General features: G+C 39.8%; 3 protein-coding genes across 4 annotated transcripts; 1 reads left to right on the top strand and 2 right to left on the bottom strand.

Annotated features, from left to right (window-relative positions):
• Nucleotides 1-9,160: 9,160 nt before the first annotated feature.
• Nucleotides 9,161-17,069, bottom strand: UBE2N (ubiquitin conjugating enzyme E2 N). Its single transcript, XM_053462351.1, has 4 exons — nt 16,935-17,069; nt 11,081-11,327; nt 10,373-10,513; nt 9,161-9,867 (listed from the first exon to the last, which is right to left on the bottom strand). The coding sequence occupies exons 1-4, from the start codon at nt 16,962-16,964 to the stop codon at nt 9,827-9,829; spliced, it is 459 nt and encodes a 152-aa protein (XP_053318326.1). The 5' UTR covers nt 16,965-17,069; the 3' UTR covers nt 9,161-9,826.
• A 2,298-nt stretch (nt 17,070-19,367) lies between these two features.
• On the bottom strand, nt 19,368-24,102 carry MRPL42 (mitochondrial ribosomal protein L42). The gene is made up of 5 exons (XM_053462382.1): nt 23,961-24,102; nt 23,635-23,698; nt 21,180-21,264; nt 20,214-20,371; nt 19,368-19,531 (listed from the first exon to the last, which is right to left on the bottom strand). The coding sequence occupies exons 1-5, from the start codon at nt 24,067-24,069 to the stop codon at nt 19,486-19,488; spliced, it is 462 nt and encodes a 153-aa protein (XP_053318357.1). The 5' UTR covers nt 24,070-24,102; the 3' UTR covers nt 19,368-19,485.
• A 10,351-nt stretch (nt 24,103-34,453) lies between these two features.
• On the top strand, nt 34,454-49,457 carry SOCS2 (suppressor of cytokine signaling 2). 2 transcript variants are annotated; one of them, XM_053464212.1, is made up of 3 exons: nt 34,454-35,108; nt 36,716-37,044; nt 48,994-49,457. In XM_053464212.1, exons 2-3 carry the CDS (start codon nt 36,897-36,899, stop codon nt 49,449-49,451), a joined length of 606 nt encoding a protein of 201 aa, XP_053320187.1. In that variant the 5' UTR covers nt 34,454-35,108; nt 36,716-36,896; the 3' UTR covers nt 49,452-49,457. The 2 variants fall into 2 exon arrangements, with proteins under 2 accessions (XP_053320187.1, XP_053320188.1); XM_053464213.1 differs by having other exon boundaries at nt 36,716-37,039.
• The last annotated feature ends 22,632 nt before the right edge of the window (nt 49,458-72,089 follow it).

Consider the following 72,089-nt stretch of genomic DNA (forward strand, 5'->3'; position numbering starts at 1 on the left):
GTTTCACACTGCACCAGAATTTCTTGTTAATATATAACCCACTATGTGCCGCTTTCTTTTTTAGTGGGATATATGATTATAGTCCTATTACGGAGAGGAAAAGGAACAATCTACCTCTCTCAAAATGCCCTTTTTTTTCCTCTGGGATTTCCACTTCACCTCTACCTGCAGTGTGTTTCAGTGATGTAGATGTTAGTTGAGATTGTGTCTTTGGGCTGAATTCCTTGGCTGTGGTGCTTTTTGTGTAAAAATGGAAGTGGCGCTCTTTCTCGGTACTTGTGGATCTTGCCCACTTCAGGGCATCAAGCGAGAAGAGCTTTCTGGAGCTTTGTGATTTTCATCTGGATTAAATCATACACTGTGTATGGTGAATATCCTTGCAATGTATTTTAAGGAAACTCCAGTTCATTCCATAATGAGGCATGTTTTTTCCGACAGAAAACATTCAATGGAAAGAGTTATTTTGTTTTTGTAAAATGCATTCGCCTTCACACCTCTTTTAGATTAAAGGTTACTTTACAATACTGCAGCAAAATACCTAAATGTAAGGTGGAACAGACTCTGGATGGTGAAATTTAAAGAATAAAATGTGAAATGCCTGTTGTATCCATCTGTCATTTGCATTGTGTTGTAGGGGAAAAAAAGTATACCACATGGGAATATGTATATATTTCAATAACCCATGTGCAATGTGTTTATTCACCATACGGACATGGACTGTACATATATATATATATTTTTTTTTTTTTAGTGAAACAATCAAATGTTAATTGGCTATTGAGTTTATGAACAAGAATTTAAATCATCAAGCTCATTAAAATTGTAAAGTATTCTCCTGTCTCTTTCTTCTTAGAGTTTTGTATATTTGATACTAGTGTGATTTGTATATATTTTTAAAGTTTGAATTAAACCTGATAAACTTGAAATTTTAAGCCGTTCCCTTGTAAAATCACATCAATTCTTTCTGTGGGGCCTCACCGTTCTGCTTTACGCTGGTAATAGTTTATCGGTTCATTGGTTTGCCTGTTTTTACTGAATCCCTTCAACAGCTTTGCTTGGCTGGAAAGGCCCATTACCACTGCATGCACCGCAACAGGAAAAGAGACAGGGAGGTGAAAAGCCATTCACAACATGGCCTCTCGCTCCCATGCTTTCATATTTTGTTTTTGAAAAACACCATATAGAACTGTTCACTGCACATGTCTCTAACGCAGAAGATACATTTCTTGTGCCACAAAAAAATTAAAGAACAAGGGTGTTAACTACTAGGTGGTACTAGTCACTTGGAAAAGGTTTATTAAAATTGGTACGCTGCTGCCATAGTACTGGATAATGAAAACGCTGAGACATGGTAAGTTTTCTTTTTCAATAACTATTAGAAGTCATCATCAGCTAAATAATTGATATCTCTATCTCGTGGAACAATGTTACTCCATCATCATAAGACTGGTCTATTTCATGAGGGAGTTAGACTATGTAAACTCAGCTTTCTGCTGTTCAGTACTAGTTAATAAACCTGCAGGAGTTTTGCAGAATAAGTCTTCCCGATTCCCCCAGGTTCGTTTGGGACATGTAAGTCTCAAGGCAGAATGGAGGCAGTGACAACCGAACAGGTGGACATAGGAGTAATTTATTTCAGATTTAAAAGTAAGCAGACAATGCAATTAAGTGTTGGAAAAAGCAAGCAGGGTGTTGGGTTGTGTAGCTAGAGACAGGAAGTGGCTGTGTACAGTTCTGAAGACACCATCTCAAGAAGGATATTGACGTTCTGAAAAGGGGTATGGAAATTGTTAAATGAGTTGCAGGATAACAATATCAGGAAAAGGGATCTCAACATGTATTGCTTGCAGGAAATAAGTGAGAGGGGGATATGTGGTAGAAACAGTTAAATGTTTAGAGGGACCTAACCGAGTACAGGAGGGAAGTTTGTTTCCAAGGAAGGGAGATGTTGGCACAAGAGGTCATAATATAAAACTAGAAGGTCAACGGTTTAGATGTAAAGAAAATTTTACTTTATGAAGAAGGAAGTAGGTAAATTTAAATGGCCTCCCATCAAAATTGGCAGAGGCTTATACAGTGAGGGAATTTAAACATCCATTCAATAGACATAAAGCTATCCTGATTCTAAGAAATGGCCTGATAGAGGTCTGAGTCTATAGATGAGCTATATGTGCTATGGTATCAGAAGTAGTTTTCTCAAACTGAAAACCGCTTTGATTCATGCCAAAAAATAGTCCTGAAGGGCCACACACAGGACAGTTTAATACATGTTTAATTGTGGTTGCTGTGCTCAAACGGGGACATCCCAAAACTGTAGCCTGTTTGCAGATCGAAGTTATGCACTTCTGTCATAGAAAATGAATTACACAAAACTGTCATTGATTCTGTACCATCTCTCTGAAGCAGTGGCGACTCTAGAAACAATATATAGGGGGGGGGGGCACAAAAGATACCACAGTCAAACTGGGGGGGGGGGCATTCATAATTTCCAAAAGTAATGTGCTATGGAATTAAACTTTTGTTATTGGGCTAAAATAATACTTGATCATTCAACATGGGAAGCCTGAAGCCACAATTGAGTGCGACTAATCCTTGAAATAAATATTATAACACAATAAATAACTTTTCCACTAAATGATTTCAGGGCCTTGAACGTTTTGTCCCCTGAAGTCACTACAACTTCAGGAGGGCATTTTATCTCTGGATAAATATAAATTAATTCCTACTGTAAGTTAAGTGCCAGGAAACAGATGACCAAACACACACACCAACACAGGCTCTGTCACACCAACACACACACACACACACACACACACACACACATCCAAACACACACCAGGACAGGCTCTGCCACACAGACACCCACACACATCAGGACAGGCGCTGCCACACCAACACCCAAACACACACCAGGACAGGCTCTGCCACACCAACACCTATACACACACACCCGAGGACAGGCTCTGCTACACTGATAACCAAAAACACACAAACAGCAGGACACAATCTACGTCACAGACGTCTACATCAGGATGGATTTTTCACACTGCATTGTCGTTTATACCCCCCCCTTAGTGTTTTTGCCCCTTGTGTATTGATGCCCCTGCTGCCCATATATATATTAATATTAGCCCCATTTCCGATAGCAGGTATAGATTAACACACAAACCAAGCTTTACATGTATAGATCAACTGATATTCACTTGTGATCTCAGCACTGAAGGTATATATCAAATAAACAGAATCAGACATACAAATCCTGTATTTGCAGGTATACAATAGTATATGAAACGTAGCATTGCAGGTATAGATCAAATAAATACATGGAAACAGCATTGCAGGTATTAATCAACTGAATAAGACATACAAACACTGTATTTGCAGGTATACATAAATAATGTATGGAAATATATAGATATGGCTCTACAGAATAACGCAAAAACCCAGCTTTGCAGGTATAGATCAACTGGAATTCACATAAAAACACGTCATTAAAAGGTATATTTAAAACCCCCTAAATTACAGGCATAGATCACAGGTTGCGTCCACACTGCCCACACAGCAATCACACTCCTATCATACCAAGGCAACCAGTAAATGCTGGTACCTAGGCAAGATGGGACTGTGCTTGCTGTTAGCAATCACACTCCTATCATGGCAGGTCAGCCAGTACATGATGGTACAGGGTGGCTGTAAGTGATGTGTAGACCCCATACTGCTGGCAGCATCAATACACAAGGGGGCAGCTAGCTAGGTTTCAGCATGTACTGGCTGACTTGGCATGATAGGAGTGTGATTGCTAACAGCAATCAAAGTCCCATTATGCCTAGGTTCCAGCACTAACACATCCAACCAGTAAATGCTGGAACCTAGGCATGATGGGACTGTGATTGCTGTTAGCAATCACACTCCTATCATGCCAAGTCAGCCACTACAGGCTGGTACAGGGTGGCTGTATGTGATTGCAGACCCCATACTGCTGGCAGCATCAATGCACAAGGGGGGCAGCTAGCTAGGTTTCAGCATGTACTGGCTGACTTGGCATGATAGGAGTGTGATTGCTAATAGCAATCAAAGTCCCATCATGCCTAGGTTCCAGCACTTACACATCCAACCAGTAAATGCTGGAACCTAGGCATGATGGGACTGTGATTGCTGTTAGCAATCACACTCCTATCATGCCAAGTCAGCCAGTAAATGCTGGTACAGGGTGGCTGTAAGTGATGTGCAGACCCCATACTGCTGGCAGCATCAATACACAAGGGGGGCAGCTAGCTAGGTTTCAGCATATACTGGCTGACTTGGCATGATAGGAGTGTGATTGCTAACAGCAATCACAGTTCCATCATGCCAAGGTTCCAGCACTTACACATCCATGCTATCACACACACACATTCATTCATATACTCATTCATTCACAGATTCATTCCCTCAATCACCCATACTCATTCAAACACCCTCCCCACCCCCTTACCTGCACTGCAGCTCCTCGATGCCGCTCACAGACTTCAGCAGGGGGCGCGGCCTCCCTCTGCGTTCTCTGCTAGCTTCCGCTTCCTCTATGCAGTACAGAAGACCCTCCCACAGGTAAGTAGCAGGGCTCGAGGTGCGGCCCAAGTAAGATCGGTTGCCCTGGCTGCCGATCTTACGCGGGCCGCACCCTCTCTCTCCTCCACATTAAAAAAAAAAAAAAAAAGACGGGATTTAAAGTCGCATTGCGACTTTATTCCAATTTCGGCAGGGGGGCAACAGGGGGGGCAAGGATTAACCTAGGGGGGCAATTGCCCCCCCTTGCCCCCCTGTAGCGACGCCACTGCTCTGAAGAGATTGCGGTGAGTATTCAAGACTGGTTGTAGTTCCAAGAAGGATATTTTAGACCAATTCTATGCTTGACTTTCAGAAAGCACTATGCAAGACATGCATTTCCAAATGGAGTCAGCTTTCCCTGCAGTGGTTATTCATCTAAAAGGTGCTTTTCCATGAATCTTGCTGAAAAGCAATGGGTTTTTTTCATCTACTGTGGCTGGTGAACCATTTCTCAGTTCTGACCCTCAGTGAGGGTAATTGCAATGGTTGTTGCCATAGTAGTCGGTTTATGACAGCAACGCATCCTGGTTCTCTAGGTAAGTGGCGCATTTGAACCTGCCCATCCACGTGATGTAAAAAAAACAGGACCAGGCCACCTTCTTCTATTGCTCCATGGTCCAGTTCTTATGCTCATGTGCCCATTGGGACATTTGCTTTTGGCAATGGGCAGGGGTTAGCATGGCCACCCTGACTGGTCTGTGGCCACGCAGACCCATACATAACAAACTGCCATGCACTGTGTGTGTTCTGACAGTGTTAACTTAAAATAAAATCACACAGCGTATATGAGTGAATTTCCACATTATTTGAAAGATTAGAAAAAAAAATATCCCAGATTAAGGAAGGAGATAGAACAGAAGCACTAAAACCTCACTCAAAATATTGGGTGCTGGGTAACCTAATGTGGGAAGATGTCCCTCTAAGTTTTAAAATTATTTTTAAGAGCAAACTTGGGTCACAGGGGTGACCTACGTGGCATGCATTGACGTGTTGTTAGCTCGTTTACCAGCCTTCTGAGCAGAGGTTCAACCTCCACATGATCAGTGTTGCCCAGAAAAAAAGTCATTTTGTTTCAAGAAGTCATGCAGTTTTCTAGGTAAGCAGGGGGATGACCTGGCCCAAAGTGGCAGTGCTCTGGCATACGTTCTTTGTGACATCCTTGAATGGCTTTAGGACTGCCGCCGCCTGCCCCATTAATGCAGATTTCCCTCAGCCCAATGGGCTCGACCCCCCCCCCCCAATGCTCTGCTCAGCAGACATGGAGTGAAGAGCCCACTGCTGCACTAGAATCCGCTCCGTTATGTCCAGGGTGGAATTCCAGCTGGTAACTATATCCTGATGTAGGCGGTGGTCTACATTGCCCATCAGTTGAAATAGCTGTCCTTACCACCAGATGTAGTAAATGTGCTGTGTAACGCAAGCCCATTAACCCCCATCTCTAACTGCTTTCACCATGTTTGCTGCCCCATCAGTCACCACCAGTCCCATTTCTGGTGCCTGCCTGTGATCCAATCAACTACACCAGCATCTTCCTAACAGCTGCCAATCTGTGAACTGATGTGTGCTGCTCATCCAGAACCTCATAAACCCCAAAGTGTTCTAGGGTAGGTTGGTGTACTGGATGTCCCAACGGATGTCCCAATGTTTAGAAACAGTTTTAATTTTATAAGGGAATAAAATGCTCTACACTGTACACTATGCACACCAGTGAACAGGCAGAAGGGAGGCTCATCAGATATACCAGTGCAGGTCTATCCCAAACCTCTGCGGACTCTTTTACATTTCCAGCACTGACACTGTTATTTACATGTAACTGAAACACATGCCATGAGCAGTTACAGAAGCTCAGCCATCATAGAATCAGTGATTCTGGATCCTGGTGATAATGTGATCTCTTGCACTGGCCACGGTCAGTGCAAAACCCATAGGATGTATTATTATGTCCTTGTAGTCACATGGCGAACAATCATGAGGACATAATGTCCTATGGTCTTTAAAAGATTAATCAATTGTACCTGCTTTGTGTGCTTGGCTATTTACTCCACTCAAGACACATTGTGTCTGTGAGGATTGGGTCTGCTGGAGAGCTGGTGCTGCTTTTTTCCCACTTCTAAAATTACATTTATTTGAAATATTTTATATTCACACATCAGCTGAAAATGAATTAACAGTCTTTACAAACCATCAGGTATCACGTTAAGGTAAAGGCTACAATGTTTAAGCTATACAAACTAAAATCTTCACGTCTTTTTCAGTTTTCAACAAAAAAAAAAGCTTTAGGAAATACAATTTCTTAGTTATGGAAACAAATTTTAAAATAAGACCACGTTGTAGTAAGGAGATTAAGCGCAAATCATGCAGAAGTTCTTCACTAATCCAAGCATTAACTGGGTTAATTTAGATGAATCAAGCATTACACAAGCCTCCCTTAACCCTTCCCACAGCAGAAACTTCCAGGGGTTGGCCCAAGTATTTTGTTGTATCTGTAGGTTGTAAGGCTACATAAATGTACAATAAACACCAACAGTCTCTCTGGCTAAACACACCTCCTGCAAACCTAGAAGTTGGGGGCGAGAGCAGCGAAAGAAACAAATGCAAAAAAGGAATTCTGATGAATACCCCCCCCCCCCGGCATTTAAAAGAGGGAGAAAGAAGTCATTTAAGGGAACATACTTATATGCACCAAAGAGCATATTACAGCTTGAGTGCCCCTTTACGGGTTCCCAAAATTGCTCCACAACATTGGCTGTTATTTTGGTAGTGCCTGTAAGAATAGATGTTTATCTATTTATTGAATAATAAAGAACTCACACTATGGAAAGCGTATACGAGAAAAGTTTCAAACTTAGTAAATGTGGTAAACAAACATGTTAGCAGTGCTTTACTAAGGATTTCAGGCTCTGGCACACAAGATTTTTATGGCACATTTGTCAAACCAATAAATATATATGAATTTGTATTATAAGCTTTAGTGTTGAATTGACTCTTATTCCGTCGCCTCTTAATGCGCTAGAACGCACGATACTCAACTACAGCTTGGCTGTCCTCGTTTTAGATCAAATAACTCTACCGCTGAACTTTTGAGTCATTCGTGCTTTTGTTAACATCTTGGGTACATGATTGTTAAATTTTGTTTCTTTACATATTTAAACATGCTGCTGAAACCTGACGATGTTTAACCACACGTTTGTGTTAATTCATTCGAAAGTGTAAGCAGCTAGTTCAGTCACATCTCCGATTAAACCCCAAAACACTGTTATGAATGTATCAGAATACCAAAGTTGGAACGAGATTTAGGTTTTTCTTCCTTTAACAATCTAATAGTTTTCTTTTTAAATCACAAAGCAGGCACTAAAGTTAAATTACACACTATTCTATCCCTAATGCACACATTTAATAATTCAGCAGACACAGCAACCTTAAATTAGAGCTACGTAGATGTAATAAAATGTCCTGCTACGCTTGTACAGAAGCAGCACTAAACAAAAGCAGGAAACTAATAATATAAGAAAAAAATGGTTATCTTTGTGTACGTAAATTGTATTAGAAAAACCGAGAAAGAATCGATGAAAATAGTCCCAATCGCTTGACTGTCACATAAGAATGTCTAGCAGCTCATTCCATGAGAGACCACATGCTGGCTCTGCCATAGCCCAGGTCAGCAGAGACACTGACTGTCTGCAGAAAAGGCACATTGTCACCCACAAATTAGCTTATTCTAATTGCATGTAGAGATCACATGTCTGCTGGCTTCATTTTTGTGTGGTTTGTAGTGCATGTTTATTAAAACAAGAATGATGTGTCTTCCAGCTATTAACCCCCCCACCCAAATCTAAACAAAGCATCAGGTACACTATATGGCTGCTGCAGTGAACAATAGTATAAAACTAACTGGATCATCGTGGGCATTATTTCAGACTACACAAGCACTGTAGGTATGAACAGGAAATGTGTGTCTGCAAAGGACTCCAGCTGCCTGAAGCAGGTACAAGGGTATAAATAATGGATGAGAAATTGCCAACGGAGTAGCCTAAATATATGCGCTTAGCAAACAAGGCGAGTTATGTGTGTCATAAAATTTTTTAATTATTTTTAAAATAGACACAGATACCAATAGGAGATATATATATATATATATATATATATATATATATATATATATATATATATATATATAAAAGCCAATTAGCATTTTTTTCTGCCCATCTACTAATTTACTGGAGTTTTTATTTCAATTTAAATAAACTTGTTTAATAGAATAATAGAACAAATTTGTTGTCTCCATGTCTTATTTGTACACAAGAGTGCAGTAATGTGTAGTCACAGAACGCATGGGCTAGTCAATCAAATAACTTGGCACTGCTCTAGAGAGCACCCATTTTCATTCACTTTTATACTACTGTCCTTTGTCCGTGCATATGATATACCCCCTTATGCTTCCCTCTTTTAGTCATAGAATGCAGCAAAATTACTATTCCTTAAATAAAGCAAGGCAAATCAAACACTAAATATCTATAAAACACAACATATAAGCAAAAAAATAACAGTAAATAAAAAGTACAAAAGGCAAGCATAGAATAACAAAAAAATATTTTACTAAAACATAAGATTTACAGATTTTTCAAGACAAGCCATTCACAATGGTCATAAGCTTTAGATGTTCTAACACTTGGAGTACAGAAGAGTGGAGATATTAGTGAAAAGGTTTGATGGGTTTTAGTTGGGTTCCAAATTTATTCCACATTTTTCTTCAGTCAAGCATATCCATCTACTTTTCCTAAGTTGTCTATGGGGTACGTTCACTAAAGTACATGTTAGCCGCATCCTAGCAATATGATGAGTACAATAAAAGGGAAGCAAGCCCATGAATTAAAAATAAAATGGAAACAAAACACACTGATACGGCAAGCAACCTAGACTAATTCCATTCACTGTGCCTATACTCAACTCATGACGGGAATATGGGAGAGGTCTTGTCACCCCTTTTGAACATCGCGGATCATGCCAGTGATATATTCTACAGCCTCTGCTCATGCTCTACAAAGTGAATTAGGACAAGACATGAGATTTGCTAATGTGCATTTTTAATCACCAAAAACTGACCATGTATGGGCTTTTTAATTATGTATTTTTTATTTTAATTTTATTTTTTTTAAGACTGTGTCCATTAAATGCAAACAAAAATAAGGTTAAGGTCTTGGCAGAACAGAAGTGATGCACACTTGAAAATCGGGGTGATTTAAATGTTGTTCGTGGCATATAGCCTGGTCCACGCTCTGGCTGCAAGGAGAGAAGAAAGCAGGATGAGAAACTGCTCAATGTTCAACTCTTTGTAGTATAACATTTGGTTGAATTGACTCTATAATGGCAGTGTTATGCCAGGAACAGTTACTCTCCCATTAAACCACATACAACAAAAGATCAACCCCAGTGAGTTTGTAGTTCATTGCTAAACTGGTGTTCCAAAATCCAAGAACTCTCAGCATATTCATCATGTATTATGTAAGGCCTACAAACGTTATCTGTTATGACCAGTTTACCCAATATAAAGCTCTGTGGAGTACAAGCGCACTATATAAATAGTCCTTCAGGTGCTGTTTTTCAGCTGCAGTTAAGCTGATGTGAGCCAAGTGAACTTGAGTTGGAAGTAGTAAATGTGTGTTTGACAATAACACAATTAGCCTTGACTGACAAAATATCACTTACTTGATCTTTAGTGTACCTACCTACAGTTATAAATCATGACAATGAGTGCAGATCACAAAAGAAGATACATACTACATACCTGTTTCTATGGCTTGGGCTTCATTTGTCTTCCACTGCTCGGCTACATCATTTGCTAAAGGATCATCTGGGTTGGGAGCGCTTAACAAAGCTTGAATTGATAGCAGCACTGTACGGATCTGAAGAGCAGGTGACCATTTATCTAGAGAGACAGTTGAAAAGTGCAGTCAATAGACCACTAGTGTGTCTCACAGGAACAATCGACTGCCATCATATGTTCAGAGATTTTTTTTAATAGGAAAGAAGAAATATGGTATTTGCAGAATTGATACATTGCATATTTACAGAAATACTAGAGGAACACAAAGAATGGGACTGCACGCAAATCATTAAAGAACTGTGCGTGAGATCAAACACCATGCATGTAGATTGTACATAGTAGCACAAAGTATCATCGTGGACTGGTTTCCTAAAGCTCCAAAAGGCATAGCAGGAGGAAAATATTGGCAAGATTAGGTGCAAACAAAAAGGATTTTATGTTTAAATTTGTATACCATTGAGCTTTAAAAGTGGAGAAAAAAAAAGTATTTTCTCCTCCAGTACACAGCATAGCATTCACTCCCCTCTGTCCCTTGGCATCACTACGCTACGGCTTGGATTCTATTTATTAGAAGACCAATATATCCTGTTAGATTCCCTACAAAAACAGATGAGGCTATCTATTAATTGCCCTACTGTGATTTCTGCCCCATAAAATAAAGACACTTACCTTTCAAGATATCTAAACATATCCTTCCCAACTTGTCTACATTAGGGTGATAGATTTTAGTCATGAATCGCACTTTCGGAGCTGCCATGGGATATTCTTCTGGAAGGAATAATTCAAGCTTAAATGTCCCTCCCTCAAAGGGGGAATCTTGCGGACCTGCGATGACCACATGGAAATAACGCGCGTTGTTTTCATCTGGCTCAGCTTTTATTCCAGGGACTGGCTCTGCCAGTAAACGCTGTGTTTCCTGCAAAATACAGAGCGAGATTTAGTGGAACACTTAATAATGGTGTCATTTAACGACTATGTGTGATCATAGAAATATGAAGAACAACATTGAGGTAACAAAACATATATAGTATTAGCCTTCACACTAGGTTACTTAAACTAAACCCTTGACAGTCATTTGCCAACAAAAAACGTCATTCAAAATACAGAAAGCTGTATTTCTCATCACACATTTTCTTTTATGGAAAAATACACGGATGCAACTTGAAACTCAATCAGTCAGTTCACAGAACGAGTGTGTGCAGAATTACTTATGTAGTTTAGTGTAAACGTATAGAAAAAAGAAATCTGTCCACTAAAATGAAAAAAAAAAAAAAAAAAACATGTCATAATATTCTAATGACCACAAACAGGCCCTCAACCACAAAATAAGTGGTAGAGTAAATCCACAAACCTCACTACAGCACATAACAGACAATGGATGTCGTACGTCTTTAATGACGCACATCATGTGTGAGACACGCTTGCTTATCAAAAACGCATGACAAAGATTTACGCTTCACTTGGGAGAGACAAACATAACTGGGGCGGGAAACTCTGCGTCTTACACCTCACAGGTTACCGCCACTACAGAGGGTTATCTGTAATCCCGCTACTACAAGCACCACTCTGCTCATGTTACCTTAGCAACTATACGTGTTACTAGAGCTCCACATAGCTATTTAACATGTATGTAATCCACTAAATACAGCAACAGTTTAAAGCACGAGAATACAGGATATTTAACATACAGGGTTTACCGAAGCTGATTCTACAGCGTGGGTGACAAACGAATGATGCCACATGAGATTAGAGATTCAGCTTCCCCACATGGTATGAAGGAATATGGCGCTGCTCAAACGGTTCGGCACAATGGAGGATTTCTTCAACAGCAACTTGCATCATTTTCTGTGTATTATACGGGACTAACCAGGCTCTTCTTACAGGGAAATTCAATTGGGATTGGTGCTTCATAATGCACATTATCTCACGTTAAGAGTAGGAGAACAGAATACCAGCACATCATGGAAAAACATGCAGCCAACGCCAATTAAAATGCCTTGCACATCATGGGGATAAAGGAGCTTAGGAAGCTATCAACGATTGCTTTCATCGCTCAGTCGGTGTTGCTGCAATGCCTCGATTACTGAGGCACTCAGCAACACCACAATAAATGCCGGGGCGCCGTGTGATGGCTTTCCAGAGTGTATGCGTTTCAAACATGGCAGCACCTTGCTGCTGTAAAGAGCTTACTAAGCAATCAATGATCGTTTCCTTTGCTCAGTAATTGTACAAAGTCCAGCAACACCAAGAAAAAACAAAAAACCAGGGCACCATGTTATCACTCTCCAGCAAAATGCCTTTCCCAAGATGGTGGCGCCCTTCTGTTGGAACTAATGAAAGTAAAAATGCTCCAAGATGGTCTGCCCAGACCCTCCTGAGACCTCTGAGCTCCCCCTGCAGGCTGATCACAGGTACTGCGATCAGCGGTACACGGCAATAGAGCCTTGTAAATCTAAAATATAAAAACACAATAAAATACATAAAAAATGTAATACAATTTAAAAATAATAAAGACTCCAATGATGTCACATGAGATCGCAAGGTGAACCATCCAGTTCCAAAAACATGTAAAAATATATAATTGTTTTAAAAAATATATAAAAACATAGGTTTCCAAACACCTTGTGCCCCCACTAGAAATATACATTAAAAACCCTTTCTTGCCTCAAAGTACAAAAATAAGGATAAGTGTACAATGTAGCTTTTCCACCCTTATAAAATAGCAATTTGCTACTTATTGCCCTATAACTTGCAAAAAAAAAAAAAAAAAGAAAAACACTGGGGATTTCTAAGCTAAGGACAAATACTAGAGACTATTTAACATGTTTTCTCATTAGCTTTTGTACAGGAATAAGATTTTTTAAATAAGACTCAGAAAAGGGGTTTTTGTATTAAATTGTTCACCATATTTTTTTTCTTTATAACAATAATGGTATCTAAAGAAAGCATTTCTTGTCCTAAGGGGAAAAAAATCCCTAATATATAATGCGTGCAAGTATACTAAATGAAAAAATAAGATATTTAAAGCTGGACACAAACACTGCAGAAATGTTAACACAGCCTTGGTCACAAAGTGTACAAAATTTGAAAAACAGCCCGGTCACAATAGTGTCAAAAGGGAAATCCCATAAGAAAAATTGTTTTTTCCACTTGGAGCATTAAATGCAGTGCTATATATAAAGTAATGTAGTTTAGCATTGAAAAGAAAAGAGTATTTCATTTTGTTCCCTAGAGACTGCCGAAGTAGTCCGTCTTTACATATTTTGATGACTGCTCAAACACCACTCTTTATGGCAATGCAAATGAAGTCCTGCTTGTACAGTGAAATCCTTTCCTCTATAGACTTCCATTAGTCAGCATTGTTATTATCATGTTTGCCACAAGGTAGTATGCCAATGAGTCAGGCTAGTAGACTGGACTAAGATAACAGAATGAGAGCATACAAATGACCAACACGCAGTTGTCTGAAAACATTATGTAAAATGACAACTATTAATAAAGAAGTGCATAATATAAGTAATCTTTTAAATTGATGCCAGCAATACATTTTGGCAGGAGTTCCCCTTGAAATGCCATAGATTACAGGAGCTCTCATGGAGCGATCATGCTGATGGGGAGTGTCGGGGCGGGGATAGTGTCAGAGTGAGTGTGTACATGTGTGTGTATGTACACTGTTGAAGTCAGTGTGTGTACGGTAGTGTCAGGGTGAGTGTGTATATGTATAGTGCTGGAGTTGGTCTGTGAGTGTGTGTGTGTATACTGTAGTATCAGTGTGTATGTGTGTATATGTATAGTGCTGGCCAGTATGTCTACTATATTGTACACACACACACACACACACACACACACACTAAAAGCCGCTGATCTGGCTGTGTGTGGGGGGGGGGCTGCAGCTATGTGTCTGGCCATTGAGGTCCACTGTGACAGCTATGTACCCAGTATGTAGTTGGCACTGAAAAGGTTAAATAAGACATTTCTCTTAATTATATCAAGAGAAATGCATAGTGAAGGATCATCACCTTTAAATATTTCAAACTTAATATATATAAAAATAAGAACATTGTTAAAAGAAACAAACTGGCTCCAAGATCCATACCATATTTATTGCAGCGTTTAACTATATTAAATGTATTTTCCGCTTCATAACTTGTCTGAGACCACCACTGGGCTTTCCACATACTACCAAGATTTTCTCCCCTCCGGAGCGGCAATTATGATCGAATGGTAAACTGTCTGATTAAATCTAAAATATGGAGGGATCAGGTACTATTCAGGATTTCTTTCAGGAAAGCCACTTTTCCATAAAAGATGGGATCTACACTTTAGCATGAAGAGACAGGTTAACTAACCTATTCATGGTACGGTCAATCCTAGAGAGTAAAAGAGGACGTTTTCTTTCTGTACTCTGCTTCCTGCCACAGAGATACAGTCATAGGCAGATTCATCACGGAAGGCTGTGAATGGGGGCCTGTTCATGCACGTGTGGAAAGCACCCCTATTGATTGAAATAGGAGACCTTTCCTGCCACTGACTGGCTGTAATGTCTGTGGCAGATATGTGCTTTATTTTTAATTTTGAAAGAATGTATATTAAAGTACTCACAGAGTGTTTTAATACGCATTATTCTATGAAGGGGGTGTCAAGAAAACGCAACTACTTATTTTCAGGCAATGATACGCAGTATTCCTGGCCTGTTTGCAGCCCCAAGGCCTGTAGCTCTACAATCAGAAAAACAACTGGAAAACAAAATAAAAAGTTATATGGTCCAGACAATTAAACAATGTGTATCTGTTTCTGATCCGGAATGCCTTGCATTGCTTTGGAGCTGTAACCTTACATGCATGTTTTCCACCGTTGCTACTTGACCAGCTGTGCTAAGTAATGCACACGGAGCAATTTCATTTATTTCTGGCGCGCCACCATAAGCCTACAACCCTACTGCAATTCTTTAAAGCCAACCCTGCCTCATTTACTAATAGTGGCTGATCAGGACTCGAACCAGTACAAATAACCCTGCACTTTTCAACTCTGGACTTGCAAGTACCCCAGTGACTTACACAGTAGGAACATTTCTACACTAAAACGAAGCTAACTGTAAGAGGTTACATCAGCACAGCAGGTATATAAAATGAAAACCATGACATTCATGTTTTATTGCATGAAATGATATTACAGATGAGCGCGGAGCAAATATTTTGCGATAAGTCGTTTGCCCAGATAGGGAGAGGAAACACATTGATCTCCTGTAAGACATCAGACACGGACGGGCTGGTAGGGGCAACATGACTTCCTTAAAGTTCAGATATTGTTGCTTCTTGGTCCACAGCCCTAAAGTTCTAGCTCTTCTCCTCCCTGCACCCATCAAAAACCAGAGGCTTTATAGACGGGAGCTAACTAAGCGGAGACGGATAATAATGACGATCCCGAGAAAAGATGTGAAGATATATTTCATGTATATTTGTAAACACCAACACACAGGTTTTCTTGGTGCATGAAACCATAAATGTAGGATTGGGGGAAAAATGACAGATAGGCTTTAATGAACCCCTAAATTTACATACCCTTAGCCATGACTCATCATAAAAAGTGAAACGATACGCATGGTACGCAGGCTGAAACGCGATACTAATGCTGTAAGCATGACTTTAGGCAATATCCTTACGTATCACGCCATAGCGTTCAGATCGCTAGGCAGAGCTGACCTTTTCGTAGTCGGATTGAATGAAGTAGGAGCTGAAAAGTCTGAGAGGTCATTTGGTTCTGGCAGCCGTCACAGAACCGAGGAACATGCATCATTATGGGGTGCAGGTCTGGGGAAGTACACGAACCCCTACATGAATTTACTAAGGAACGGAGAGATTCTGCACCCAGATATATGAAATGCTCTGGAGATGACGTGCACTATGCATCAGAACCCATAACCCATTCTCACTTATAACAATGACAGCCACAACGAACCACATTTCAGCAACGCTACCAAATATACAGCATTCATGCACATTCATCAGCTCCACAACACATTCCAATCAAGACCCTCCATAGATTGGGTTTAGAAGGTCAGGGAGAACTGGGTGGGGGAGGGGCATAAATCACGTAGAAACATAGAGATGCTGATGCATAAATGAGTACAAATGGAACACAGGCGCTGTCTGGATGCAGGCGAACTGCTTAATACATGGTGCAGGCCGGGATGAGACCCGCACTCCTGCGGGTGTGGCCCTCATTAGACTTTCATTGAAAACAAGGAGAGGGTGCTTCTTTTTAATGGGCTCTGTAGATGGCCTACGAAACTAAAGCTGGCCAGGCACATGGAGGTAGCGGCTGACCCTCATCCTGTATTGGACGACAGAAGTCTCTACATCAGGCCCTCGCACCACCCGGTAGCTGCCATATTGAAAGAGCGACGGAGGGCGGAGACACGAATAAGCCTTATTTCTTCTCAAAGACGAGGCATCGCTGTTCCTTCCGAATGAACACGAACCCTTCCCCGGCCGGCACCACGATATATGAACCTGTTAATTACCTTAATGATCCTGCGGGGCAGCCCAGCCATCCTGTCTTATAGCAAATGCAGACTCGGATTCTCTGCGTGCCACCGGATCCTCCTGTCACGCACAAGTGAAAGCGCGGGATCTTCTTCCGGTAACGTCACCGCGGCGCCGCAGAGGCTAAAGGGAATTGTAGTTCCCCGAGTCCTGCGCCGCTTCAAAGTTCAATGATGTAATGAGGTACAGCAAGCTCCGGAAACGAGTGTTCTGCAGGGAATTGTGTTCATTGGTTTTGCGCAAACTCACGGTCACCTGCTATCGTACTGCTTTCTGCAGGATTGGTCTGGATTTAATACCATACTGACTATGACAAACTCCACTCTTATCTTCCAAATTTTTCAAAAGAGAATTGGTAGATTTTAAAATACCATTAAATGCACTTAATTCATAAAAGATCCAACTAACCCAGGATCTGCAGAGTTATTAAAGGTTAACATTAATGTCTGCCCACAAAATGATTTTAGGAGTAAAGTAAGAATTAAAGAAGTACAGCTCCAACTCCAGCCATCATTTGCACTTTAAACCAGTCTTGTGGTCTCTTTAACGCTGCAGGCGGGGATCTATTATGATGTGCATGCCCAGTGAGCACTACCTTTGATTTCAGTGCGGAAAGTCAGCAGCCAGAAATATGTTAGCGCAGATGAGGAAGGCACTTGCAGCAACAGGGCTAGGGCTGCAACTAACAATTATTTTCATAATCAATTAGTTGGACGATTATTTTTTCGATTAATCGGATAAAAAAAATTTTGTACATTTTTTGTTTATTTAAAATAATTTAATGAACAAACTGGATGTTAAAAACAAACAGATTCCTTGGGGTCTAGTAGGTGTAGCAGGTGAACGTCTGCATGATCCACACTGACAAACCTCTAGCTTCTGGCCGGCACTTTCGCTGGAGCTTCTATGACTGAGCACCGGAAGGTCATGTGATGCCGGAGCTCCATCATAGAAGCCCCAGCGTTAGTGCCGGCAGTAGCAGAGGTTGTCCAGAGAGGAACATACAGGTTCCCTGCAGCGCTGCGGCGGATCCTCCTCTCTGGCGGCTGGCTTTTATGGTGGCGCACCGGAAGGTCATGTCACGCTGGTGCTCCATCATAGAAGTCCCAGCAGAAGTGGAGGACAGAAGCAGAGGATGCCTGCCAGCTGTTAGAAAGGAGGATTCGGGTCTCCTGCAGTGCTGCGGGGGGATCTTAATGTTACCTTTATTTGAGGTCGGATTATAAAACGAGGGGGATTTTTCAGAGCATTTGCTCTATGATGGGTCATGCTCATACCTGGGAACTTTATGGCTTTGACCATACCCAGAGGCACCCTTGCGGGATGTGGACAGGAAGTCCCGCTGATGCCAGGTGGACAACCCACTGATGTAGTGGAACATGCTGCTGTTTAAGGGGGAAATGGGCGTGTAGTTGGACATCGTAGAATGCCGTTCCCCCGACCCAAGAGTTTTTCAACGGCAACCCAGTGAAGCGGCGCTTCTCCCGGAGTCTCTAGGCAAAGTATGGTTATGTTGATAGATTGAAAAAATTAATAGTGTGATGAAGGCGTGTTGGTGTAAAAGTTAATTGTTTTTTTCAGTTGGCTTTGTTCAAAACAGAAACTTGTCTCAAAATGTCCAACTAAAATACCCCTACCAACAACTTCACATAGATTTTCATATATGACTCAAGAGATAAAAGTTAGCCCCTTACAGAGAAGCTGAGATTCTGCCACATATCAATGTGCAGCACCGACGTAGAAAGGGACATTCAGAAATGAAATTCAAGGTCCAAAAACACATCTCTCTCTGACCAGTCTTAAATCAGAAAAAAAGGCATTCTAGATGGACCAAACATTTCTTAGATGCCGTCCAATTCTTTTTTCTACGTGTGGCAATTGTGTAAATTAATATTAAAATGGGGTAGTGAACAGGAGAGTATGTAGAAGTTGTGATTTTAACTCCTTGACTCCAGTTAGCTTCTGCTGCAGGAAGGTTAGCCCTGCCTAACGTATAGTTCAATTAGCAATAGTTCTCCAAAGTCACCGCACGTAATTATTCATTACACAGGGCCAGCTCCCCTCTTCACGCTGTAGAAACCTTGTTAGCCCTTCATAATGAAAAGTGAAGCGAAGGAGTAAACACTACAACAGAACATGAGTTTACCTGCATTAGTGCGTATGGCATGATTAATCTGTTATCTGTATGAATTAATAAATCCATTACAACATGAACCAGTTAGTCATCCAGAATGTTCTCCAAATGATTATTTTTACACATTCTATGCTTATCGAAGCTGTAGCATCCTACGAACTAAGATCTCCATGACCTTTCATGTTACAAAACATTTTAGGAAAGCACAGCAAAATTCCTATGGCATTTTAGTGGATACATATGCAAAGAAATACAACCAATACAACATAAACACAAGTTATTTGTCCAAGCATTCCTTTATATTTTTTTTGCGTTCACAAAGTGAAAATGTGGCCTACTGCAGTGAAAAAATACTGGATAATTGGAGAAAAATAGGTAACACGAAAAGCTGAAGATCATCTGTCTTTTAGTTGCTCTTTCTTCATGCGTCTTCTATGATATCTGTAAAAAATATATAGTTTATAGTTACATTGTTTTAATAACAAAGGAAATGTGTACAGGTTACATTTTTGCCTAAATGTTAGCATAAACCACTTTTTGTCCGTTATACAGAAGATATAATCTACAGAGAACAAAAGAATGCTTCTTCATTTTGTGTCTTCACTGTCAACAGAATCTGGCATATCATATTGCTTTTTTCATGTCGTTTTGTTGATCAATAAAATGTAATGGTGCTTCAATATCACCTCATATGCTGGCTTCTGCTGACGGGGGGGGGGGTTGAAAGGCAGGACGTACTGGTGCGTCCATATGTGATTCTTTAGATGCATTTTATGGACGTACCGGTACATCTATAGGGGACTGAAGGTGTTAGTTAGGGACGGACTCTAAAGTATATTGCTTTGGCATATTTCACTGTTCGGATGCTTATTGCTTCTTATTAAGTCATCCCTCCCCTTTAAAAACAGACTTGTTTTGGCTGCCTCTGTAACACTGTGAAAGAAGAGACGTTGGTTTAACATCAGGATAGGAAGTGGGTTCAAATGCTATCTATGCCCCCTTTTACAGTCTCTAATGCAAAATAGTAATAGTAACATCTAAGTAAATTATTGTCCAAACGTTGTTATTAAAACAAAAGTATTTAAGAAACAATGTGGTACTAACAACATGGCATTTCACTTACTGTCCAACTGGATACCAGCGGTGTTTGGTTGTGTAGAACATTTTACTGAGCTCTTCCATTGTTGGTGCAGGCTTGCATTCTGTGCCTTGCAGTCTGGCCTTGAGGACTTGCTCGTGTGTCTCTTCGTGGTTGTTTATAGGGTCCTGCACAGGTATGGGCTGAACAAAGCATCGGTTAAGCATTCATTCACATATTAAAGGCCGGCACAGAAGCCGGTGTCAAAATGTTTTTGTTGCACTGATTTTGGCACGGTTTACTATATGGCACATTGACCAATTAGATTATCTCAACTGTCAAACTGTCTATTCTGACAGCTAACCTGCGCGTGAAGAGAGTTTGCAAACATATCAGTTATGACCTTTGGCACATCATGTACTACATGCCAAACCTTCATGCAGGCACTGGTAGAATTCCCATTTTATACTGCCAAAAAACACTATGCAAAATCGGGCAGAGTACTGCAAACTTGTTTTAAGTGCTCTTTTTATTAATAAATCAATGAGGTTAGCCAATATATTCCATGTATACATGTGCCAGATGATTTGCTTGGAAGGTTTTGAAGGCTACAAATCAGTAAGAAGGAATTTCAGAGGCATTTTCCTGAAGGTAAATGCATAGACGCAAGAATATTATTGTAACCTCTTTAAATGTCAAGTTGTTTATCCTCCATGTGTAGCTGCCCACAATCTGGAAGCAACGTAGCAAACATACACTCAGGTTTTTCTAAGAGTTGCAACGTGTATTTCCTAATATAAACCAGAAAAATGATGATGGTAAGAACAATATCGCAACCTTTATATTAGGAAAGGATTCTTATTCAAGTTATATATAGTTCACCCAAATTGTGGAAACCACTATGGTCTTTCAATCACTATTTTATATTATATATATTATATGTGGTATTAATTAAGTGGTGGTCATGCCTATGGGTCAGTAGTATACCCAGTTTTTTTTTGATCTACTCACCTTTGTGTGTTCATAGGGAATATCAACTGACGGGTGGTAGCATACAATAGTTTTCCCATCAGAGGTCATGGCAAGCTCCACTTTGCTAAAAAAAAAATTATAAGTATAAGTATACAGCAGTATTATCTTTTATTTATATAGCGTCAACAATTTACGCAGCGCTTAATACAATACATATATTCAAGGGGTATGACAAGAAGAGAATTGACAGACTAAGACAAACCAACACATTAGGTGGAGAGAGCCCTGCTCGCAAGCTTACAATTTTGAGGGAGCAGTAGATAATTTATGTAACAAAATCATGTTTAAAATGTCTTGAAACATGTTTAGAGAGTTTCAGCGAAGATAAATGTGAAATTCACTAACAATGGGAAAAAAAAAAAAAAAATAATGAACGTAGTTATTACCAGACATCTCTGGCTGATAAAGAGCTATATATTGTAGGAATTTCTACAATATTTTTATTTAAAAATATCACCATAGTATTTAAGAAGGAAATATAAAAAAATACAGCAAATATTATATAAAAATGAATATGAATATACCAATAAAAAACAATTTCAGGAATGAATAATAAAAAAAAAAGGCCAAATGCTTATGAAACACTATTGTATTTATTCCTTATATTTGTCTATATTGTATTTAAGGATACTGATTTAATATTGAATAAAATATTCATATATATTGTGGCATTAAGTAATTTTAGTGCTGTGTATTTCTTTTCTGTGTATTTTCTATTTGATTCCTTTCAGTGTGACATCACTGCAGCCCTAGCAGACTAGCAGCTTAATTACCCTATGAATTACATCTGAAGAATCCTCTCCATTAGGAGTTTGAAGATATTATTTCTTCTAATCTAATCATCTAATTGGCGATGGCACTTTAGTGCTGTGTATTTATAGCTTTTTCTATATTATAAAACACATCACATGTTCAGACAAACTTCTCCACCACAGAAAATAGCTGTGGCGCAGGCAATGGGACAAACACATATGAGGGACTCTGCAGAATCCTTCCTTGCATTTGCAAGGGTCACACCACAAAAGTTTTAATATGCATTAAAGTGACAAAGAAAAGATCAACAAAGTAAAGTACTTCAATGTGCATTCATTAAAGTACTTACCTTTAGGAGATGCAGTAGTGGGAAAAGAGGCAAATACATACAAAGGATTCTATAAAATCCCTCTATGCATTTGCAAGGGGGAACCACAAGAAAAGATAAATGAACCACATGCATTTAAGTGCTTAAGATGGCTAGAGTTCTCCCTTTACATCTTAATCAAACTTTTCAGATTGTAAACTGTCAAATTTAATGCTACTGTTAATTTCTCTCCCTATTGTAACTATAGGATATGTTGGTACTCTAGGAATAACCGTAATGTGATTTATAAAAAATGGAGTGGTGCTGTTATTAATCAGATTCCTATCCTATCTAGAGCTACAAATGCATTCTGTTTTCTGGCAAGTTAAACATTTCAGCTCCCCGTATTCAGTATGCATTATAAAGGGTCAACACGTGTTAATGCATTGTTAACCAGCAATTAGACTTTCAAGAAACTCTCCAACATATTTGTATTATGCAGCCCCAACATAGCCCTCAACTTTGGAAATTTTTACTACAGCTGGCTTTTTAAAATTAAGTCTGATTGCAAATGTTTAACTCTTAGGTTAATGAATAAAGCCAGGAGTCTCCATTATGCTTAAAGAGCTGGAGGACCACTGGCCCAGAAGAACATCAAAAACATTGAACAGAACCTGTGATATTTATAGTTCCTTTCCTGCTTTTGTAGTAGTTATAAAACAACTGAATATGCTATTGCAAGTATAAATCCAGTAAAGCAAAACAAAACACCCTCAACAAAAAGCAAGAGCGGGGAGGACAGAACATTTTCTGGAGTTTGAGCTCACGTAAATACAGGGTGCCAGCAGCCCACAGGGAATTTGTCAGTGTGCCAGATGGCCAGTACGTGACTGGACCATATTTTTAATAAGCAGTTCTGGAGAACTGTAGTAAATATGGACCAGTTAGCACAGGGACTGTACCTGCTTACCCACAGCTCATTTACACTTGAGGCTTGAACTGCTTTTTAGAAATATAGCCAAATGTGCTCCATCATTGCTTTTGCCCTGAAAAAAGTGTACCCCATCTACAGAATGTGAAACCAAAGAAGAGTGTGAGAGACATGCAGTATATATATATATATATATATATATATATATATATATCGTGATTCACAGTGGTTTATTCATCAGAATGAAGGTTGTCAGGAGAGCTGTGGTTTTAACTCCCTGAAATCACCACACATTTTAAAGAGCCATTTTCTCTGTGTAACACATTCAAGAAATCTTACCGTGTTAGATAAGCTTTACTCAGAAATGACAGTCCTTTTGTCTGCAAAACTAAACTATAACACTCTAACTTATACACAGGGATGCTCACTTATAAAGTACATACCAGTTGTAATCATCTGGAAGCGCTGAATATATTGTTTTGTGTCGAATAGATTGTACTGTGTTGCCTATGGAAAAAGATTATATACATAAACGCAAAGTAATTACTGCAAATTCATAGCTGGCAACTTATTCAATGAAACTAAATTTGGTTATTAAAACATAAAATCAGACAGTAGTATGTGACTACATATGTGGGTGTCATTCGCAAGCATGTAAAGATATACACATGGATGGGATCGTAACACAAGTGGAAGGTCACGCTCCGATACTAGTAGCTATGGCAACAACTCAAGCAGACAGGAAGGTCATTCGTAAGTTATTTGATACCTCCTGCAAGTTCCGTTAATTTACCGCCAAACAAACGAGGATATGCCGTAAGAGCACCCTGCCAACTCCACCGAACCGCCTGCAAACCTCTCATCATGACGGTCGTCATTACGGCAGGAAGAGGGCTAACCGGAAACGGCGAAGGATATTGCTGGGGGAACTATCGTTGACTTCCGTAAACTAATTATAACCAATGTTAACCGTTGTAGCCACTTTAGCACCCTGCACATCATATATATGTTATACGATGTAATATAGATATTCACTATGACCAGGAGATTCGTTTCAAGGAGACTACATAGTAAAAGAGTGCAAGATAGGAACTCGAAAGCTGCATACTCAGAGTCTGCCGGAAGACATGACAAAACGTAAAAACATCCGGTGTTACCATGGTAACGAAGAAAGCTATTACAGGTTATCCGGGCATGCTTTGTTTGCATTAATTAGGGTCTTTAGTTAAATTAGGGATTTTGTTAATGTTATCAGGTGCCAGATCTGCGGTACTTTCAAAGCTTTAGTAAACTGCAGGATTTATCCGCACGATTTGGTCTTTACAATGAGCTTTTTTCTCTTCTCAAGACGGACGTTTTTGTCAAGCCAGAAATTAAGTTTCTACTACTTTATGAGGGGAATTTATTAATCTATTATATGAACTCATAGTTCTTCCCTTTCCTCCACTGATGTCCTAAGAAAAACACAGTTCACAGCTCAACTTGTAGTAGGGGTCCAAATACAACATGGCCTAAGGACTACTGAGTATTCAGAAACTTAGCCTAGTTAATGAGCAGCTACCATAATGTAACCCTTCAGGACAAGTGCCTTTTTATTACAACTGATACTCACACGTCCTCAGTTTAAATTTCCTGTCCAAATATTTATCTTTTACAGTTATAGAGTCTGCCTCACTTTATGCAACCTGTATGTAATGGGTTCACTGAGAGAGCTGTAGTAACTCCCAGAGATCACCCACATGTATCCTCCTCTTTTCCCCGGAATCACTTCCAGCACCAGCCAGCATGCACACCTTGGAACCCTGCTATGTGTACCCAATAAGTAGACACAAGTACCTTGAATTGAGTACAGCAGGAATGAACAGTTTATTGTTGTAAAACATAGACTCATATATCCACATAACTGCATTAACATAAATTAACAGATACATGTATTCAACCCAACCTTTAATCCCCTGGCAGCAATCCAATTGATGGGATTAATTAAACAATGGAGTTCCTGCCTGTGCTATCTTTGTTGGGCAGCCAGGCTGGAGCCATCTCTGAGTACCTTGGGGCCTTGTATGACAGGTCATTCTGTCACATATCTCCCCTTGTAAAAAGAAAACTGAACTGGGGCCAGACCCCAACTGGGTCTGCATCCAGTTCAGTCGAAGAGCACAGCTCCGTCGCTCCTAGAGTTGTGGATGCAGGGGGCTGGCAAGAGGCACCTGTCCCACTCGACAAATGGTAGAATCTATTTAGCAGATTTTTTCATTAGCTTTTTTGGATGAGTAAAAGTCAGAAAATGTGGGTTTTTTTTAAATTGTTCGTCATATTTTATTATTTTTTAAAAGGAAATTAGATAATAATATCTGAATAAAGCCCTTCTTGTCCTGAAAAAAACAATGTAACTTGTGTGGGTACACTAAATGAGTGAGGAGAAAGTTACATCTGAACACAAGCACTGCAAAAGTGTTAAAACAGCCTCGCTCCCAAAGAGTACAAAAAGTAAAAAAAAAAAACAGCCTGGTCCTTAAGGGGTTAAAAGCTATGTAATCCTTAACACATTTTAATTTCTGGGTACAGAATACATATCATAATCATAATTCATATCATAATTCACATGTAAATAATTGTTTTTTTGTGGTGTCAAAAGTTTGTCTTCACATTTATTGAAACACAATTTTAAAAAAAATAGTGTTCTAGACTCCACTGTTTATATAATGAATAAAGAATTAATAATGGATGGCAACTTCCCAACAGCAACATGCAATTCTTAGAAAGAAAACATTTTTTTATTACCTCAGAAACTCATTCATCTATGCTATTATTTCAGCTCTGACAACAATTGAATGTTATGTCAGGCCAAACCCTACATATCTGGCCAAGGTATGACTTAATGAAATAGGCGGGCGTTCCCAGAAGAGCAGGGACTATATGTTGATGATAATTTGCTGATACCAGGAAGCCAGGAACTGGAGAAAATGTTAATGCCTTTGCCAAGGGCTAATATATAACAACAAATTATATAATATTTGAGTATATGTAATGGATGAATAAAATGGACACGCTATTTAAAGTACTCTATTTAAATGTGAACACTCTCCAAAACTGCAGTGTCATGAATATGAATAATACTTTATTTAATATTACATGACTACTATAAAGTGGTGAGATATTTTTAAACTAACGTAACCTGGGTCAAGGGCCACCTCGTAGTATTTATAATTCAGATTCATAAAACGTACTCCTAACTATTAAAATTAATTATAATTCATTACTAAAGCAGTGATTTCAAAGCATCAACACCATTCAATTAATCATTATACAGGGCCAGCTAAGCCGTTCTTGATGGAGAAACCTGCCAGTGTTATCCCTTAAAAAAAAAAATAGTAAAGTGAGGGAGTTGGGACCAGAAATCTCTTGCCAACTCTCTATTTAGTGACTAGACCACATTGTGTTTAACACAGCGTCCAAAATCCACTTTCAAACAGCAAATAGTCACACGACACTGTCCTATGAATAATAGATGAGCAAATGGACCCCAAACGGACAAGGACTCTCTTTACATAACGTATCAGGTTTGTCTTTGTCAATTCTAATTTTGTCATACTCTTTGGATATATGTTCTATGAAGAGTACTGTGTAAATTGTTGATGCTATAAAGACAATACTAATAATAGTTACATAGTACGTAAGGTTGAAAAAAGTCAATCAAGTTCAACCCTTCTACCTAACCTTCTTACTCTTGATCCAAAAGAAGGCAAAAAATTCCTAATTAAACTACTTCGAATTCTGCCATCAGGGGGAAAATTCCTTCTTGACTCCAAAAAAATTCTCCTTGGATCAAGAAGCTCTAAAATATTAATTATATTTGTAGCCCTGTATGTCATGCCTTTCTAAAAAAAAAAATATCCAGACCCCTTTTGAAGGCATCTAATGTATTTGATATCACTTGGCAGCGAATTCCATACCTTTATTATCCTTACTGTAAATAATTCCTTCCTTTGTCGTCTATGATATCTCACAAAAGTGAGTATACCCCTTACATTTTTGTAAATATTTTATTATATATTTTCATGTGACAACACTGAAGAAATGACGCTCTGCTACAATGTAAAGTAGTGTACAGCCTGTATAACAGTGTAAATTTGGTTTTCCCATCAAAATAACTAAACACACAGCCATTAATGTCTAAACCTTGGCAACAAAAGTGAGTACACCCCTAAGCGGAAATGTCCAAATTGGGCCCAATTAGCCATTTTCCCTCCCTGGTGTCATGTGACTCGTTAGTGTTACAAGGTCTAAGGGGGGAATGGGGAGCAGGTGTGTTAAATTTGGTGTTATCGCTCTCACACTCTCATACTGGTCACTGGAAGTTCAACATGGCACCTCATGGTAAGCTCGTTTGATCGGGACCCTCCTTACCTTTTGTCTCTGTAAGTCAATTTGTTATGTTACATACCACTTGTTATGTCCTGTCTACCGATTGTAAAGCGCTATGGAATTCGATGGTGCTATATAAAACAATAAATGATACTAATAATAATGGCAAAGAACTCTATGAGGATTTGAAAAAAGAATTGTTGCTCTACATAATGATGGCCTAGGCTATAAGAAGACCCAGAAACTGAGCTGCTTTATGGTGGGCAAGACCATACAGCGGTTTCACGGGACAGGTTCCACTCAGAACAGGCCTTGCCATGGTTGACCAAAGAAGTTGAGTGCACGTGCTCAGCATCATATCCAGAGGTTGTCTTTGGGAAATAGACGTATGAGTGCTGCCAGCATTGTTGCAGCGGTTGAAGGGGTCGGGGGTCAGTCTGTCAGTGCTCAGACCATATGCCAGCACACTGCATCAAATTGGTCTGCATGTCGAGGCATTCAGCAACACCTCTACTTTTTGTTACTAGTCTGAACCTAGAATTCCACTAGGGGGCAGTAGTTATCCAGTTACACTCATCACAGTCCAACGAAGGTGAGATACTACCATATAGCACAATGAACCATGTCAGGAATGCAGGGACTGCAGTTCTTACATAAACTGTAAATGCTATCTGCGTTAATTAGGGCTTTAATAACCTACGGTCTGTCCTCAGGATCCTCAGCAGCTGACTTTGGGAATGTGTTAACGCTGCTGGTCTTACAGTAAAAGGTTTCTCTTAATTGTAAACGCAGAACACAGCCTTGTGGTTTTCTTTATATGTGCTGGTGTTCATGGAGTCTTTTCAGATGACTAATCTATGGGGAAATGCTACACTAATTTGATCTTGCCTAAATATACTTACCTTGTCCCAGCTATATAATATCAGTTTTATTTGGAAGAAGTAGATGACAGGCAAAACAAACAAATATGACTGGGTAACTTAACACCAAGATTTAAGCATGGTGATGATAATAATGGTTGCTAATGGTCATACAGTTAGATGCATTAGTAGAAGGGAGATGGACATCATAGCAATTTACAGATTATTAGTCAGAGCTCGCCTAGGGTACTGTGTACAGTAATAGTGATCCCATCTCCAAAAGGATAGAGACAATGAGGAGCACAAGAATGGCTACTAGAATGACGCATGGATTTTAGGGCAAGAATTGCCCTAACTAAGGGCTCTCAGCATGTATAGCGTCAAGGAAATATAAGAGAATGGGTACAGCAGAATGGGGTTTAAACATAGAAAGGAAGTATATTTAAAGACAGGACATATGTAAGGTGAAGATGTAATTATCTAAAATGAGAGGGTTAATTTGCTCTTTCTACGAGTTATAAACTCCAAGAGAATTAGCAGATTAGCAAAATGCAGGATTTGTGTACCGCTAAACTTGACACATCCTAAATGAGCAGAATATATATAAAGTCACCAAATAATGATTGGAATAGCCTTAACTATTTTGTCCTCATTATATAGTATCATACAGTCATACTGGCACCAAAATGATTAAAGGAAAAGCAAACAGGCTGGGTCCAGGGATCTGTTTTATCCTGACATTTGTATTACCAATAAATCCACACTTTAAATCAAGGGAACATGTGTAGTCTGATTCCCCAGGCATTCCAGTTGGGAACATTTTGCTTCAGTTTATCCTCTGGAGCTGAACAAGACAAACTTATTAGAAGAACAAAACCTTCTAGTATACTCCTTTAGATACAATTCTACTGGTCACATAGTATGTTATCCTTTCCTCAGTGAAAGACTGGCATTCAAAAAACATATTCCACTTCTATTTCAGTTTACGCTGGAGAAATGAAAAACAACCCTAGTAATGCCATGTGACTCTGCACTCGTATAACATTTTATAGGGCTATATATAAATCTAGTCTCACTACACCTAAACTGACTCAGTTTGGGGGCTCTGACTGTGCCAACTTGCCTGGAAGCTGGGATCCATGTAAGTTTTTGTCACAGTGGCTGGAGTACCTTGGCTCACAGTTTAACACTAAGTCATAGACTATTTACCCCAATTCTTTGGTCTTGGGGTGAATGGGCAGATTCTCAGAGTCACACAGTCGGGAGATGATTCCTTATTCTACATTGTTTTAATTATATATATGAGCATCGTAACTGGTGCTTTTCTCACTAGTATACCACAGTTAAAATCTACTTGAGTTTGAAGTTTGAAATATTTTAACACCGAGACAGGTAATATACCCGTAGTTACCAGATGGACCATGTAGATGTCACTAGTAAACTCTTTTCCACTGTCCAGCATATTAGCTTCCATCTCCAGGACAGGACAACATATTAACCCCCTTTCAGGACCATTAAAATCTGCACAACATTAACAGCCCTACCAGAAATTGAACATTTTATAAAAATCCTAAATTAAATGGGTTTAGGCAAGTTAAATGGCTATTCATTTAGGAGATCTTAATATAGACCTTTTAAATACGTACACCAGATCATTAAAATTAATATTATATATTGAATGCTCATGGCAGGACAGGGTCAGGAATTGTACATCTTTTGCAGGCAGGTATTCTCTATCATAAGTGTTACAAGTAGAAGTGTTCCATGGGAATTCTATTTAATGTACCATATGGACGTGCAATGGGTTAAAACAAGGTGAGAGTCCAGTTGCTTATGAAAGACGTCAACACATCTATAATTCCAGTGTTTTCAAAGATCTTTTTATAGATTATCCACCAGGGCCGGCCCATGAAAATTTATAGGCAAGCAAGTGGACCATGCTACAGAGAACACATTTCTTATCTAAAGCAAATATTAGGGGATTCAGCGTGGTACTTTTGTGTCCCAGACAGTGTATTCAACAAAGAACGCAAGTACTTTGTAAATATTTACTTAGAAGTAAAATAGTGACCCCCCCCTTACCTTCAGTAAAAGCTGCAGCTCCAGAGCCTTAGCAGAATGCCTCCTCCCAGTACATGAACAGATGGTTGGGGCATATACTTGCATTCCTCCAACACATCCTCACATCACATCCTCCACATCACACTAATGCGTCAATCGCTAAAAGGGAAGCAGCCCTGAAGACTGTTTCCCATAGAAAAGGCGGAAGGAATTTTATTCCCAATTAAAATAATGGGGAAAATTGATATGATTGTTCTTTTAATGAGCAATGTCTTGACAGCTGGTCAATCAAATTGTTTCCCTCCTTTGAGTCATCACGCCCAAGCCTAACCAGACAAGCTACACGCTAGACTGATTCAAAGAAGAACGCACATTAATTAATCGAGCGGGCTCAGCAATACACATAACAGACCATGGATGATTTTGTTTTGGGTTTTTATTTTTATTATTTTATATTTTCTGGCAAGCAATTGCTTTATATCATTTGGCAGCTGTGCACATACCCACTTCTTAAATTTAAAAAGCAGCAATTAACAAAACGGTCAATTCAATGACGTCATGAAATACAGACTCTATTTTTAGCAAGTACATCAGCTGCTAACTGCGATCACAAAAAAAAACCCAAGGCAAGCAGTAACTGTAAATCAAACTGCGTGACTCATTCACATTAAGAGGAATTGCATCAGTGTTAAAAACATTCATGGAGAGTCAAACTATGAAATCATGTTATGGAGACAATAATGCTAGAGTACATTTCTATTCATTGCGGAACACTGTGCATATACATAATTCTTATTGTATGAGAGCGAAGTAGCGGAAATTTCCAGACCCATCATGTATTATTATTTTCACCTAAAGCCATTTTTTACATATATATAAATTGCACATGCTGCTGCCAGTGGTGTTTAATGTGATATCCCCAATACGACGTGATCATATATATTTCACAGGCTGTTGATCACTTCTGTTATTTTGCTTTTTTCACAGTATGTACAAATTACCGGTATATACTGTGCATCAAGGAAAAATGGGTAGCTGTGATGGCAGCCCTATTACATATTTCTGTTTCAATGTTTCGAGCAGATGTAAATTGATGTATTTGATGTAACAATTTTTTTTGATAAGAAAAACTATGTTCCGTGTTTATTAATCAAAATTGTGTTATACCAGATAATATATACTATATGGACAAAAGTATTGGGACACCAGACCATCACACCAACAGGGACTGTGATGATGTCACATTCTAAATACATAAACATTAATGTGTAGTTGGTTCCCCCTTTTGCAGCTTTAACAGCTTCTATTCTTTCCACAACATTTTGGAGTATTTCTGTGGGAATTTTTGCCCATTCATCCAGTAGAGCATTTGTGAGGTCAGCACTGATGTTGAACGAGAAGGCCTGGCTTGCAATCTCCGTTCCAGTTCCTCCTGTTCGATGGGGTTGAGGTCAGGGCTCAGTCATGTTCTTCCACACCAAACTCATCCAACCATGTCTTTGTGGAGCTTGAATTGTGCACTGGGATACAGTCATACTGGAGTAGAAAATGGCTTTCCCCAAACTGTTCCCACAAAGTTAGAAGCATAGCATGGTCCAAAATGTCAGCATACCAAGACATTTAGGACAATGATATGCTTTCAACTTTAATGGGATCTGACAAAAGCATTTACTCAAAAGCTGCCTGCAAGTAGCCCTGTGATAACGTCCACGAAAACCATGTTTTCACAGCCGAGCTTCTGCTGTCATTTGCATTGCAAGTGTTTTGAGGTCATGCCTCATGCAACATTTCAGTACGTTGTGACATCAGCCAGGGGCATGTATTTGATTCTGTCAGGGTTAACCTAGAAGTATGTAATATTGTAAGACTTACATACGGTTGGGCAGCAAGTGTCAGACATGATCAGTTTTCTGTGGCTGATGTGGCTATATAACCCTGTGAGCCTCAGGGAAAGCAGTTCAAATCTTTGAAACTGCTGCACTATTTAAAAAATGTCATGTTTCAAAACTTCACATTACTGTTATCTTGATCTGGTAATATGACTGCAGATGCTCCACCGTTCTGAGAAAGTCCCTAGTCTGCATGTTTAACATGTTCTCAATACTTGAACTGATGCGGGGCATTTCTGAGAACTTCTGAACAGGATGTAAACCAGTTCTCAAGTTTGCATTGGTTAGTGATACAAAAAAAGTTCATTATATCGTCCATTATCTTGGAACCAGCAGTTATTAATATAAACATATAATCAGCTCTAAAATAGGAACGTTGCTGGAAGTGATTTAATGGGAATCAGAATTCCATAATGAGCATACTGTGTGTTAGTTATCTGTAATATTTATTTAAAATTAGTGTTTTAACTGTGAAAATAGAATGCCAGCAGAAGGCACTATCTTGGCACTGCTTACACAAAATGTACTCAGCGCCAGGCCCAAAGGGACCGAGAAAATGTTCATTCAGCTTAATGTCTCAATTTCTGCAGATCCAAGATGTTGAAAACATACTAAATCTTTTAAACCCTCCATAAATAATACCCATAATGTTTAGGCAGTTGGATGCGTTCCATCACACCTAGATAAAAATGCAATGATTACTTTCTATACATAATGCCTGTGTAAAGCTGGACAATTTGGATAATCCTATAAGGTTATATGGTTTGCACTTATATTTACCCCTTTTGGATGGTGAAATGTCATCAAAATTTTATATTTTTCAGCCATTTTCTTGTAAACATTTATCATTTAAAAGAATGAAGACATAGAATCCAGAGATAGGAAAATGGGATGGGGCCCCTATATTTTGTTCTGTTTTACTTCTGTTCCCCCTGCGTCATAACGAGAATATTAAGATATGGTCCCTAAAGTTTGATGATTATTTAAATGCACAATGGAGTTGAATTGAGTTTTTAAGCATGCAATTTGTTGCACAAATTCTTTAGTTACTGCAATTAGAAAACAAGACTTGTTTTCATCCTCCCTTTGGCTGCCTCTACTGAAAGCAGGATGCATACTTAAGTGAGCTTCCTGAACATGCGTTGGAACCAATGGAAGTAGCGGCAGCCAAATGCACGTGCTAACCAATCAGCCGCCTTTACAGGACATACAAGTGTTGTTTGTGGCTGCTTGTATCCAGCAGATGACCCCACGCTAGGGAATGACATCGGCCACCTGAACACCCTCAAAAATATTGACACTGGGGAAGAGAGAGGCTATTGGGCAACTGCCTCCAGAACTACTGCACTGATTGCCAAAGAAAAAGCACAAACAACACACTGTTTTAGTAAATGAATTTCCTTATTGAAAACACACAGAGTTCCTCGCCCACTCTGATACGGGAGATCAAGCACTGGCAGCCAGATACAAATAATGTCAATCACGTCACAGGTCACACATTCCACCACAACCCCGCTGATCAAAAAAAAGTACGCAACAAGCCACTCAGTGCCAAGACCCGGGGCTCCGATCCAAACACAGTGTAGTCGATGAATGGTTTACCGTGCATATTTAGAGATCTCAGGCCAGACACTATGGTCAGTGGAAAAAATTATTGCTGGTAATAGAACGGCCATTCTCTCATAGACGGTCGTTATCTCATAGACGGCAATAGCAAAACCTGAGACACAATCCAGCCATACATTACTGATTACAGTCAGCTAATGAGATGTAGCCTCTCGAGTCATGGGCTGTTAGAAAATGGATTCTTGCAGACTGTCGAGGCACTAAGTAACTCGCACCAGTTTCGACATGAGACTGCAGGTGAAGTGTGTCGCCACTGGGGGCAGCAGAGAGCAGAACACGGAGACACTGATCACGTGAGGCAATTCCTGGAAAGTTCCTGGAAAGCGGCCTTTGCATTTACCAGATATGGGAGGGAGAGACAGGCGAGCGGATCGCACAAGCTGGGAGGGGGGGGGAGAGCTGAGATTCAAAGAACAAGTGGAGGGAGTCTGGTGATGGGGGGGAATCAGGCACAACATCATCATTAACAGCAGCAGCCGTCACACTAACAAAAGCCGCATTTAACTCCAGACGAGCTGCTTTCCGCCGAGGTCTCCGCTGCGGCTGCCGGCGGATGGATGTCACTGAGCTGGGATGGTGCAGAGCCTTAATTCACCTTGCGTGTCGGTGCTGCGTGCCTGTGACCGTGGAGCCAGTGCAATGAGTGCGGAGCGCCGTGTACATTCCCCGCATGCTGCATGTGCGTGTATATGTCTGTGATCGCCTTTTCGGACTACTTTATTATTCCCAGCTGGGAGGGATCCAGTCGAAACTCCAGAAGGAAAGCAATGCAGTGCGTGACTCCGGAGAGGAGACAGGCTGGGCAAAGTTGGGGGCACTGTCAGGCGCCACCACGTCTCCACTACTCCAATCTACATCCCACTATCCCTATCTGAACACCGGGGAAAAGGGGTGTTAAGAAGAAGCCCAGAGCCACGAACTCCTAGCAAAACAATCCAATGAGATTAGAGGAAGGGGGTTGCTCGGGGATTTGAACCCCCCCTAGACTCATACTTCGGGTTTAAGTCACATCCTTGGCTGACTTTTTTTGTCCAAATTTCTAATAAAAGAAGGTGATTGCGGAGCTCTGGATTCTCCCTCAAGAGGGGGGGACAAATCGCACGAGATCAGAAGGTAAAACATCATATCGATCTGGAGCTTTTGTTCTGTGTGCACAAGCCTTTCCAAGGTGTTCTGGAAGGTTATTCTAGATCACACGGTTTCCTAGACAGCTTGGATGAGTAGACGGTGGGGGCGGGGGTCTTCAATCGGTGCATGGCTGGGAAATCAAATCACACACTAAGGTAATGCATGAAACGTGTTCTCCCCAATAACACCGGCTGCTTATCCGACCCCTGCTCATTGTCACCCAGATCTAGAACCGCTTTTAGAAACGGGCACGGGAAGAATTCGCTTTGTGATAGGTGTGAGAACGGTTTGGGGTTCTTTCCGTGTTGTATGTATGTGAATATATATAGAGTCCATATGTCGTGTTAATCAAAGCGATACATGCTTCCTGTGAACCGAGGAGTGACTCTCATGTGTCCATAACGCGTTAACAGTTTAGTGTCTGGATTCGTGGAAATACCGATGCACACAAGTGTCGCTGTCACCTCCAGTGAATAACACGCGTTGGCTGTCAGACAAGGTGTATTATAGAAAGCGCCTGGGGGGGGGGGATTACCGACTTTCTACACTTTGTTACAAATACCTAACAATCAATAAACCGATTTAGTATTCCCGATTCCGTAAGAATTCCAGCGAAGGCTTAACGTTTAAATCGGAAAGTGTTGTTATGGTCAATTCTTCTTTATGCGAACCTCAAACACACTGTATTTGTTGTGATTATATTAATGTTATGTGTGTATATAAATATGTTCGTGTGTGTATATAATATATATATGTGTGTGTGATATCGATCTTTATATAAAGCGCTGTGGAATCTGTCGGCGCTTTATAAATAAAGTATAATAATAATAATATAATTATAGTGTGTTTGTGTGTATAATACCGGTATATCTAGAGTATATATGTGTGTAGTATCGATCTAGATCTATATAGATCATAGTGTGTGTCTAATATAATATATATATATATATATATATATATATATATATATATTACCATTTTGTTTAGATGACGGAGCTTTTAGCATTTATAGTGTTTTATGCTCACAGATGATATATAATCTATATAGAGGTCAGTTATTGACATGCAGACAGGAGCAAGGTGCAGTTACTAATTACTATACATATAATATATATATATGTATATGTGTGTGATTGTGTAAATATGTATTGGCTTGGCTTTGTCGTGTTCCAGCGGGTTATCAGATGATGGGTCGGAGTGTGGATTCCCGGCAGCATGTGTCGCCGCATACATGTAATACATGTAAAGATGAACACGCGGTGCTCGCCAACATGCCTAATAGCGACTGCGCTAATGAATTGTTTAAATAGCGCTTATACGGCCACACGCATGAGACAGGTGCGCTATTTCATGGATTGTATAGAAATGTAAATCCCGCACGGCTCGTCGTACCCGGTGTACGTATAGACGGAGACCCTTTAGAACTATCGATCGGTATGGATAAACCAAATTCTAATCCGCGATTCTATGTACGCGATACACACACATTCTAGAATGCGATCTCTGCTCTCTAGATGATATTTAATTGCCCTCCCTTTTTTTTTTCTGTAAAGTTTCCTCCTCTTAATCCACCCTATTTGTTTACTTTTCAGGAAGAACGCGCTGCCGGTAATCGATATCGGGATTGTTACGGATCGCCCGAGAGTGTATTCTGGAGACTGCTGTGAATATGTACTGTGACGGGCGATAAAAATCCGGGTTATTTCCTCGCCCGGGATCCCCTCACTCCCCACACAGGACAGTGTGGATCTGCGGAGCTCGCAGGGCTGCCCGATGACCCTGAGATCGGCCGAAACGTCAGACAGCCCCAGATCCATACAAAGCGGCTCAGGGGAGGGGGGATCCCCGCATGGGACCACTGAAGCTGCCCCGGAACGGGAGGACCGCATTGCAGTGTCCATGGGCGAGCTCCGGAGGTCAGGTACGTGTCGCCCGTTTACTCCTGAAGCCACACGGTTATCTAGCGCCTGCAGCCAGGACTCGGAGAGAGTCCATTCACAAAAGGGCGAATTGGAAGGAGAGCTTCAGCTCATTCACTCACATCCTGAAAGCTCCTCACCAGTAAACCTCTGCTGCACTTCTTTATAAAGCATAGATCAGTGACAAGTCTCCTCACCTATTGTAATATGCATCATGCACGGAAGCCTGCCAGTATTGGCCCTTCTTAGCGAATAGTGACATAAGGGTGGGAAAATCGCAACTACCCATTTAGTGCATAAACCCCCATTGGCCTGTGTGGCCCCTTTATAACTGGCCTTTTGTCTGTCTGGGACAGAGTAATCCCATGTGCTGAATTGCATTACTGGAGGGAGTACAGCCTGTTCCTATATTATGAATTGTATATATCGCCATCATATTCCGTAGCACTGTACAATGGACTCTAAAACTATAGCAGCTTGTAGCATGTATTGAGACAGAAGTGACAAATTGCTTTGTTACATATTGTGCAGAAAATTGGATTAGCGTTATTTCCATGTAGAATGTTTAACCCCTTACTTGCTGTAGCTGATAATGTGTAGTTTCTGTAATGTATCTAGTAGAAAGCCAACTTTTAAACAATGATGTCAGTGATGGGAGCATCGCCCATGTGTCTGGCGAATGCTGTTAGATAATGTGATGTTGTTTTGCATGCCTCCAGACAGCAAATCTAAATAGCTATTTAGCTGTAATGGTTGCTATAAGCTAAATGTATCCTTCTCCAGAATATGCGCATTCAAAATAATAGATCTGTCTGAACTGAACAGTCTGCTTAGAAATTCTGCTATGTATTCCCCAGCCAGCCTCAAGAAATGTCAATCACAATTCTATATTTTTAACACCCAAACATATGGATGATATATATATATATATTGGCATTGATTTGATTACTATAGGAGTAGATTGTTCTTAGACTTCCTTAGATATTAATGCATTTTATTTCCCCTTTTTTCATCAATTGATTTACTTTTGAGAAATGTTCTTAATTTATATTTTTTATACTTAATAAAACTATTGGCCACTTTCATTGTCCCTCCATATTCTCATACTAGCCTGTTGTTTGTTCAGCTTAGCTCCCTGATCTATACATTTTCAGTTCTTCATTACCCATGTATTACTGCTAATGTCTGTTTTGTGCTTTATATTATAATTTTTAGTATTACTTGATAAATCATAGATGATAATTTAATATACGTGATTATAATACATTTTATATAAATGTTGTTTAAAATAATACATTTGAGCTTTAAAGTAAAATGTAGTCCAATAACAATTTTAAATACCCAAAAAGCTTTATTTATTTCCTTTTAATTTGACTTCAAGTGTGTGCATTGATGTTATATCCATTTGAGATTCTGCCAATCACATGTTGCTTTTATACCTCATGACATTTCTGTTTTGCTTAGTTAAAATGGTCATTTATCTTGTATAACAGATGGCAACATAAAAATAAAACAAAAAAACTTCTAGTTATGATGTGTAATAATCTTGGCACCAAAAAGTGTTACATTTGGCAACAGCGAATTGGGAGGTGTTATCCAAAGTGAACGATCCCAAAATGGAGAACATCTAGGAATGTTAGATTTACTAAATGCATATCATGTTCACATAAGTAGCACCAGTACTATTCTGTAGCCTTATTACAATATGCGACAATAGATTGTATGCTTTAAGAGCAGGGGCTTCTTCTCCTTCTCTACCAGTTGTTCTCAAGATATGACAATGTCTTTCTATATTGTCATTTTTATTATTATTGTTCATTCTTGCTCTACAGAATTCGCTGGTGCTTTATAAATAAATGGAACAGCGATTGCTCTTCCATTTTGTAATCTTTGACACTGCCCTGTTTACTTCGGGCAACTTGAAAGTATCACTTGGCAAATATTTGTGATGACAGGTCTAGGGAAGATAGAACATGGTAACCTGAATGGAACAGAGTGACATTAAAATCAGCATCGTAATCAGCGTAATATAGCATCCCGCAGTGCATGGGGCCCATAGATCTTGGGGGCCCCCAAGGCTCCCTGGTACAGAAGTTTGCCCTTTGACATCAGCCATAATTGGCTAACTATTAATGGCATTTTTGTGTTTTATTACTGAGCATACCCAATATGCTTAACATACCACTGGGTCCTTTTTTAAGCAAAATTGAAACCTTTGGACCCGTTTACTTGTTTTTAAATAATCCGTTATGTAGACCTGTCCTGGTTTGTATCACTTGTTGGCTGTATGAGAGAAGAAGATAGTTTGCAATGTATAATAATGCTTACAAATATTAACATTCTCATCTTAAGAGCTGGCTTGTAATGTGAGGCATTTTAAGCACTTTTTTAACATTATTTTATTAGTATTTAAGATCTGATTTTTTTTTTTTATTTTTTTTTTATACGAGATTGCTTTCTGCGAGTTTTATAATCTGCAGTTTTTGTTTGGGCATTTACTTGTCACATTTGCATTACAGCATTTTCAGCACAAGAGACTAAACAATGAATACAGGCTATTACTTTAATTCTGTACGGTTTTGCTTTGACACTGGCGCTTCTGTTGGAATGCTTAATATGCCGTGTTCGCCATTACTGTTTTGCTTTGAAAGCTTTTCCGTTCCTAGAAACTGAAAGTAATGTGCCAACACTGAACTCATCTCGGTAATTAGGAACGGCAGAAATACCACAAGGATTTCTCACATTCTACAACAACAACAAAAAAAGAACCTACTTCTATAATACTGTAGGTTACATTAAATGTTGTTTTTTTGGTGATACCAAAAAAATAGCCTTTCACAGAATGATCAACTTTAAAACCCACTTCATTTTCACTATAAATCGACTGCAATAATACTGCAGAGCGTTTCAAATTCAGTTCCTTAGAGATACAACTCGGTAATATACTGTGCACTTGTGTCTGAAACATCTGGCCAAGCTTCTGCGGCACTGGCCAATTGTGTTGCACAACTAAATATCTAAAATGTCTTAAGTTATCTACCAAACCAACAATAGCTGTGCATTAACTGCTCAACTCATTGATGAACTCCCAGTTTAATGAACATAGCTTACAAACAGAGCTAGTTTGCACCAATAGTTGATGGTCACCTTATTCTGTGTGAGGGAGCCCACGTGGCATTGATTAAAATAAAAGGCTCATTGTTACATTTGTATCTGGATTATTTTTTTGGCATGTTGAAACTAACAATCTTCACAGTTAGTCATTTTTGGGCTAGTCTGTCCTTGGATAGTATGGTGTAGAGGACTGCATTGGGAGGCGGGTCCCTCCGGACCACAAATCTGGCGGGAGCGGGCGGGATTGGCCACAAATGTGGCGGGAGCGGGCGGGAGCGGAACACCCACATTGCGGGAGCGGGATTCAAAAGAGTGGGAGCGGGCGGGAGCGGGATTCAAAAAGCAGTCCCGTGCAGGGCTCTAGTATGGTGCTTATTACTAAATGGTCATAAGAACCAGTTGGTCTTTCTAGTCTGCCCATTTTTCCTTAATCAGTCCTTGGACTTGTCATAAATTTAAGATAGCTTTATGCCTTTAGCATGCATATTTAAATTCCCTCACTTTATTAGCCTCTACCACTTCTCACGAGAAGCTCAATGGGTAGACTTTTTAGTACTAGAGTTTAGTCTCCTACACAAGTGCTGCAAGGCAGATGATGAAAACACACCTTACATAAACAGTGTATGTTGTTTTAAGATTGTTTAAAGTCATTTATACATTCACACTGTATTGTTTTGTTTTCATGCATGTAGCATTTTCTAGATACTTGAATTTGTGTTCTGGATTTCCTGTCTGGGCCTTTTTTGTTCAAGAGGGTTTTTAAACCTAGGAATCAAGAGGCCAATTGTTAGATGAGAGCCTAAGTAATGTTGCAAAATCACTGGTCCTGCATTGACCGATGAAACATAGCAAGTGCTGTTAACATTTTAAATGTGATCGTTGTATGCTGATCACATGGAGTAGGATCATAGAAGTAGGTCTGCATGGACTTTCTTTCCAATCCCTGCGTGACCAAATCAGCTGAGGTGTTTCTGAAACTATATAACAAGTTAGAATAAAAGGCTAAGATTTGAGGGAACATGTTGAGGGGAAAAGCGGTTTGCATCTGGAATCATACTGTGAGATCATAAACCCGTTCCTTTATTTTGGGGACTTCTGGTGGCTCCATTATATACAAAGTATCACAGGAGATCAATAGTGTGAGTGTTTGGGCTGCTTATTTATCTGTTAATATTGTTGGTATGGTTTAACAAACACCACGCAAAGGCACATGTGTCGGTCTAGATGTCAAAGGTGTTGGGTGCTATGGAACTTTGTCATGTGATTATAGTGTCCTGTCAGCTTTGCCTGAATCGGGTGGCAGTCAGCAGTAACTACACCCAGTTACCTGATTCAACTTAAACTTACATTGTGTGCACATAGTGTTTTGGGAATGTGGCCTTTATGAACTCTATTGAGTTGAGTAAGGAGATATCAGGCATACATCAGGTGGTAGTCATCAGGCACAGACTTCTTTTATGCTTTTGGTAAGAACGGACTTAGGGTTGTGTTTTAGCTGCAAAATAATATATTGCTTGCATGCTAGAGCTCTTGAGTATGCAGAAGATGCTATCTGAGGTTGTAGATTCTTTTCACTTCGTCTGGATAAAATATCAAATTGCCCATGAATTGTGGTCACCCTATTAGGCCCACCATTTCTTGACTATCTAACACACAAATTGCTATTTACCAAGAGGAATTGTTAGTTTATTCTACAGCTCTTGAGCAGAGAGCCTCCTCCTCGAAGAGAGAGGACACTTAAGTAGCTGAGGGCCAATATGTTCATCATGCTATTAATAGCATAATTCTGCAGAACGCAGAAATTAGGCTTTAGCTTTTTCATGGTTGCTACTATTTCTTTGAGATATGTGTCTGAAAAGGATTGCGTCGTCATTCACCTGAATCCAATCACGAGCGGTCTTTTTCGAATCTTTGTCTTGAAGTGGTGGAGCTCTGGGTAGGCTACAGCAGAAATACTGTCTATATCTGTATGCTATGTGGACCTTTTTAAACTTAACAGACGTTCCTTGTTTTTTGTTTTCTTTCTGGAAAGCTGAATATATGACGAAGTTAAAAAAAAAAAAAAAAAAAAAAAAAAAAAGACAAGGCTTCTCATTCTAAGTTAGAAATAACACCTTTATACAGCTTTGTTCCGGAATGGTTGTAAAACTGAGGAACAGACGTTCTAAATGTGATAGGCCTACAGCTCAAATTCAGGTTAAAGAGTTTGGAAGCTGCAAGGAATACTTGGTAATGGTGGAATGTTTTCATAAAAATTACTTTACTTTTTCCAAGTACTGGAAACCACTTCCTGGAAGTCTGGGCGTGGGATGGTGCTTCTCGCCTCACGCTGTGTTGTTGATCTAAATACATCATATGGCAAATGCCAATAGCTCTTTTTCTGTAAGTGATGAAAATGTAGAATTGAGATGAATGTAGTAAACATTCTTGCAGGTTATGCTGCAAGCTACTATAGGGTCTTAAATCTAAATATGGGTCTGTCAATATAGAGCCAGCTCAGATAAGTAGAAATGTTGGTTTTGTTTGCCTAATAATATAAATAACATTATCAGAGTTTTTAACATTTTTATTTTTACACTTTAAAAGTGATTTAACTGCCATGGTACTTGAATAATATTATGTCTGTTCGGTCTGATAGCAATCAGTAGCTCCATAGCTGGCTGACCATCATGTGAGTTATTCGTGAGCAAGCTGAAATCTAAAGTCCAAATATACATTGAGTTGCATTCGATTTAGGTTGTGGAAACGAACATTTTAATTCTATTTTTATAGAAACAATATCATACATGTTTTTGTTTTCTCTTCTTTTTAGTTATTTTACTCCTATACCTGTACGGTTCTACGAATACTTTTTTTTTCTTTTTTCGTACATTTCTCTTAAGTTAGATCTGTTTATCTCTCCAACAAAAATGTGAACGGAGCAGTGAAACATGTAATCATTCCTGCAGGTCTCAAGAGTAGATTCAGCTTTTGACTAGTAAAAATGTATAGTGATGAATAAGATCTGACAAGGCAAAATGTACAATGTAGCCTTACAACTTCTTTAAAAAAAAAAAAATAGTTTAGATTGAATGTTTACATTTTCAAACACTAAAGATTCATTAATGGACTGCATAATAAGTTAAATAATTGTTGCAAGATTTATAGCAAAATACATTATATAAACATATAAAGTGGATGTGTTACTCATTTCAAGTCCTATATTTTACTGTTCAGTAGATGACATAAGCCTATGCATAACGGATGGTGTAACGCAGTAATTCTATTTTTTTCACATTGGGACTACAATTTTTGATAAAATATGTGTCCAGCATCAGTTACAATGGGGGTGTCTGGTCAGGCTTAAGAATTTCAAAAGCAGAGTGTTGCGACCATAAGACTGTAGACGAGCCCTGAAGGCAAGGGACTGAGGACAGAGGAGACCTCTCTATAAAAAAAATCTCGGTCTTGAGCAGGCCTGAAAGAATGAGTACGCGGCAAGGCCCATCTATGGACTGGATACTGTAGACATGAGTGCATGGGAGTGTACGTCTTGAATTGGGATTGGGGTGAGACTGGTATAGAGTGGACACGGGAGTTTGTGGCAATAACTTAGGTGGGGAACCAATAAGATCCAGCCCTCCTTTTTGGCCAGAGTGGTAGGGAAGAAGAAGTTGGACTTATTGATTCAGGCTCTTCATCAAGTTTGGCATATGGATCTCACCCTCAAGTTTTTTTTTTTGCTAGAACCATCACAGCTTAATATGGGAAAGTGGAACAAATGAGAATAAGTACATTGGTATATTGGAGATCTAATTGAGTACAAAATACTAATAGACTACATTTAGTTATGGTAACATTTGAGAAGGTGACAATTTCCCTTCTAATGGCTTATATAAATAATGTTTTTTTAATAAATAAAGCACTCTAGTCTTTAGTTACAAATTATCCATACAATCAAACAAATTAATTGTTTTTTTTAATTATTGTTTCATATTAGGTATTGACATCCTTAGCTTGTCATACCGACAGCCTGGCAATAAATCCCATATCAGTAGTAATCATTAGTTAGTGATTAGTAACAAGATAGCAAAAACCTAACCTCAGTGACCTTCTGTGCTTGTGTAGCGTAGTTTTTAGCTCATGAAAGAGGTATTTTTTTCCACCGCAGTTTCACAATATTGTGACAATGTTGAGTATTCTACAAATGGGATGTGGCTAGATCTGCTATGCTGACGTAGAGGCTGCTTCTCCCTAGACAAAATTATCCCTTTGTGGTGGTTTCCTAATTGGATACTTGTGACAGAACTGTAGAAAAAAAATAGTGCAAAAATTGTAAATGATTAGGGCTAATCCCTTTTTAATAGGGGGCAGAAGATGCATTTCACTCTCTCTCAGCAAGCTTTTGTTCCCACACAACTGGATGGAATTTACTAAGCTGAGTGTCTACACATAACCTAGGAACCCTACATCTCCGGGTTTTCGGTCCAATCTTAGGGTGAAAGGCCAAAATCACAGGGGCTGGAGCTGATTCATTCATATTGTACATCAGTCTTGTGATGCATAACACTCTGCGCTTTTGCTACCAGTATGTCATGGTTGATATTGATGTTTGAATGCATGTTACTCGTTTAATCATTTTATGTTTAACCCCTTTGTGCCAGGACTGTTTTTGTACCCTTTGTGCCAATGGCTGTTTTAACATTTCTGCAATGTTTGTGTTTAGCTGTAATTTTCATCTCCCATTTACTAAACCCACAAAAATTATGTTTTTCTTCCCAGAACAAGAAGGGCGTCCTTTAGACACCATTATTTTGACCATAGCATCTATTTTACGGTACAAAAACCTGTTAAACATTGGGGAAAAAAAACAACTTTTCCTGACTTTAAAAAAAAAAAATCTTTTTACTCATCTACAAAAACTAGATGAGATAAAAAATAGATTCTAAGATTTGTCCCTCGAGACCTTGTCCCCTATGAAATCTGTCATACATGCCTGAATCACTCCACATGTTCATACACAGGGTATTCAACTTGGGGGGGGGGTATTGACACTTTCATGCAGCCATTTTAACAGGTAAAAATGATTGGAGATTTTTTTTCACATAGCATTTCAGGTATACCTTTACTGAGAATTTAAAGGGTTACAACACCCATAATGTAACGTGTGTAAAGCAACATATCCTGAGTACATTGATACCACCCATGCATAGGGTTGTCGGGTTGCTTGGGGGCTAAAAACCCACGTTTGGGAGGTGCACATGTTTAACTTGGGAATTTTGACATGTGGTCATCATGTGCCCATGTCCTATTTGTGGCATTTTTGAAGCCAGCCAATTCAGTTTACCCCATCAAACCATATATTTTTGAAAACCAGACACTTCAAGCACTAATCCTACCACCATCCTTAATTACATGCTTAAATGCTTTTTCCAGCAGCAGGGCACAGCATATTTGAAAGACGTGGTTTTTAATAGGTCGACTGATCGTTCCTAACAGTGACGACATCAAGCAAGCCCCTACGTTTTGTTTCCTTGGAAGCTGCTTCTGTCCTCGTGCTGCTACTCGTACATGCACATGTATGCTTAATAAGCATAACCACGTGCATTCATAAAGGAATACCCCACATAAATACATATACACACAGATACAGTATATGGCATAAACACAGATCCCAGCTCATACCTACAGAGTATTATTCTTCTTGTAGCTGCACGTTAACTCTGTCCCTAACCTTATGCAGCTTCCACTCTGAATATACGCATGCACAGATTTTTCACAGGCATATATATTGTATTTACATGTCTCTTAGACATCCACAGTTTAAATACAATACAATGCACTGTGCATAGGCACTATTTTTTATGCCAGGACAGACACAAATTGTAAGATACTGTCCCTTCAAATTTGGGACTGTTGGCAACTATGCAGATATAGCATTCAGGAATCTGCTGGTGGTAACAGTCGCTTGTCTTCCAATTATTTAAATTCTTACTTCAGATTTCCCCCTCTTTCCTTGTGGAGTTGTTGGTGATTTGTTTTCAAAGTGTGCTAGCTATGGTTTGCTGAAATAGCCTTGGTCTTGTATTTCAAGCAAACTTTCTTAAATTACTTCCCTTAAATGAAAATCACATGTAATTGTAAATTATATACTGGAAGGTTAATTATACTCTAGCAAGCTAGAAGCCAGATCACGAGTACAGCATTTTACTTTAACAACAAAATATTACATTTAAAATAGTGAAACTTTCCAAATAAGTATTTCTGGAGTGTATCGTAATGAGTGAGCCTTTATTTGAAATTTCTTCAAACAATGCCTTCTGTGTAAACAATCCCTTCTGTGTCTGCTTTAGAAAACCTCTTTCATATTATTTTTTCAGTTTAGAGTACACAATTAACCCTTCCTGGTTGGTGGGGCATGTAATAGTTGAGACATTTAGATGTTCAACTCAAGGCACTGGTGGATGCGCAAGCTCATGGTAGTCGATACACAGGCTAGCATATCATGGCCTAGTTTTTACATATTAATTAAATTAAGAAAAGAAGAGTGCACACAGAGGACATTAACCTGATTCTTTGGGTTATCTATACTATCAAGATACCTTTTTTAACAGTGCCTGGTAGGTTCAATACCTAAAAGCTCACTTGTGCCATAAATTGAATGATTAGCCTTGATGCAGATCTGTTTCTCTTGTGCTCCCACTAGGAAAGTTAAGTTTTATTTTTTTAATTATCACAAGAAAATGTATGAATGCATTTGTTTTTCTTAATTCTACTTACGATTGTATTTTAGTGACACTAGAAATGCAAATAGCGTCTAGCCTTGTATCAAATGAACAAAAATCTGATTTACTGTGGAATGCACAGCTACAACCTTACATCAGGTGGAGCTCCTTATACAGTTCATTTCATAAGTCAGTTGCTCTAAACAGTGCTGATAGATTTTGTTTGACTACTGGTATAACTCGATTTGTGTAATGGCAGATTTTGAAAAATGTCACAAAGAACTTTTTTTCTTGTGTACGTGCACCTTGTCTTAAACATAAATCATTTTTTTTATTTTCGCGCAAAATGGCAAATAGGAGAAACCAAAAGCAAATACATGACAAATATTTGCAATTTATTAACCAAAAAAAAAATCATATCAGTATAATTTTCAGGAAATAAAAACAAGGACGTAGCCAGCAGATTCAGTAGCAGTGTTTGAATAGAGGTTAGTGAAAATATTTAGCAAATAATGATATTGCCAACTTTAAATTTTAACACGTTATGACAAATGCACAAAATACTTTTCCACCTTTCGCAAGCTGGGTGAGTCAAGTGATGGGCTTGAGCCCATGGCAGCCTAGTCCCTTGCAAACCTATAAATATGTTAATATAAAAATCATGTAAACAAAATTGTGTAATGGATGTTTTTTTGGGTTGAATTTACTTTTAAATATCTACAGATATATTCAAAGGCGTGAAAGCTAAGCACTGTAGGCAACAACCAAACAGACCAAATAAAATGCACATTTGTCAAATAATTAGCAGGGCCATGACTTTCATGGGGAAAGCGAGGCAGCTGCCCCAGGCACCACAAGGTGAGGACCATACTTGAGCTGCCTATGGGCAATGGCACTTCTTCTACTTGGCTTTTCACAGACATTAGGATTCCAAGTTATGAGCCTGTGAATTGCAGTTATGTTTTTCGCTTCTGACTTTTTATCCATAGGGGTTGTTTTACTAGGTAGTGAAAACCTTATTCTTTTTCTCCATTTCACCTGTTTTGCAAATCTGCTTTCATAGACAGACACAGTCTATGCTATTATCTCATACTAAATACGGTACTAATATGCTTCATTTCTGTTGTCGGTTGATCCTTCATGGTGTCTGGTTCCCTTGCCTCTGCCCAAGTGTCAGTAATAACGTGTAATTAACTGTTACAATAGTTATGCCTTAGGTCAGGGGTGTCCAACCTACGGCCCTCCAGCTGCTGCAGGACTGCATCTCCCATACTCCTCGGCCAGCCCCTTAGCTGAAAGAGCATTCTGGGAGATGCAGTCCTGCAGCAGCTGGAGGGCCGCAGGTTGGACGCCCCTGCCTTAGGTGTTTTTTGAAAAGTATTTGATGGGTATGCACTGAATTCTTTCTTTGTTTTGTATATTTATGGGTCATTATTACTCAGCAATCCTGGAATCTGAATGTGTTTCAATTGTATGCTTTATAGTTTGTGCTCTACCCTTTCTGTAACTTAAATGCCTTGGATGTAAGGAGGCAGTGCATGACTAGTTTTGTTTTTATACAGATGGAATGCAAGATCTAAGTTCAGCTGGAACTAGCAAAACTAGCATTAATATTTCTGATTAGGGAAGTAAAGATGCTCTTCTTAAAATAAAAACAAATAAAAAATCATGGCACTATGTTGTAGCTTTCTTTAAATATCTCTACTTATGTTTGGCCATAAATCATAAGGCAGATATGATACAGATTTATTTGTATGTAGCATAATACCAAGAAAAATCTCCAACGGCAAGCAATTTGTTACTAATGCAATAATTCAGAGAAATAGCTGACATCTATATTCATCACAGGAACAATTGCCACATGTAGATAGATGTTTAGAAGTATTAAAGGCCTTGTAGATTGACAATTTTGCATGAAACTGCAGTTGTTGTGAGGACCCAAACATTGTTCAAACATGGGGTACCTTGCTGTTTAGTTACACCGTGGTATTATTCAGTCTAATCCAGATGTTCCTCACTGGAGGCTCTAGTGTTGACTGATTGGTGTAGGTGCTCATTTTAGGCTACAACCTCAAATAGTCTTTGTATCATTTTTATTAATGCTTTGTTGAATTTTTTTCTTATTCTTAACAGGTTGGTACTGGGGCAATATGTCTGTCAGTGAGGCAAAGGAACGACTGCAAGATGCTCCAGAAGGGACATTTCTGGTTAGAGACAGCTCTCACACAGACTACCTTCTGACTATCTCTGTGAAAACATCAGCGGGACCAACTAACTTGCGTATTGAGTATCGAGAAGGAAAGTTTAGATTGGACTCTGTTGTTTGTGTGAGATCAAGGCTGAAACAATTCGATAGTGTGGTTCATCTGATTGAATATTATGTCCTCCTCTCCAAGAATAGGAAATTTGAGTCTGAAACTCTTCCAAACAGAACCGTCCACTTGTGGCTAGTGAAGCCGCTATATACACATACTCCATCCTTACAACATCTCTGCAGAATGACTGTCAACAAATGTACAAAGAAAGTCCAAGAACTACCTTTGCCCACCAGACTGAAGGAGTATATCACAGAATACCGTTACCATGTATAAACAAAATACTCTTACCGAGCATGAAGAAAACAATAGCAAACTTTGCAAATAGCTTCCAAACGTGACAAACTCCAACTGGTGTATCTGTACTGTTCTGAATGTGACGACTCTAGAAAATGTAATTTCATTTCAAGATGATTTTCATAGAACTATAATAGGACTTCCCTGGTTTCTCAGCTCATTTAAAATCTGCTTTTAATATTCACTTCAGAGATCCGTGTACATTTATTTGTTTGTATATACATTATGATTAGACTAGAAGAGCTTGCCTGTTTAAAAGATCACAAAATCTTGTATCTGATTCTTTCCTGCTGCCTGTAAAGGCCGAACCAACAAGGCCAAAGTTCACCATGGTGCCAAAGAGTGGTGGGTCCTGTCCAGCCACTAGTTTCACAGTCTTTCAACGTTCTTCTTCTTCTAGATTTCAGATACTCCGCCAAGCCTTTCCTTCCGCAATTTTTATCTTTTAAAACAAGAGCAAGCTCGTTTAGCAGACATACAAGAGAGGAATATAACCATTTAAGTACTTTTTTAAAAAAAAAGAGTATCTGGAACAGCATCTTTTAAACAACGTGCAAAAAAACATATATGTATGCAATACTAGATGAAGTTTCTGTAGTTTAGTTCATAAGTTAGATTGTTTAGTGAAATGCATAGTACGACATATCTTTGGTATGCTTTAAAGTAACATGTTCTCCTGACTTCATGAATTTGTTTACAGCTATCATTTAGCATACTTAACAATGACATTTGAAGCTCACATTCATTTAGCCTTTAGGGAGAGGGTTGATTAAAAACTAACTCTTGTTTGTTTTTGGTAGTGTGGCCCTTTGGGTAGTATCTTATGGAAGAGGGAAAGGGTTGACCATTGACCAAAAGACCTCTTTAAACACTGATGCTCAAGAGCCAACCAGAATATTTGCCAGGTGATGTGCCAACCCAAGTTGTACCTTTGTTGAATCAATGCAGTTAGGTCACCAAAGGCCAGTAGGAATCGTCATCTTTGTATTTACTAGTCCTTTGCGCCAGGCATCTTACTGTCTCAGTATAAAGCAACATACAGTGGAGATTTATAACGCTTGGGGGGAAAACATGCACCTACCAATATCCGGTGGGGGGGGCTAAAGTAACATTTTCCAACTCTATTTCTTACAAGCCCTAACAGAATGGCAAGGAAAGACCCACAGAACAACAACAAAACTTTATGTATTTAATGCTCAAAGGTGCTTACTAATAGCGTCTTTTTCTCCAAGTGTTATACATTTAGAGGTGCTGACTGTAGCTGCGGTGCTTCCTGGATCTCTTGCTGAATTTAAGATATTTTGTGAATATCTCGTTTTGATACTTGAAGAATTCTTTTGTATGTACATTGGAGGTTCCCTGAGTCAGCTAGGGCTAATAGAGACTGAGCTTGGAGAGGTAATCCAAATCCAAATAAATGTATTGATCTAAAAAACTACCATCACTAGACCATGATTTAATGTAAATTAGATAGTTGTATTAGAAAATAAGTTGGATTTAAAAAGCATGTAAAACCAAATATTGAAAAAAATGCAGGATTTTCAAGAATATTTTTCATTAGTGCCAATTGGTTTAGGGGGCTGGGCTGCCTGGGCAAGTATTCCACTGGAACAGTCTAAAATATTATTTATACCCGAGGAAAGTACTACTGTAGAACTTCATTGATTCTACATACTTGTTCCGGACAAATAAATTAGGATTTAGAATGTCACATAGAACCAATTCCTTTTGTTGTACAGGTGTTTTGTAAACTTACTATTGGCATTTGACCGGTTTGCAAGTACGCCTGCAAATGTTCAGCACTCTCCAAAGCTTTTAAGTCTTTACCCATACACAGGTTTGGTTTTCACCACAAGATGGTTTACTGCTTGCATTCAAGTATAGACTCTTCCAAGAACAGTATCTTTATGGAACAAGTGTGTCACTGATTTTGGACATGTCTACATTGCCAAGAACAATTTGTTTCTATTTGTTATAGTTTTGATTTAAAAAAGCCCATTTTATGGATGGTGGACATTTATTGTATACACATAAGTTGTGTATGCTTTATGTAATGTTTATGTACAAAGAATGGATCTGCTTTCCGAGACGTTACTAAAGTGTTTGCTACTTGAGGTGCCTTAAATGATGGCTAGGCTTCTCTAGAAGGAAAATGTGCTAACTCTGGTGGTTTCAAAAAAGTTCTGAAATGTTAATAACTGGCATGGTTCTTCAAGTGAACAGTATTATTTATGATTGCTATTAAATTATGCTTATTAACTTCAGATTCTGTAGCATAGACATTATGTATTTCATACTGATTCCTGAAAGTACTTTTATCAATCTTGCTGTGAATTATAGAAGATGCTTGATCTGTACTTTGCTTATGGATGCAGGTGGGACTGGAGATTAGAAGCCCTGTTTTTATCATCCACAGACTTGATATTTAATATACAGACACATGAGCATGCAAATTCCATGTTGTGTGCATGGCTATACAAAAGGTATTGCACTAGTAATATCCGACATTTGGGATATCTCTTCTACAATAGGATAATCTAAGGGCTTTGTTCAAATGGTTTGTCAAACATCCATATAAATCCTTGTCTGTTACTAGCTTAGATGGACTTTTTTGAGGACCACTGCACAATGAATCCTTGGCACTATTAAATGTGTTCACTGGTTGTTAAATAATCTTGGTGGGTCTGAAAGATCTACTCCAATGCAGCTAAAATGCTGCATTATTTTATTACCTGCTGAGCATGTCGGCAGTTCTCTAATATCTACAGTGTAGAATTCTTATTTTTTATAATACTATTTAACATGTTTTGTATTTTTGCTGTAACTATGACATGAAAAATGAAAATTCCGATAAATAAAAACTTGTATGCGTATTTTGTGTTCATTTTTAATGGGTGTTTAAAAGAATAATTCATATGACCATTCAAAATCATTTGAAGAATACAGTATTCTATGATTTTAAAGTGTCCATTGTTAACACAAGATACAACTCAGGCAACCCAAATTAAAAGTGGTTTCTCAAGGGTCACCTATACATGGCGAGGGTATAGAAATAGACTGAGGAATACCAGTGATCAAAACATTCAGAGAAAAAAAACATTGAATCTTATTAGGCATTGTCAAAAAGGAGCACCGGGGAGGTCACAAATGTTATGGTCGTAAGAAATTAAAACTTTTCATACAATGCATAAGATACTGTGTATGTCAGTTAAAAAATACATTCTTCTGCCTTCTTCTGTACTTTAAGGCCCCATTGAATATTTTTGTATTTGAGAAGGGCTCTTCTCCAAAATTATATATACATATACGGTGGAAAAAAGTATTTGATCACTTAACTGTGTTTATGTATATATTGGTCATTAAAATTTACCTTCGCAACAATTGACTGTGTGTGTCAACCTATAACACACAAGTAAATATGTTCATGTCTTTAATGAACACACAGTGTAAACATTCACACTGTAGGGTGGAAAAAATATGTAATCCCTTGTACTTAATACCTTGTTAACCCTTCTATGGCAGCAATAACCTCTGCCAAACATTACCTGCAGTTGTGTATAAGGTAAGGAGGCACAATGCCTTTTTTACAAAATTCATCAATATTCTTGGGCTGTGGGGTGTAAATCGTGCCACAGTGTCTTAGTTGGCTTGAGGGCAGGCCACTTCACTGGACAACCCAAAAGGCACATGTTCTTCTGTTGAAACTGTTCTGATTTTGATTTACGCTTGTAAATATAATGACCATTATATTCAGAAATCAAGGGAATTCCAAAGGGTTCACTTGTTCCTGCAACATATACAGTGTATATATACACACACACCAAAGTGCCAATGCATTAGAAAGCTTTTGTTTTCCCAGTTAATCAGTTCTGGAACTTTTTTATTTACCTATAGTCCATCAAGCTAAATGAAAGTTGTAAAATATAACTCAATGTCCGAATGTAACCAAGGATCTGTCAGACAAGATCATACATACATTCAATCTTTAGGTATGTCATGAAAGCAGAGATGCCTGCTTCATTCCAGATTTGCTGATTCTACTGCTCATTTAAACTGTGATATTTTACTCTGTGGGTTAACAATGGGACAAAATGGGCCTTTGCCCAGGATCTGTGATGGCAAGGCTTGCCCCTTGCTGCAGTTTAATGTATGTATTTGCCTACACTGTACAGCATACCTGGAAACTTGTGGGCTCCGGCTACCCAGAACCTGCCCTTACGGGACGTGGCCTGGACTGCCTTCTAACGTCAGTGGTTCGGTCATGCTGACGTCATGGGTGGACCTACTGATGTTGTGGGTGTTCACACTGATGTCAGTGGGTGTTCACACTGATGTCAGGGGGCGTCCCCCCTTAAACACCACAGTTTAAAGGGGAAATGGGCATGAAGTGGGGCGTGTCAGGATCCACTCCCGAGACCCAGAAGATTTGGGTGTCCACCCAAAGAATCGCTGTTTCTGGAGTCTCTGGGCACAACCCAGGGAACTCCCAGGAATGCCGTCCAATGATGGCAGTTACATGTTGCAGTCAGTAAGGAAGTTGCATGACTTAAACTAAAAAGGCAAGGTGTTAGATGTTACAGCATCAGTACTCCCAACTGACAGTCAAAGGGCAAATATACTTAATATAGGTAGGAGGTTAGATCCATTAGTATGGAAATATATGCGCATGTGTGCTCATGTGAAGATGTCTGTATATGAATACATGTGCTCCTGCCAATTAAGCATATTTGAAGGTATGTATCTATGCATTTATTTTGTATATCTGCAGAGTAACAGGGCTGCGGATTTCAGATAAATTCTAAGCTTTTTGATTCGTTTTCATCTGCTTCCTGGGGGTGTGGCTTCATATGAATCACAGAATTAACAAAAATTATCTTGTAGTTGTATGAATCCGTGCAAGTCTGATATATATCATGTATTATGTTTCTTATTTTCCTAAACACAGCAACAAACCAAGGTGGTATTGTTCCCAATGTTCTTTGAGATTAGTACAGTTATTGCGGATTTCCTTTTTTAGTCGTCAAGGACTGTGCTTCAATCATGTGGCACTGAGCCAACTAAGATAAAGCCAATTTAGCACTATTATCTAAAAATATAATATGGAAATTACAGGTTGGTAAATTTAACACTGGTAACTAGAGAAGCATTTAAAAGGATAACAGACCTATATTATAGAGATACATCTTACAAAGGTAAAATGTGTTTTTACAGTTTTTTCTAAAAAAAAAAAGTAGCATCAAAATGAATTCCTGTGACATATGTGGTAAAAGTATGAAAAGGGATTAGCTTTTTAACTGCTTTTGTGTTTTCATCTTGGCTTCTTATGGATTTTAGGAGCGCAATGTTGCCTTCGATCTGCATTTGAGCAGCTTTTCATGAGTTGGCATTAAGGAATTTTGAATACCGTAAGTGTGCTATTTTTTTACTGCTTTCAAAGCCGGCAAGGGTGGAAAAGAGAGATAGCAACTCAGGAGACTATGGTATAAAGATCTTGGCTACCTGCCAAAAGATTTTTGTAATAATTGTAATTCCACATGTAGCCATTAGGGTGTCTAGAGTAATAGGACATTTAGACAGTCTTTAGGGCAATGATGTGTGCCTTCAAAATTTACAGCACGTTGTCTGCCATATTTGTATTTTTCATAATACTGGATCACCAGCCTGGGTTTGATGGGCTTCAAGTTACGTTCCCTCCCTTGCTTGTTCCTAATCTTTTATCCAGGTACCTGGTTATATACACTATCGGTTATATGACATTATCTTTGATGATTTAGGCTTGAGGTATGCAAGACTCCTAGGATAGCTTTTCCAGTCTCTCTAAACCACAACTTTCCCATAAGGTAAATGAGGGTTATGAAGATTGTATTTCTGCAGGGAAGCTATTGTCTTGTAAGTGCCTCAAATTCCTTAAATCAAATTGCAAGTGTTTCATAAGAAAGCCAATGGGATGCAACTGCACAGACAATATTAAGAGTAAATAAAAAAAAAAAGGTAGGTGTATGTATGCTATATAAATCATAATGTCACTCTAGAACTGTGAAAAAAATATGTTGCTGACAAACCTTCATCACCCAGGGGCTTTTTAGTAGCATTTATTATACTTTCACAGAAGCTGAACACTTCTTTCTAAGAACTGAGTAGACAAAGAAAGGGTGTGAAAGGTTAATGAGAAAAAAACCTCTGATTACAGCAGATGTGTTTTCTTTGCAGGCAGTCACGTATTGCTTGAAATACTGAATAATTCACAATGCTAAAAAAGATGGAAGTAACGGAACACCATTTCATCTTTCATTAAAATGTGTCTCCCAGTAGGCACGGAAACAAGGAAAGACACTTGGAATACAAAGCATTGTGACCTGACAAGTGTATTTATCCATATTATTGTTCTTCATCTTCTATTTTGTCTCTTTCATCTTTTCTCTTTTCTCTTCTCTCTTTGTCTGTATATCAGCGGACATAACCTGGCTCAAACTAACTCCAAAATGATCCTCCAGTCAAGACGGAAAATAGCGCAATTTTTACCTAAGGTAAATTTTCGTTATAATGAATCCGCTTTCGCTGACGTCCCCTCCCTTGATCCTCCAAACGAGGGAGAGGATGTCAGTGAAAGCATCACGAGTTGTGCAGGAGTTCTCCCTAGGGCAAAATAGCAGCACTTCCGTTGACGTCCTTTGCTCCGTTCGTCCAACGTCAGTGAAAGCCCTGCCATTTTTGCAGGAGTTCACCTTAGGGCAAAATCATGGAACTTTCGGTGACATTACTGGAAGTTCTGCCATTCTCTTCACACCTTTCACCCCTCCGTAAAAGAATTACCTGATCTAGCCATTTTGCCCTTTCCAAATACTAGAGAAAAGGATTAATTTAAAACATGGAGTATTACTCCCCTCCAAGGTGAATGTCTGTCTTCCATGGCTACATGATTGCTAGAAGTTTACAACATCATAATTTTTGTTTGCCCAACAAGAATTGTTTTGAAAAACAACTACAATGATATATTTTATTTTATTTTTCTTTTGCAAAGTACAACCAAGTTCTGAGACATCTACTTCAATGATAAGGGATAAGGATGGCCCAGGGCATGCCAGGAAGAATAGAAGAAATTGCCTTTTTTAGGAGCTAAAAAGCCACAGAGAGTTAGCTGTTTGAATGTCAGGCCTGTGATAGGGGCCATTATTTTAGAAATGTTCTTGATAAACCTACATTGAGAAAAGGTTGCATGACTTTAAGATCTAAAGGGCTAGGCCATTCAATCACAGCACCCACTTTTTTGGGATCAATACTAAGACCAGAGGCAGGAAGAACATAACCCAAAAAGTACCTTGTTTGGTGAAATCTTTGTGGTTAAAAGACCTTAATTAAAAGCTAAAGTTAAATGCCCTTAAAGTATGTCTTTATTAGCGTGTGTAGCAGCAACGATATTACCTTTAAATTAGAAACCTTCAAAGTCTCTTCCTTCATTGTGACATTGCAAAAATGTTTGACAGATGGTATTATGTCCCGTGACCATAATATCCAAGGCTTATTATAGGTGTTTTTGTTTTGCCTTGCTGGCAAAGGGACTTATCACGTCTACATAAATAAATGCTGCTGTTTATTGACATTGTGCAGGAAAAAAGTTAACCTGGTACACTTTAGACTGTAAACCCACATGTTATTCCCCTGAAGTGGTTGTTGGCAACTGATGACAGATGCGCAATAGCTGTTCATTACATAAATTTCCCTGCCATCCCAGGTGACGCTACGGATAGACTCCTCCTCCGTACCTGAGATAGGACAGGACTCTAAACATTTAAAAGCCCTTTCCCTCCTACTGATGACAGATGCGCAATAGCTGTTCATTACATAAATTTCCCTGCCATCCCAGGTGACGCTACGGATAGACTCCTCCTCCGTACCTGAGATAGGACAGGACTCTAAACATTTAAAAGCCCTTTCCCTCCTACTATCCCCAGTTTTTTTCCTGACCTACATCAGGTAGGGAGGACTCGTCATCCCATTTGTTATTTTCCCTCGGCTCTAGAGTGAGCCGATTCCCCGGGCTTCCGGTAGTGCGTTTCAAGCCTCGTTTTGGCTCGATTTTGAAATTTTGGCACCAAATCTGCCGCTGTTGGGCTTACACCCTGATTACAGCCTGATTTCAACTATTTAAACGGTGAGTAGGTACCTTGCTATTTCGGTCTCTGCTCCTTGCTATTTGTATTTTCTAGGGTGCTGTTGCATCTGAAGTGGTTATGTTGGCTCCTGATAATTCTGAGCCACCCTCTGTTGAGGACAAGCCTAAGAAGGCTTTGATGAAGTCCAAATATGCGCAGTGCGCTGGGTGTCACAATGCTTTGCAGGATTCCAGGAAGAGGCTTTGCAGGATTCCAGGAAGAAGCTTTGCTCCGCTTGCCTGAAGTCAGTTACGGATTCTGAGGCAGCTGGAGGAAGAGAGTTTTTGGCCTGGCTTATAGAGGAGATGCCTTTTCTGCCTTTCATCAGGCTGTCCCTGTTCCTGCCTACCCTCACCTTCTGGCAGTGCAAGATCCCTCTCTCCTTGGTCTTCAGCCAATGTTATCGGACTCAGAATTCGATTATTCTGAGCTGAAGGAGTATTCATTGGTGGAAGACATTGAGACTCTTATCTCTGCGGTGAGGTCTGTGGTGCATTTAGAAGAGACTTCTTTGCCAGTTTCTCCAAGCATTCAGCCTTCTTTCCTGTTCATCCTGCGCTGTCTGAGATTATCAGGCAGGAATGGCATCACCCGGAAAGAAGGGTTAACCTGTCTAGGCGGGTGAAACCTTTATTTCCCTTTGATTAGGACTTTGGCCAGTTCTGTGCTACCCCGCTGGATGATACCGCAGTTATGAGGGTCTCCAGAAAGACCACTTTACCGCTTGAAGATGGCTCTCATTTCTCTGACGTCACGTAGAAGAAAGATAAAGCAGCCATTAAAAAGTCTTTTGAGGCCTCTGCTGCTGTTTTCAAGCCTGGAATCGCATCTGCCTCAGTGTCCAGAGCAGTTAAGATTTGGCTCTCGCAGATTGAGGAGGATATTGCCGCCAAGGCTTCTAGAGAGTCATCCTCAAGAATGTCGCCGCTGTTAAATTGGCCGTGGACTTTCTCTGCGATGCTTCAATTGAGACCATTAGAATGACAGCCAGGGCTTCAGTTTCTGATCAGGCCTTCGGAACAGTTTTTGATTTCCCACCTTCCTCAAGACCAGGCAAAGCAGGCTGTCCTGTTGTCTACCATTCATCAGTTTGCAGACTTGATGGTCGTGGTTCCTGTCCCTCAGCTGGGTCGTGGGGTTTATTCTCCGCTTTTCCTGGTTCCCAATATGCCGGGGGGATTCGGTCTAATTATAGACTTACGCTTCCTGAACAGTCATCTCCAGTTTGTCCTGTTCAAGATGGAAACTGTAAGATCCGCTCTAGACACCTTATGCCTCCATGACTTCATGGTCTCTATAGACTTCAAGGATGCTTATCTTCATGTTCCAATCCATCCATCTCATCAGCATCCAGCACTTCCAGTTTTAAGGCCTTCCGTTTGGGCTGTCGGCAGCCCCCAGAGTCTTCCCGAAACTCCTGGCAGTGGTGGTGGCCCATTTCAGATGTCAAGGTATTTCAGTTGTCCCTTACCTGGATGGCTGGCTTATCCATGTCCGTTAAGCGCCTGTTGTCCAGTCTCACCTTTCCAGAGTGGTCGATACATTACAGGAGCTTGGCTGGATTCTAAATTGGGACAAGTCCAGCACCATTCCCTCTCAACAGATAGTGTTCCTGGATTCCTGCTCAGGGAAAGCTTTCCTTCCACCCTCCAGGATCAATGAGGTTTGTTCACTGGTCCGCAGGGTTCTCTCTCCTCACAGAAGCTCCTTAAGGACGTGCATGTCTCTGCTGGGCAAGATGGTCTCCATGAGGTAAGCAGTTCCTTGGGCCCTGGCCCACATGAGGATTCTTCAGAGCGGTATCCTTCATCATCTAGAGGAGAACCCGTTTGTTCTGGACAGGCTGGGTCGTCTCCCTCCTCACGTCAGAGCATCCCTCACTTGGTGGCTCCAACGGGACACCCTAGCTGCGGGAAGACGATGGTTCTTAGCAGCCAAGGAACTTGTCACCACCAACGCAAGCCTCAGAGGATGGGGAGACACATATCAAGACAGACTCGTCCAAGGTCTCTGGTTCCCTTGCTTCCAACTGCCTGGAGTTTCTTGCAGTGGAGAGAGCTCTACATCACTGGGAACAGCTGCTAGCTGGCGAGAACATTCTGCTATGCTCCGACAACCACGCAGTAGTAGCATATATCAACAAGCAAGGAGGTACAAGAAGCCCCCGTCTCGTTTGATGAACCTGTCCGCAGTCCACCTCAAAGGGACATTGAATTCTCAAGTGGATTTCCTAAGCAGAGCTCCTTTTCTGAGAGGCGATTGGGCTATGCAGGTTCATCGTCCGGCAGTGGGGATTACCAGAGATAGATCTGATGGCATCCAGAGACAATTCTCAAGTTCCGGCCTTCTTCTACCTCAATCAGATGCCTTCGCCTAGATTTGCAATTTCCGCCTCGCCTACATTTTTCCTCCATTTCCGCTGATCTTCAAGGTTCTGCAGAAGATCAAGAACGACCGGGCCTCTGTCATCTTGATAGCTCCAGACTGGCAAAGATGCGTCTAGTATGCGGACTTGGTCACCCTCAGTTACACAACCCCTCTGAGGCCCCCGGCTTTGAAAGACCTTCTTCGCCAGGGTCAGTTTCTTCACCCAAATCCTGCAATCTTACAGCTGACGGCCTGGAGGTTGAATGTGAGATACTGAGGGCCCAGGGTTTCTCCATTCCTGTGGCTGAGAGTCTTCATAGTAGAAAGAAGGTTACCTTCCTCAGATATATTAAGGTCTGGAAGAAGTTTCGCAGTTGGTGTGGCTCCAGAGGAACTCTGCCTTCATCTTGTTCCCCAGGATCTGTTCTGGAATTTTTACAAGATGGATTTGGCCGTGGGCTTCAACCATCTACTATCAAGGTACAGATTTCTACCTTGAGATTCAATCTCATCTCACTACGGGTTGTCAGACGTTTTTCAAAAGCCATCGTCCGTATGCGTCCTCATCTTGTCACCAAGATGGACCATAATCTTGTCCTTCGTAGACTCGTGTTGCCGTCTTTTGAGCCTCCTCAGTCGGTTTCTCTACGTTTGTTGTCTCCGAAGACGGCCTTTTTGGTGGCCAATTACTTCCACTGGACGTATCAGTGAACTTCACGCTCTATCTATGAAAGAACCGTTCCTATGTTTCTTCCCGGATAAAGTTGCGTTCTCTCTGCCTCCGGAATTTGAGCCCAAGGTGCAGTCAGCCTTCCACAAGAACAAGGAGATCGTGTTTCCTACCTTTTTTCCATCTCCTCATACAGCAGAAGAAGAAGCCCTACATACTCTAGACCTTAACAGACGCCTTACCATTTATTTGAAATGGACTCTCCCCTTGCGTAAGTCCTCTCACTTATTTGTGGCCTCTTCCAGCCCCAACAGAGGTTTCAACATTTCCAAGCGCTCCATCGCTAAGTGGATTGTTTCGGCCATCAGCTTGGCATACTCTGCAGCTGGCCAGCCTTCACCTGCTGGGATCCGTGCCAGCTCTACTCGAGCTCCTTCACGAGCAGTCTCCACTTCCTGGGCTGAGCAATGTCTCATTTCTCCTGAACAGATCTGTAAGACAGCTACTTGAGGGTCTCTCCATATTGTGTACAACATTACAGACTCGATGAGATGGCGCAGGAAGACTCGCTTTTCGGACATAAGGTCCTTGAGGCTGTGTTTTCTTCCTGAGTTTGCCCGCCCTTCTTCTTTGGTATATCTATCCGTAGTATCACCTGGGATGGCAGGGAAACAGAAAGTTCTACTTACTGAGAGCTTCATTTCTCTGCCAATCCCTGGTGACACATTTGTTCCCTCCCTTCCTTTTCAATGTTTTCCTGTGTGGTCTTTGTTATTCACTGAGGATAGTAGGAGGGGAGAGGCTTTTAAATGTTTAGAGTCCTGCCCTATCTCAGGTACGGAGGAGGAGTCTATCCGTAGTGTCATCCAGGTATTGGCAGGGAAAGGAAGCTCTTGGTAAATAGAACTTTCTGTTTCATAAATTCTATGATCAAGAGCTTGCCTTACCAGACACCCCATTGTCAGTAAGGTGGACAGAATACGTGCTTTTTAATTCAAGTATTAATTGCATTTTGCTACAAAACTTCACATCTAACTTCACAAGCAAGGTTTACAACTTTATTTTTATTTTCAAATAATGCAGCTGTGTTTGAATGACGCAATCCCTATGATTCTCTGTTGTTGGGAGACCTGAAGAAATTAATACATATGATCCCAAGTTATACTCTTTTAACTAAGAATGAACACTCAGACTTTTGAAGGATTCAAAATTCTGCACCTGAAGAAGACCTGGTCTGGATGTTATTATAACCAACCATACGATAATGGGTAGCAAAAACATAATTATGTTTGACAGCAGCAATAATTAAATTTGGTGAATAGTTATTTTACAAGCATGTTGATTAAAGAAATGAAATCTATCACATAGAATTTTTGAAAAATAAACACCAATAATCAGGCCATAGTTGTCTTCCAAACATGTACATTAAATAAATGAAATAACTCACAATTATAGTCAGAATTTTAGAAAAATAAACAGCAACAATCAGGCACGGATGGGCCATCTGGAAAACTGTGCAAATGGCTGATAGACTGGGCTGATTTAAGAGTGTTGTGTGTGTGTGGCTGTGAGGGACTGTGGGTTGCAGAGGGACTCATGGGTCAAGGATTTGGGATTTCTACATTCCTTTGGATTCATACAACCCCAGTCACCTCCCTCCAAGGCCACCGCCAGGATATGATGCCTTTCCTATTAAGGATTTGTGACATCTGACAGCAAATCCTAGGTGAGAGCTTTTTGTAACTGGCTAATTTAACAATGGCAAACCAGGGTGCAAAACAGCACAGGTTGCCCCAGAGAGACTGCCCCTCCCCTCTCTGTGTCGGGACATGCTGCCTTTCACAGACCTGCTGCCATAATTGACCTAAGCCAGAATATGCCTCTGGGTTTTATTGCTGAGGTGATTACCTTTGTTTGAAAGAACCTGGCTCATGGCACCACCATGTATCATATGGTGTGAAGTTCTACTTACAATGTGAGTTGATGTGACAACACCTTATGTGACCCTCAGCAGGTTACACATTTTCAGAAGAAGAAGCTGCTGGGCACTTCCATTTAGAACTGCTCATCAACGCACTCAGGGCTTTGTCCCATTTAGCCCCCACCACCAGCAATTAAAGAACAATATTCATCCATTTATTTAGTAACATCCTTGATGGTGTCAACCAAGTTTTTTCTGAAGCTAATTCTACAGAATAATTCATATGCTTCTTAGAAATCTGGAAGCTCTTATCCTTTCAAGGATAGGGAAGAATGCCCTCATTGTTTTGAAGACCTTGTTTATTTGGCCGGAGCAGCAGACAAACACTATATAGCAACAGATAAATAAATAGATACATTTTAAAATGTATTTAAAATGTGTCTCGCTCTCACAGTTACATCTAAACAAACCAAACTTACTTTTTTATATTTGCTCTTATAGTGGGCGGTGGAGGCCTGGCACCTTCTGGCCCCTTGTGCCTACCGCCTATTAATTACATATGCACCGGCACACATATTTAGACACACATACACACTTTCAGACAAAGACACTAACATACTCATACTTACACACACACACTCATACTTACACTAATACACAATTACACATACTTACTAACACACATTCAAGCTAACTGACACAGCACTCGGGGCCTTCCTCGCAGTGACAAAACCATCCATGGAGCAGGAGGGGGAGGGTCCATTACAGAATAACATTCACCTCCTGACATCGCACCACTGCTGGGCAGGCTCCCAGGTGCCTGCTCGAGGTCCTGTTACCCGCAACAAGGGAGCCAGGGGTTGAGCCACTCTCCTTGTGTTAGCAGTGTCTGATACAGCGAGCACGCTCAGAGCCACTAGGGGTGTGGTGAGCACACACCCCCATTACATCCATCACAGGAGGACAAGGAGCAGGCAAAGAGGGCAGACCTCATCAATGATGGCTCCTTATTGCACGAGGAGGATTCCACCAGGTCCCCACAAACGAGGGAGTGAGTGGGTTCAAACGTCGCTACAGGTTTGGAATAAAATTGCACTCATTTAGCCTATTGCTGAGCGTCTTTTGAATTTGTTTAAGGAGTACAAGGATGACACGCCCATGATCCCAGAAAGCATTGGGAAGGGTAATTCATCATCCCATCAAGAGGGGACTGTCCAAGTAGCTGGGGCTATAAAACCCCAACACACCTGTGATTCATTGAGGTTATTCTGTTGCCTCATGCACAGAAGCCCAGCACAATGCTGTTAGTGGGATTGTTATTCCACTTCCTTTCTCACCCTAATTCCTGAGATGATGTGCCGTTAAAAGAAGGTACTGTTTAGCACAGATCGAGTATTTTTTGTACAACCCTATAATTGTCTCATCCACAAACAGCCATTGGGGAATTTGATTTCTCACTACAAAATAAGATATTTATTTCAGTGTTTTAAGATGAAAAATCAGAACAGGTTTAGGCCTTGTAAAGGACACAAGGTATATAATTTTTTGGACAGGTATTGACGCAAATCTAGAAACAAGGTAGCTATTATTGTTTGAGGCATCAGAATACAGTGATTTAGCCAACATAAGATGAAGGTGTATAGTATCCAAATGTCAGTTCCATGTCTGACATAATTGCATGTAAGCACTGTGAATCAATGATTCATTTCACATTAGTAAGATGGAACACACACAGTTAACAAAAATGCCTTGTGTTTTTATAGAAATATGTTTATTCCTAGGAAATATCTTTGTCCATATGCTATGGCTGGATAAATGCCATCTATATACAATAATTACAGGCACTTACTAACATTTGGCAGCCATCAGCATCAAGTGCTGCTTTCCTACTATGCTATTTGTTTCATATTTGATAGAAAGAGATGTGCAGTCAAAATGTTTGCCGTTTAAAAAACGCCTCTAACCACCAGAAGGGAATCATTATTCAATCTATTTTTAATTACTATGCTTTTTGTGCTTTGACAAGCTAGCAGGACTAACTTCAACAAAAAAATAAGGCCGGTAACATAAAGGTGAACTCCTCCATGCTGTTTTTGTATGGTTCAATAGGGTAACCAGTGTTGGGTGCTTAGTAGATAGGTGAAACAGTGTGATGTAAAACTTAAGTGACTTTGGACCAAACAAAGCAGTAATATCCTTCACTAAAGCCCCTTGTGTGAGGGCACATATTGCTGATAATAAGGCTTTCATGACGTTGCTACATTACATGCAAGATCATCACTGCAGTCTTACGAGTTCTATTGGTCTTCCAGGTCAAGAGGAGAAGACAGAAACGTTGCAGAGTACCATGGTCGATGTTTTGGGCCTCAAGCATAACACGCTGCGTCTGAGGGCCAGGATATGACATCATTTCCCAGTGGTCAAACATAGTGTGTGAGGACCTTGAAGGTGCTGGAACCGGCCTTCCCCCATTCTGAGCCAACAAAGTTAGGTTGTGTGTGTAAGTGTAAATACGTATGTTAGTGTGTATAAGTATGTTACATGTACGTTACTGTATGTGTGTATGTTAGTATATGTATATCCTATTTAGGATGTAAGTCTGCGTAAATATGTTACTGTACGTGTGTAAGTATGATACTGTGTGTGTAAGTAAGTATGTAAGAAGATACACTCCAAGCTAAGCAGAGAGAGACTTAGACAATCCCAACAGTGAGGAGACTCAGGCGTAGGCAGGTAAAATTCAGTTCAGAGTGTAATAGACAAAACTCAGATGGATCCAGATACCTGTACAGGTAAACAGCAAGCTGGAGTTACAGATGAGTAACACATGATACTAGAGGTTAATGCAGACTGGATGGTCAGACACAGCTGGGTTCGGTGCACTAAACAGGTATTCATACAAAACAAAGGTCGATGCACAGCACAGAAAGTAAGCTAGTCAGGTATGGAACACAGGAATGTAAATACAGGATAAGAAATACTAGGCAGAAGAGTGGTCAGGCAAGCCAATAACCAATGCTCAACAACAGCAAACATGATCTCCAACTCAACAAATGAAATAGCAGGACCACAACAGGGTGTCTGTGCTGAGTAGTGCTGGATTTTTTAATCCAGCGCCCAGTTAGCCCCACCATCAGTCACATGTCAAAGTTACACCTCCAGCTGCATGTCACCGGCGTGCCTACAAGTTTATACTGCAGGCAGGGACATCGGCAGTAAGCGGCCTGTCTGGCGCCAACGGGTCCTGGCCACATACAGTGTATATGGGTTAGTGTTTGTGAGCATATAATGTTAGCATGTGTCTGTTACCGTATGGTGTTAGAGTGTACAAGCAGATATTAGTGTATGTGTGTGAGGGTGGTCGTCAGGGTATGATATATTAAATTGGAATGTCAGAGGTTAATCTAGGGTTAGAGACGCCTAGGAGAGAAAGAAGAAAAGCAGGAGAAAGAACATGTGTGTTAATATGTATGCATGTTAGTTATGGGGGGCCCTGAAGCAATACTGCACCCAGGCTCGCCCCGTTCTCATAAGGATCTTCAGATGGATGGAGCAATGGGATGGACGTGGAGAAGGCTGATGGAAGTGGCATGGGGACACAGTCATTAAGCCTGTATTGGACCCCAATAGAAACAACAGCGTTTGTCAGTTTTCTACACTTAGAACAATCATTACTTGTTGATTGCCCCATATATAATACAACCCTGAATTTAAGCATTAGCGTAAGGGCTGCATGATACTACATAATATGATCATTGAATATATGGGCCTGTTATAAGTTATAGGAAAGGAAACCTCAGGGAATAGCCTAAATAAGCTTTCACAGAAGTCTGCATCAGTTCCCGTTAACATATACAGAAAGCAGAGATCAGGTTGGGGATGCTGGGTTGATGAGCTTAGAACAGATCTGTAATTGACATTACTAAGAACTGCCAAACCGTAACTTAAAGATACTTCGATGTATATGATAGCTTGTAATTGTCCTTTTCATTTTCCTTCATCCAAATACATAGATGGCTTCTTGAGAATTTTAACTTCTAAAGTGTACATATTGCTTGAACTTTGGGGCTACAGAACCCTGTGATATATTAAGCAGTATATACTTATATAGCAGTATATGGAACAGAGGGGGCTGCTTGATGCTCTGCCATTTCCTAAGGCTAAAAAGCTACATTCCAGGAAATACTGGACTCATATTTATTCTTTATGGAAGGATTTGGCCTCATTAAACCAGTATCATTAGCAACCTTGACAGTTTTTTTTTTAATGAAAACCACACTGTATTAATCAGTTCTAGGAACAGCTAATTCAATTCTGAAATGTTTTTTCATTAACCCCTTGACTGCTAACGACGGCATGGTGCCGTCGCTAGCAGTCCCAGTCAGGTGCTAACGACGGCACCATGCCGTCGCTAGCACTCTCCTACCTTGATGGGGGTCTGTGGACCCCCATCACCACCTACCCCGGCGATCTGCCCCTCATTTTGAAGGGCATCACTGGGACCACCCGATCCGGCCGATGACGTCACACGTAATGACGCGATGACGTCACCGCGCAACTTTATTGAAAACTGACAATTGTCAGTTTTCACGGTATGGGGGCATGCTGCTTAGATCCCTGTATCTCAGGCATCTGAGCAGCTACAGACCCCCAACATATACCGTTGGAAAGGTAATCGCCTCACCTTTCCAACGGTATAATGCTTGTAAAAAAGGAATAAAAAATATTATGTTAAAAAAATAAAAATGTACAAAAAAAGTAAAAAAAATGATTTGGGGGTCTCTAAAGGCAGAGAAATAAAGATCAAAATTGCCTAGAGACCCCCAAATTAAATTATCTAAACATAAACTGGTTTAACTTAAAAAAAAAAAAAAGTTTAAGTATTCTAGCTAAATGATCACTGTGGCAGCCAATGTTACCACAGCGATCATATAGCTATAAAAAGTCACATTCCCTTTTTAAAAATGGCCGATACTAAATTTTAACCCCATGATCCCTTTGATCATGGGGTTAAATTTAGCCAATGGTAGAGGAAGGCAATTTTTGAAATCCAGATGAACTGCAAAAATCAGCCGTATAGCCTGTAGTACGTAAGTTAACCATGTCATCCCTGGAGCCCCTTGCATTTTTACTGCAAAACTTATTTTTGCTGTAAAAGTGATTTTTTTTCTCCCTTTACGATCATCTCTTTGGGATTGTAAGGGGAAAGAATGGTGTGTGTGCTTCTGCGAGTGAATGTATGGAAAGTATGGTGTGTGCTTCTGCGAGTGAATGGAGATATGAAAAGCGTGTGAATGGTCAGTAATTAGGGTTGAAGCCTTGACGTGGCATTACTGCTCACGTAAGAAGTTAAATTATGGCACAAAAAGTACATATTTTCAAAAACTACACCCCTCGGCGCATCGGCTGCGTGTGTTTCTAGGACAAACCTGGAGTGCGCAAGACACAAATGAACATGTCGCTATGGTTAGAAAAAACATATTTTCTAGCCAAAGCGACATATTCCATCATTATCTGTGAACTTAACTTTTGTCCTAGAAATACATGTAACCCCTCATTTGAAGCTCCAAGGGGTGTAGTTTCTTGAAATGTGTACTTTATGTACCCTAATTTAACTTCCCAGATGTCTAGACCACCTTAACTTCAGATATGGCAGATTGGAGAATCTTGTTAAAAATTTGTCTTAAAACATTTAGGGGTGATGCCTGCATTTAGACAGCTCTAGACAGCTGGGAAGTTAAATTATGGTACATAAAGTATATATTTTCAGAAACTACACCCCTTGGCGCATCAAATGAGGGGCTGCATGTGTTTCTAGGACAAACCTGGAGTGCGGAAGACATAAATGAACTTGTCGCTTTTAATTTTATTTATTTTTTATTTTTATTTGTGTGATATTCACTTATTTGTTGTGCACGTCAGATTTGTGATACAAATACAAATAAGACCTCATTTGCTACGGCTGGGGGTGTAGTTTATAAAAATATATAGTTTTGTTGGCATATTTTAACATCCCGGGCAGCTAGAGCTGTTTAATTGACGCAGCCATGCATTAAATTTAAAGATGAATTTTGTGATAGTCTAATAAATTTAACTTTTAGCAATAAAATATTAGAAAAACATAGTCTACTGTTCTCAATGTCTGTTTATTTTAGACCGGTTACCTACTACAAATATTTAGCAACACAGGTTTTGATATTAGAGTTTAGAAAAATAACATTACAAACTAGTTTTTATTGAGTTGGAAGTGAAAAATTACACTTTTTTCCCATTTTTGGTTGTATTTTGCAAACCTAATGAGACATACACATATAAAAATGGTATATTTGGAATCTGCTGGGTGTGCTGAAAAAAACAATATATGGTTTGTATAGTTTATTCCCAAGAAATTTACTTGAAACACGTTTAAACGTGAGATGCACCAAAATGCTGAAAACTAGCTTAGCACCAGGGTGTGAAATGGCTTAGCAGCCAAGGGGTTAAATTGAACAAAACTAGAGAGCAAGGAATATTTAAATGCTAATTATTTTATTCATTTAAAAACATAAATACATAATAGGCCATAATGTCCCAAATTATTGTCTTTGAGCAAAATGATAACAAAATTACCTTAACTTACACAATTCTAAAAGTCTCAAGGTTATCAGTTGGTAAAGCCATCAGTTGTTTAATTATTTATTTTCCTTCTCTTATTAAAATTGAGTTTGCAATACATTCCCCTAATTTAGAAAGAATTCTAAATTTAGATAAAATAACAGCTCTAATCCACAACATATTGCAACAGCACAACTCACAGTGCTTATAGCAGTGCCTCCATATTTTAAATCTCATGCTCATCTGTATGGGCGCATGCAAGAACTTTTCCTTATGTTGTGGATGAGTCATGTGACACAATGTATCGCAGTTTGTTGCGTATGGGCCTTGTCCCATAAACACCCTACCTGTGCCATCTTTGTCCCCAAAGCTCAAACACCCTGCTTGTGCCATCTTTGCCTTTCCCCAAATCACTTATACATCTATGATACACACAAAACACTTTTCTCACAATTCATTTTCACCATTCATCCACAAATTAAATTATTAATTCTCTAATTCATTCACACAATTCATCCACACATTAATTCATTAATTTTCTCTCATTCACAAAATTCATCCTCTCATTCATTCACATAATTCATCCACACATTAATCCATTCACACATTACTTCATTATCTTACTCATTCTCACTCTCTTTCAAGATTCTTACTACCCCCTTTCTCATGTTCTCTCCCCTTCTCACTATCTACCCCCTCTACCCCTTCTTACTATCTCCCCCTCCCCTTTCTTACTATCTATCCCCTCTCCCCCTTCTTATCTACCCCCCCTTCCTACTATCTATCCCCTCTCCCCCCTTCTTACTATCTACCCCCCCTTTGCAGTTCACTTACCCTGGTGAAGTCCTGTGGAGGGAGCGCAAGGCCTCAGTCTCGCTGTCCTGCTCCGGCGTGCGTAGCTTCACCTCTGAGCATCGGGATATGACATCATATTCCGCCGCTGAAGCCCCGCACCGCAACCAAGTCCTCGAGCTCCCACCACCGCAGTTAGGGGTACGGTAGGGAGCAGAGGAGACAAAGGGGGCCGAGTGGTTGCTAAAAAAATTTCATGTGCGACCACTCAGCGCCCCTTTCGCTCCTCCTCTCCCTGCCGCCATGCAGCCGCTTGGTGATGGGACGGCCGCATGACGCCCCTGCTGCCATAGCGCCCTGTGCGGCCGCACAGCTCGCACACCCCTAAGGCCGGCCCTGCTTACACTCACCCTTGTTGCGCATCATCCAACCAATTATTTGCCAGGCGTTATCAAAGGTTAATAAAGGCTGCAACGGTTAAAGAAACATTGTTCATCATGTTCTGTATATCTCAATAAATCAATGCTTTTTATTTGTGAAAGTGCCTGTTAATGTGCGCAAAAAATGTTTTTTTCCGCTTTTATGTTTATATAATAATGCAAGTAATCAGCACACACCCAGCAAATACTATGTATTTTGTGTGTGTGTATATATGCATTTAGTCCTATGACCTTAAATGATCTGAGTGGAATGAATCTTAGAGATTAACAGGATAACGTGTACGCAGCTGTCACAGGCCAGGTGGGCTTAGCTATATTATTGCTGTAACATGGTTTTAATTTAACAGGCATGTCTCACAAGTATGTAAGCACATATGAAACCTAAATTCCAGGAAAGGCGGTCCCATTTCGAAAGCTGCCTCTTTGCTTTAAAGAACCCAAATGTTTATAAAAGGAAATCTACCATATGTTTAGAGCAACTACTTCTTACATTTGGTGTTATTTTTCTTTTTTGTATTTCACAGTCACATTGCATTTGATGGCAGATAAATAAGAACCATCCAAATCAGCTCATCTAGTCTGCCCATTTTTCCAGATGTAAAGATTCAGACCATAATCAGTCCTTGAGCTAGTCTTGGAATGAGGACTAGCTTTATGCCAATCCCATGCATGTTTAAGTTTTCCTACTATATTAACGTCTATTACTTCTGCTGGGAGGCGGTTTCACTTATCACCCAACCACTTATTAAACTTTTGACTGCAATATCTTCTATATGTAACACCTTCCTGGCTGGATGAGCAGCATTTACCACCATTTCCATGGTTAATGCTTTGGCCCTTTCTTGTTTACATTTTCTTCTTTCATCCATATAGTACCAGAATAGTTTTGTTTTTCTTTTAGTCTTACGAAAAAGTTTAATGCAATGTTATAATAACTTCTAGAAGAACATCTCTTAATTAATTCCATTCTCCTGGAATCCTTCTAAAGATGTTCAGACCGTCAAAGACTTTACATTTCCTTGCAGCTCAACCTCTGTTTTAATATTAAACCACACTGATTGATGATGCCCAAAACACTCTCAAGTCTCCTTTTGTAAATACTAAATCTATCACAGCCTCCTTCCTTGATTGATTGCCTACCAATTAGACACAATACAATAAAGAATTTAGGAGGTCTCTACTCTACGCTGACCCAGATGCTTGGTTTCCTAGTATGCATCAGGAAAATTCATTGAAATTTAGGTTGTATTATAATATTCACAAAGAGTTAGGAAATGTAATTTTACACAAATAGATCGATGAGATTAAATATCTGCTGCCTAGAAAATGCAGTAAAGTTTCCATAGCAACATCAACACGACAGCAATTGAATCTTCAAAGACGAAAAAAATAAACCTTTGAGTGTCAGATGGATGATTAAGTTAGTGCAAAGCACTTATAGCTGTGAGGTACAGCTAGAAAAATATAAAAACACGTCTGCAGTAGTTACAGCAAAAAGCATGACTTAGGCAAGTCCAATTTTCCTTCCCATAATTTTATTTGTTCAATAAGAACACTGACACCTTTTTTGGATTGAGAAGGCCACAGCTTTATTAACATGAGATATGAAAATATTAACATGAGTGGATAAATATCAATATATTTTTATAATACCACAACTGGGGGAAAGACTGGTAAACC

This window comes from Spea bombifrons, chromosome 4 (assembly GCF_027358695.1).
Source record: "Spea bombifrons isolate aSpeBom1 chromosome 4, aSpeBom1.2.pri, whole genome shotgun sequence".
NCBI classification, from domain to species: Eukaryota; Metazoa; Chordata; class Amphibia; order Anura; family Pelobatidae; genus Spea; species Spea bombifrons.

Excerpts from the sequence above, each read along its gene's own strand:
- UBE2N (XM_053462351.1), bottom strand. The coding sequence starts at position 16,964 with ATGGCTGGGCTGCCCCGCAGGATCATTAAG. Across the intron at positions 11,328-16,934 it reads TGCCCCGCAGGATCATTAAG|GAAACACAGCGTTTACTGGC; the intron begins GTAATTAACAGG and ends TGTATTTTGCAG. Across the intron at positions 9,868-10,372 it reads AGCCCAAGCCATAGAAACAG|CCAGAGCGTGGACCAGGCTA; the intron begins GTATGTAGTATG and ends CTCTCCTTGCAG.
- MRPL42 (XM_053462382.1), bottom strand. The coding sequence starts at position 24,069 with ATGACGACCGTCATGATGAGAGGTTTGCAGGCGGTTCGGTGGAGTTGG. Across the intron at positions 23,699-23,960 it reads ATTAACGGAACTTGCAGGAG|GCAACACAGTACAATCTATT; the intron begins GTATCAAATAAC and ends CTTTTTCCATAG. Across the intron at positions 20,372-21,179 it reads TTCCCTATGAACACACAAAG|CCCATACCTGTGCAGGACCC; the intron begins GTGAGTAGATCA and ends TGCTTTGTTCAG.
- SOCS2 (XM_053464212.1), top strand. The coding sequence starts at position 36,897 with ATGACCCTGAGATCGGCCGAAACGTCAGACAGCCCCAGATCCATACAA. Across the intron at positions 37,045-48,993 it reads GGGCGAGCTCCGGAGGTCAG|GTTGGTACTGGGGCAATATG; the intron begins GTACGTGTCGCC and ends TATTCTTAACAG.